Raw genomic sequence first — 72,089 nt, 5'->3', positions numbered from 1 at the left:
GTCCCTATGGGTTAACATGTAGGTCAATTAATATATGGTATAGCTGAAATGAATTCTGGTACAAATAAAAACATGAAAGCCAAAATAAAGCCAGATTCTAGTTAGTACTCTCCAGTTGTCTACTAAGCATTCTTTCCTTTATGAAGTCCCCCAACTAAGATGTTTTTACACACACACACACACACACACACATACACACACACACACACACACACATACACACACACACAAACACAGCTCTACTTCACTTTGCCTACTACGTAAACTATCCCTAAATGAGATTAGCATCCCATAATAGACTTCTGAAAAACACACAATGGGATGACTACTGATAGAAACCAAGAGTGACTTCTAAAACTCAGCTGTGCACTAGAATGTGTGTGGGGTCACTGGAAAGGAATGCCTCCCTTTGGAATCTGTAAATGCCTATTGGAATAGGATTTCTTATGCTGCAATAATCCCCCACCTGCACACCCACACAGAAAATGGTTTGTTGTTGTTGTTGTTGTTGAATATCTTCTGTGTGCCAAGCACCCATATTCAGCATCTATAGTCACAACTGAAGGGACACACCTTTACCTAGTATTACAGTGTTACTTACTAGAAAGTACTAGGAGGAAGAGGATGAAAGCGATAGCATAGATCAAGTGTGCTCCAACTGCAGACCTAACCCCTCTGTGATCAGTGCTCACTTCGCACCAGGGGTTGAGAATGTCTTTTCCAATCAGACGGTCTAGCTCTGTACAGAGCATGCGGTGAAGAGACGATGCTATCTGAGCTATCCTGTTGTATGATGTATAAAGCATCTGATGAGAAAAGAGGGTAGAAAAAAATACTGAAAAACTTGCTTCCCATAGCCTCGTGATACACCATTGTCAGTCAATAATGGATATTCAATCACAACCAATTGATTTAATCCTGTTTCTTAAAGACCTGTCCAGGCCCAGACCAGCTTTAATTACAGAACATACATGGATGTCAGAATAGTGCATGCACATAAAAAAAAAAAATCTTTTTTGTGGTTCAAAGTGTTCCCTGGTTAATCTGGCCACCCCCCCACCACTCCCACCATTTAGTTTAAATTAAAGAGGGTAGACTCCCTAATGAAAGCCAAGAATCCTCTCCATCCTGATGAATATAGCCATTGGAAGCAACTCGAAAAAAACTGGGAGGGCTGACAGTGATGTTGCTGGGATCAGGGCTGACGGCCAGAAGGGACTAAAGTTAAGTTGGAATTGGTGTTCCTTTTCTTCTTGTTTAAAAAAAAAAATCATAAAGAAACAGCACTTTTTTTTCTTCCTATAAAAAGAAACATTAAAACAAATGATGAAATTAAAGGCCTGAAAATCTCTCTAGAGTCTTTCATGAGCCTTGAACCAATGGGAGGAGGGGGTCCTCTATGTAAGAATTGAAGCACATGCACTAACAGTATGAATTTTGATGATAGAAGTTATATAAAGTCAGCATTTTATGTATACAATGTACATATGTACACCTTTAATGATGGCTTCCACTGGTAGTTGGGTAGATTCCCAGGGAAACTGCATTAAATGGTTCTAGTTGCTGCTTTAAATGCCTTCAATATCACCCACTGAGAAAGACAGCACAGTTCAAAGACACTGGAAAACACTAGGCTTGGTGGCTTGGAGGCCCAGCCCTCTACTGAGTCAGTGAGGAGGTGATAAACAAGTTATTGAGCTCCATCAGCCTCCTGTGAGTCTCACAGAAAAATAAAGATTTTTATTAGGTTGATCCTTGGACTCTAAAACTGTAAAGCTGTCCAGCATCAAAGAAGCATTTGGTATAATTATCAGAGGAAAGCTGTGTGCAAAAGTAAGTAGTTCCCAACCACAAAGAAGACTTTTTAAATTGTACACTTGTTTGTATGATACATGCATATGCATTTATACTTGTGTTCGGGTACATTTATGCATGGAAGCCAGAGATTAACTTAGGATATCTTCCTATATACTTTCCACATTATTTTCAGAGATAGACTTTCACTGGATCTGAAGTTCATCATTTTGTCTAGACTGGCTGGCCCAGGACCACTGTCTCCCAACCCCCTAATATTCAAGCACCCCTGGCTTTTTACATGGGTCATGGGGATCTAAATTCAGGTCTTTACGCTTGTGCAGTGAATACTGTATACTGAGCCATCTCTCCAGCCCTAGGACTTTTTAATCTTTGAGTTGAACACATCACATCTACACACAGGCTTACAGCACATACATTATATAAGGACCAGGAGCTGTGTCTTTTTCCTAGTTGAATGAAATGTAGTTTTGCAGATCCTGTTGAGTCTATGTGTTCTGTGCAAGGATATGAGTTCAAGCCACCCTGTAATCTAATACAAGTCCAGCAGAATCATAGGGTGGAAGAAGAAGAAACCCAAGAAAATGAGACATTAGCTTGGATGCCTGTCTGCAAGTACCCATTAATCTGCATGCTAGTAATGATTCCAAATATGCAAACAGATGTTTCTCTCATTAAATTGTATATGCAAATATTACTGGTGGCAGTGGCAATGTTGTCTCAGGGTTGAGAGATCATTGAGGGTAATTAAAGGTTAATCCAGTTTTCAGTTCATAGACTAGATAGACAACAGGAAAAGTTGCAAGGGAAATTCGTCATTTAACCTTCAATTCGTCACCAGCAGTGCACTGATTTTCTGCTAAAATGACATAAACATGTATGGGCTAATCATTACTCATCCATGTCTGATGAGCAGCAACTGGACGCTCAGCCCTATTCGTTGTACTAAGTTGAATGTTACCATACACAACACCAATAGGAAAAGGCTGTCTCCTCAAAAAGTGTTCGGCACCCATCCAGAGCTGTCACCTCTGGATCCTCATAGAAAAAACACCCGCTCTTGTTCTCTCTTGTTCTTGCTCTTGTTCCCTTGGCCTCCCCCCATTTCCCCTCCTCTTCCCCTTCCCTTCCCCCTTCTCTCTCCAATTGCTCATGGCCAGCCTCTATTCTTTTACTTCTCTATTCCTCTCTTCTTTCTCCCTCTCTGCCTCTACTACCCTCTTAACTCCCCAATGACCCGAATAAACTCTATTCTGCACTATTAAAAGAAGAAAAAGAAAAAGAAAAAACCCAAATGACAGCAGTAACATTTTGTAGCATGTTGGGGCTTCAATGCCTTGACCAAAATCACCGGGTTGTTGTTGTTGTTTTGTTTTGTTTGTTTTGTTACTGTGGGGTGAGTTGAAAATGTAAATGGTTTGGCATCCCTTTAGATGAAAAAGTTTAACTCACTAGCTGGGTTACTTCGATTTTCCATTTTGGGTGGAGGGAAGAGCACTCAGCAATTAAGGTCAGAGAAGTTGGCAAGTCTGCAAGACTTGCAAGGTCAGTAGAAAGCATGCAGGAAGAGCTGGTGCAAAGGAGGCTTCCTGCATCTGTGGAATTACAAAGGAGGATTTATTCCCCAGATCAACAGTTACAAAGAGCTTACCTTTAGTTTAGTGGGAACCCGGGTGCTCAAATGGTAATCTCTTCTCTCCCCTTTACTTAGTCCTTGATTCTACAACAAATGCAGAGCTATTCACTCCGCATAAAGACCCACATGCAAAGCCAGGACTCAGAGTACCTGAGGTCTCCAGGCTCCAGTAGATGAAAAGCATGCCTTCTGCCCCCAACAAGCAGTGAGCCCTACCAGATGCCCATCAAAATGAAATCGAATGCTTCAGGGACAGGCGGATCCCTAACTTGTAATCCTCATTATATGTTGAGGGCTTTTAGCTAAACCCAAATTTAATTTGAGTGCATGCCACCAGTAAACCAAAGCTGCTTTCATGATCACAATTCCACACTAAGCCAAACTCAAGTCTTGGAAATAAGACTAAGGGTCTGCCCCAACAACTCCTGCTTTCTCAAAAGAAAAGTGCCAACTGCCAAGGCTTAAAACACAAAGGCCTTGAGAAACTGTACATTTCCCAAGAAAATGGTCTATGGCTGTCTTGCCCTAAGCACCCTTTTCATAAAATATTAACAGCACTAACTGACAAACCAGAGTTAAAAAGCAACCATTGTGGTCAAAGGGGAGGGGGAAATGTCTCACTATCCAGTTGTGAGGTTTGGCTTGCTTGCTGACCCATCAAACAATTTCATTTCTTTTCGCCACCACATCACACTTACTGATGAGCTTTTCCTTCTTATGTACCTTTTTTTTCTGTCTGTGGTGACCGGTTATATCCTCTCCAGTCAGAGTATGGGGCTTCTCAGGTTAAGAGAAGAAAGCACATCCAATCACCATCCTTGGAAATAGAAAGGGCCTTATTGCAGCCTCTTCTAACATTCCTAGGTATGTCTTAGCAGGTATTTTCCAGGACTCTGAGCCATGAATAGGCCAAGCACACCTGCATCAATAGTACATATTACGCATGTGTTCCCTTGGGCACATATTAAAAGATCTGATCGCCTGCCCTCTCCAGGCTAATTTTGGATAACATTTGGAGATCTCCAGCCATACTCTCAGGAGGCTCTTTGGAAATAACATGGCCCTGTGCTTCTCTATTTGTTAAGTAATTGAGATGTAATGGTGATTATTACACATTAAAAAGAAACCAAATTCCCCTAGCACGGAGCAGCCCCCTAAGTGCAGTACAGCTCAGAACAGCAAAGGGATAGTATCACAGCTAGATCTGGAGAGCTAGACCTTGAGTAGCAGTCTTCAGACAGTAACACTTGTTTTTATTAAAATATCTTCCTCCTGTGACAAAGAGGAGGCCCTTGGCTTTGGGTAATTCTAAACTTGTTCCCAGTACCTCAAAATATAAGGGTTGTTTACAGTTGATTTAGTCCATGTCTTGTTATGAACCTTTTTCTGGCCCTTTCCCACTACCCAGTGCAAGTTAACTTGGATTTTTCCTAGAGCTATGTGAAGAACCTAGGACATCTGGAGCCCATCCAAACAAGATTATAAAGATAAATAAGCTAGAACAGCCCAAAGGAGGAATCTAGATGATATTTCATAAACTGCTCCAAGAGAGTGTTGCTAGGGCCACCATGACTTTATCATTTCACTGGGTTTCACTATATAAAAATCATCCTCCAGGCTCTATAGCTCAGGAGAGGATGTAAGATGATAACATCCCTGCAGCAAACAAACATCTAAAGCCATGGTAGTTATTGACAGAGATGACGTCATCCTAGACAGTGGAACAGATTCACTTAGAGCATCTAAGTTTCTAGAAGTTTCTAACATGCCCACTGTATCATCTCTGCAGAATGGCACAAGTTCCCACCCCTCCCTCCTTAGAGCCAAGTACCTCATCATATTGTAGGTACAGTCCCCAGAGATATTTTTAAGTCACTCCCCTACAGTGCTATGCTGGCTGAATTGCAGGAAGTGACTATCCACTGAAGCTAAATCAGATCTTTAAGTGGCATTGTGGATGCTCACCTTTAACCCTGAATCGAGCTGGACTCTGTGCAAACACCAGAAGTCCAGTAAGTGTTATGCACAAAAGCAGGTGCTCTCTGGGGTCCCCACCCTATCCCCTTGCTGGTTTGATTGGGCACAATGCCTCTCCAAGCCTTGGTGCCCTCGTTTGCATAATGACTGGTCCTCATAGGAAGGATAAACAGAACAAGTCAGGGAAAATGCTCTATCAAATGTCCTAGCCTTTCAGAAACCGCAGGGCAGCTGGGATCTGTGCATACAGGGCTTCATCCTATAGTCCAGCATCAGTAATTGGTCCACCGTGTCCACGTCAACACTAGTCTAACCCCAATGGCGTGTTAATTTAACTCATTAGAGGCTCTTAGCACTTGAAAGGGTGTTTAAAAACACAAACCAACAATTAGTCTTTGGGGACCAAAGAATAAATGCAAACATAATGTATCACTTTTCCTGGCTCAACAAACACCATTTTGATGTGCTAATGGCCCTAGTGAAGGCAGTGGTTTCCAGTTAAAGCAAGCCAACAATCCAAATACTGCTGCCATGAGGCCACAACTTACCTGATCCTGAGAACCCAGCCTGGAATAAACAACAGGCCCAATAGCCTCCCCATACAAATAACATAAAAGTGAAGTCCTTTGTGCACTAGAAAATGTGCTGTCAAGGAACAAGCCTCACATGAAATAGGATCCTTGAAAGCACTGGCCAGGAACCCAGGAACAGGGACTTGGGTTCATCCTCTGACATTTCTCTGTCCAGTAACCTAAGAAAATGATGTCAGCACAAGCAAAATGTAGCCCTCAGCAAAATGGAGGCATTGTCACGCATGGTCTACTCTGGAAGGTACTGAGGACTCTGGTTCAGTGTGGGAGGCTTGGGATGAGAAAGCTTGTGATTTTGATGGGTTCATCTTTAGGATAAGTGACTACAGAAAAATGACCTTGGTGCTTATCAGGAGAGATGAGTAATCCTGAAGAAGAGTGAGCTGGAGAAAGGTGTTTGGAAAGTTTGAAACACAAATGGTTTAAATTGTGGTGAAATATATGTAATACTCAATTTACTATTTTAACCATTTTTCAAGTTTTTGCTCTTATAATGTGCAGCCACCAGCTCTACTTTCTTCTAGAAATATTAATTTCTTCAAAAGTATTAAAGAAGTACTCTTTATTTCTGTCTCCATAACCCCTAGAAACTGCTAATTTGCTTCTGCCTCTACAGGTGTGCCTGTAACAGACATTTACTTTAAAAATGCATCATATACCCAATGCATGACCTTTGGTTTCTGTGTTCTATCATCTGGCATAACTTCCCAAGGTTCATCGAGTTTAGCATGTGCAGAGTATCCACAGGTATATTCAAACTATGTAGCTAATAAAATAACCTATCATTCCCAGGTACTGAGTACTACATCATGTGTTTGTGTGTCGGGGGGGGGGGGGGAGGCGTGAGTGAGTGCACGAGCCCTCACATCATCTTTATCAGAAAATAACTACCTCAACCCTGGTTTGTCAGATTCCAGATTTCTTACTCTCATATTTGGTATTTTCACAGTCCAAGAAGAGCCAAGTACTTGGCAGGAAGTCCAACATGAAAAAATACTATTTTATAAACCTGCAAGCCTTATCCTGGCTGGTTACCACAGCCAGTAGAGATGTCAGAGGCATTGTCTCTGAGGCTACCATTAAACTGGCCTCTTGTTGAACAAGGCATCTATTCTTGCTTAAGTGCTGTGGTCCCAGCCAGGATAGAGGCACACACTTTTTCATCTCAATTCCCCAGAGACAGAGACTTGAGGATTTCAAGTTTGAGGCCAGCATGAATGATACATGAAGACCCCAACTCACCTCTCCCAAATGCTGTGGCTTTATTTCCAGGAACCCCCTCCCCCGAAGTTCACATTTGGCTGAGTTGATAACATTTAGTTCTGAAAACAATGTTTGTGCCTCTGCTAAATGTCCTGCTCACTTTCCCTTGCATGGCGTACAGACATCTAGACGTGGATGAGGAAACATACAAAGACCTAAGAGTCATGGGGATGGTAGGTGGTGTGTACAGGATTTACCAGGGCACTTATGTACAAAGATCTTCTTTGATCAGCAAGAGGCTAGCATTAAATGGAGATCTGTAAACATCTTCATTTCCTTATGATGTTAGCTGTGCAGGGGCCACACCCCACTTGTCTCAAGCCACTGTCTTCTCTTTTTAAATCCATACAACTGGAATGAATTTAAAAGATATTCACAAAAATATGGTTATCAGTGTCAAACAGGATGAGTTCAAGGAAAAGGGCTGCGATTTAACTCCCAGGTCTGCCACCATGTGCATGTATAAAGACCTTGGGGAATCACTAGCTTTCTTGAAAGCTTCTCCCTCTGAAATGGGCTCAAGAAAGGAACTATGACTCTCTGTCGTGTGGATCTTCCAAGGTTTTGGCAGCCCAGCTTCTAGCAAGAATATAAAGTGTAAATAAACACTTTATGCCCTTCAGACACTGGTTTCTCAATTTTCCGAGGAACAAAATTGTGTATCTGTGAGACTGGCCTCATGAGCTCCCTGCCCCCCCACCACCACAGTGCTGTTGGAGAGACTGGGCACCACCACTGAACCTGTGTGGATTCAGTTCAAAAACAAAGAAAGCACATCTTTGTGGTTTTGTACACAGTCTGGCCCAAGTATAATGACTTGAAGAATCGACTGTTTAAAATTTTACATGTGGTAAGGGCCAGTTTCTGACGTTAGAGGCACTGTAACTAGAAAACAAGAGGGCACAGACATTTTCTGACACTTTCCTAGATGAGCTGCTTCAGTGCATTGGAAGGACTCTGGTGAGTAAGGTTCTTCAGCCTGCCTGATTACAGTGCACACCCAGGATTAAAGCTTAAAATCATAATTGAGGGAAGTACATTGACTTGTGAGAACTAAGGTCCTAATTTCATGGGCATCAAATGAAAAAAATCAAGTACTTAATTGAAAGGGTGGCCTGTGATTATCTTCTATTCCATGTATTGCAGAGTAGAAATAACCAATTTTTAAAACGTGGTCCTGAGCGTGCCTATATGCATGCTCATATGAGTGTGTACATTCATGTAGAGGTTGGTGTCCAATATCTTCTTCAGTCACCCTCCACACAGTATACTGTGGAAGAGTCTCTCATGGGAACCCAGAGTTTGCCAATTCACCTAATAAAACTTAGCCAGGGATGTGTCTCCCAAAGACCTGGGAGCTTTCTATCATGGCTGGCGATCCAAACTTTGATCTTTTCATTTTTATGCAGAATGTGCTTTATCCACTGAGCCATTTCCCAAGCCTGCACTGACCATTTTTTCTTCTTATTTCCAAGAGATTTGCAGCCAAAAGAACCAGAAGAAAGCAGACTGGGATTGGGGCTGCAATCATCATTGTTTGAATCTAATCTCCTGTATTTATTTATCTCTGTGACTAAAACACATCATGTGACTGCTCTGATTTTACATTTTTTTCATCTATAAAATGAGGACAATTAATATCTCCTGAGGGTATCTGGGGACTTAAATGGGGAATATCCAGGTTCTGCCTGTAAAGTCTTGCCCAACCTGAGGCATTCCTGAGATACACTAAGGGCCAGCAGCCACTTGGAGGTTGGGGAAGAGAGAATTCAGCATCAGTTATAAAAAAATACTTTACATGATTTTCCTTCAAAATGATGTGAGCATATGTGTGAATGTGTGGTGTGGTGTGGCGTGTGTCTGTGTGCTGTGGTGTGAGTGTATGGTGTGCTGTGGTATGTGTGTGGTATATATATGTGTTATGGTGTGTGGTGTGGGGTGTGTATGTGTGTATACTGTGCTGTGTCGTGTGTGTGTGCATGTGCTTGTATATGTTCATGTGTGTGTTCTGAAGTGGATGAAGTTTACCAACTCACACCTTTACTAAAAATGGAACTTCTGTGCTTCTAATTGCAGAACTCTGCAAAACAAAGCAGATCTCTTGCCTGGTAGGTCCAAGGGGGTTAATTTGCCACTCCTCAGAACAACTCTTTGGAGGGATCCCCTCTTGATTCTCTATTCTCACCTTAATTAGAAGAAATGCCACATGCACTTGGAATAGGATAAATTAAGACACACACACACACACACACACACACACACACACACACACACACACACACAAACACACGCCACCCTCTGGGGACAGTACACAACACAGTTGCCACCTGGTGTGGGAGGGGGGTGCTGGGCAGAATGACCATCCTCCTGGTCAGCAGCTCTCCTCCCTCCCTCCACAGGGACACTCGGGCCTCTTTGTGTGCAGAAGTCCCATAGCTGGTATTTAGTAGAAAGACTTCTGCTTTAGTCTAATCTTCAGGGACAAAAGCTTTTGAGAACAAAATGGAAACTCACTGATTTTCTTCTTTTTTCATCGATGGTGGAGGAGGATGAGAACTTTGGGAACAAACCAAGACTAGGACGCCAGAACCTGAGAGTACTGTTGAGATCAAACATTGGATACTACTTGTACTTTTGATGATCTTTGGGTTGTTTTATTTTTTCCAGATCAAAATCTTTCTTGAAGGTTTGTGTTGATCAGATTGAGGTCTGCTGGAGATGTTGGCATTCTCTGGTTAACTTTTCTTGTTGTTCAAGCAAAGTTTATATTGATTCAGGACATTTCTGTATGAGTCAAATGTAAATGACACTCTTTTGGAACATTCAAGGCAGTTACTAAATTTTCAACTCCAAGTAACAAAAGCCCCGGGTGGCAGCTCAATGGTAAAGCATTTGCTTGGCAATAAAATAAAATGAAATCCGAATAATGCCCAATTATCAACTAATAAAATGAGGCTTTCTGATTGGATAGAGCATTTCTGCCACAAATTGGGACAGGCCACATTTGTAAAGTGGGCAAGACTCCTTTAGTACCCACCTGACAGAAGCTAGCCAGGAAGGATAAACACCAGGCAGCCCAGTGTTCTCAAGCTTTTCAGGTGCCTGTCCCAGGAGGTCCCAGGCCTGATTATTTATGGTAATTACAATACAGACTTCCTCCCGCTGCCTCAGGACAAACAGCAAATACTTCAACATTCTCTTCAGTCATGAGAATAGAGGGGAAAAATCTGGAACATACACTCCAATTCTCCTTTGCACTCAAGGGCTCAGGGTGAGTTTGAGAAGAGTAAGCCTACCTTGGCAATCAGGCGAATGAGTGTGCGGTCCACGGGAGGAAGTCCTTCAGCCGCCAGGAGGCGGGGGTGCCCAGCATTTTGTTCTGCAGTTGGTAAATATTGGGCCTTTATTTACATACAGGTGCTTTTTCAGTCTCGAAAGATATTCAAGGCTAGTTTTTGCAGTCCCTTTACATGGAAGGACATACGTATATGTAAAAGTTAAAATAGATTTGGCCCTAATTAAATCTGTGCAGCCTTGAGAGAGTCTCCAGCCCCAGGATCCTGGGGGACAGGAGCACTGGTTAAGCAGGTGAAGATGATAAACAGAAAGGTTCTCTCTCTCTCTCTCTCTCTCTCTCTCTCTCTCTCTCTCTCTCTCTCTCTCTCTCTCCCTCCCTCCCTCCCTTCTTCCTCCTTCCCTCCCTCTGCCCCCCCCATCTGAATTACTCCAAGCTGCCATTCAAACCCTAACAACACTGTGCTCAAAGAAATCCCACCCACAGAGCAGGTGGGTTTAAGAACTTTGAACTCCCTTTGCTAAAAGACAGCTCTCTTCTTGGTACAGGCAAGTACCCTTAGTCCCAACCTGGCATCCCGGTTCAAAGGGCCAGACTTTCTAATGTTCCAGTTTTAAGCTTGTAGTAGAGAAAAAAAAATCTCTGGTAATGAGTCCCCACCAGTGACAGAGTTCTGCATCTAATTTGCCCTCCCTGCCCTGCCCAGTGAAACCATTTACAAGTCTTGAGCGTCTGGGGGGAGGGGGATCTAAAGGAATTCTCTGGAGAAGGCATGAAGTGCTATCACTGAAATCTTTATTTATGTGAAGAGAACTAGCTAAAACATTACCTCAGAACGCAAGATTACAACATCAGTGGGATGTAAAGTAAATCTATTCTTAGTGCTGACACACCAGAAACCCATAATCCTCTCTCAAAGCCCTTTTGTTATTTTAATGTCCAACAAATTATCTTTTTTTTTTTTTTTTTTTTTTTTTTTTTTTTTTAAAGAAGAAATCCACTTAGATTTGAGAGGTTCCTTTGGTTCTGGTAAAAGTAATTTTAGCAAAAGAAAAAAAAGTTTTAATTTTCTGTAACTGAGTCTTTATTGGGCTGGCTCACATACACATAAGAGACTAAGGTGATTTGCAGCTTCAGTAGAACTGGCCACAAAGTAACCACCAGTATTGGCCTCAAGTTACTATGGTAACAGTAGTCCTAAAAAGTACTTCAGCAGAGCATTTGGGTGGCTAATTTGGGCATTGTGGTTGTTTTTAAGTGAATGTATATGGATGAGTAAGTGGCAGGAGATGCTGAGTCTTCTACCTTTTTATGTCAGTCATATCTGAACTAATTACCCTACAAATGACTTAGTAAGTATCCACTAAGAGATCCAAAAACTGTCCAAAATGATTGGCATATTTATATGAAGTTTACCCTTGTTCGTTTGTTTGTAATTGTATACGTGTGCATGTGTGTATGCATGTTTACATGGTGGGGCACATACATACAGGTATACATATATGTGTGTTGGCAGCAGGTGTCTTCCTTGATTTCTCACTTAATTTGACTTATCCAGCTAGTCAGTTTGCTCCAAACATCCCCAGTCTAGCTCCTGAGTACTGGGATTATAAATAGTCTGCTAAGTGGGTGCTAGGTACACAAATTCTAGCAGCGGCTGAACCTCCAGAATTCACCTGGGCAGCAAGCACTCCACCCACTAAACTGTCCCCCTAGCTTCTGAGCCTGCTTTCCTCTAGAAGCTACTTTGGCTGGAGTCTGTGAGCATAGCCTTATCGAGCAAGGCCTCTAGGTGACAACCCTGGCTTGTTGCTGAGAAAGATGATTGAGTCTGGATCCTGGATGGACGATGGACATGTAAACAGACACACTGTGACAGATGATAAGTCTGGAAGATTGGTGCAGGGGAGTGAGGAATCTCTAGGATCTGCCAGAGACCTAGGAAGAGGGGTTGGGGGAGGCCACAGGCTGTCTATGGGGGTAACTCTAGTGAGACTCCTAACAGTAGAGGATATGGATCCTGAAGTAGCCACTTCCTGTAGCCAGGCAACAATCCCAGTAAAGGCATAAGGACAGCAACCCACCCACAAAACCTTTGACCCAAACATGAAAGATGTTCAGGGACAAATATAGGACAGAAACTGAAGGAATGGCCAACTGATGACTGCCCCAAATTGAGACCCATCCCACGGGCAAGAACCAATCCCTAACACTATTAGTGATACTCTGTTATGCTTGCAGACAGGAGCCTAGCATAGCTGTCCTCTGAGAGGCTCTACCCAGCAGCCAGTGGAAAGAGAGAGAGAGACCCACAGTAAACATTAGATGGAGCTCGGGAGTCTTAAGGGAGAATTAGGAGAAGGGTTGAGGGACCCAAAGAGGACAGGGACTCCACAGGAAGACCAAAAGAGTCAACTAATATGGACCCTTGGGGATCCCCCAGAGAGTGAACCACCAACCAAAGAATGATCATGAGCTAGACCTAGGCTCTTCCTCAGTATGGAGCAGATGTGGAGGTCCCCCAGCAACTGGAGCAGGGGCTGTCCCTCAATCTGTGGATCCTGTTCCCCTAACTGGGCTACTTTGTCTGGCCTCAGTGGAAGAGGATACACCTAGTCCTGCAGTAACTTGATGCGCTCCTCTTTTCAGAGAAGGGCATATGGGGGAGGATCTGTGTGAGAGGCATATTGGGAGGAGGGCTGATATTGGGATGTAAAGTGAATAATTAAAAAAAAAAAAGGGACTGGAAGTACCATTAAACATTCTAATGTCAAGGATAATGACTATGATTTGATTTTTTCCTTGAAAACTCAGAGTAGGACGTCAATGACAGATATTTATTGAGTGTTAACTAGATGATCATTAAAAAAAACCTATTGCGCTAATGAGCAAATGTTTGAGACTTGAAGCAAATCCATATTAAATTGAATGGCGATAGAAAGGGTGGATACACACACACACATACATAGATATAAACGTACGTACATACATACATTTATACATGGAATGTCAGGAGACCAGAGGTCCTGTTCTAGAACCAGGCTAGGATATGCTTGAGAACAGGATGGCCAAGGTCCACCTTCTTGAGGTTTAGGCTAGTTGGACAGAGGCTAGAAGTTGGTGAGGAGTTACAGGAGGCAAACAGCAGTGAGAGCGAGCCTTCCAATCCGGAGGTCATTATGAAAATCACTTCTTCATTACCGCATCCTCAAAACCATCAAACCTCAGTGTCTGTAAAGCTTTTAAGTTCTGGTATAAATTTTGTGCTGCTCCATCATGGCTCCTGGTGTCCCTTGCACACATTCCTGATTCAAGGTCCTCTCACCTCTTTTCTTTGAGTGAGTGTGCCTTTCTCATCTGGAAACTTTGATCTAACCCAAATAACAATGGTGTGCGTTCTCTCTCTCTCTTTCTTTCTCTCTCTCTCTCTCTCTCTCTCTCTCTCTCTCTCTCTTTCTCTCTTTCTCTCTCTCGTTTGTTGTCAAGATGCTAACTTGAGGACACACAGATAGAAGACCTGTTGGATTTCGGTATGAATAGAACTGATGGTCTGGGGTGTGCACTGTGAGAGAGAACTGATGGTCTGAGGGAGGGTGTGCACTGTGAGAGAGGACTGATGGTCTGAGGGAGGGTGTGCACTGTGAGAGAGAACTGATGGCTTAGAGGAGGTGTGCAATGTGAGAGAGAACTGATGGTCTTAGAGAGGGTGTGCACTGTGTGAGAGAACTGATGGTCGAGGGGAGGCGTGCAATGTGAAAGAGCACATGGTTGTAAACACTTTGTCCTTTACACATGAATCCCTTTATGTTGGAGGCCATGCAGCATCACAGCTGGATCCCTTCATGTCCAGTTAACACATCACACAGCACTGTAGGTGAGTGAATGCCCTATCAAGGCATGAGGTAATCTGGAGCGTTTTCTTGACTCCAATGACACCAACTCTCACCTCATGATTCTCATGAATTCCAGAGAAGTGAGAGCAAAGATGACAACAAGCTTGCATGTTGAGCTGGACATTTCCACCAGAGCATTTTCAAACCATAACCTCACTTGGTTTATAATAGTGACCCCCCCCCCCAAACTTCACAGAGAATATACTAGCTCTCCATTTCCATTAACAGTTTAGAGGAAAAGAAATCCTAATAGGTTGAGGAGTCCTGATCCTTAGCTCAGCACCCATCACACATGGTCAAAGGCTCTGTTCATTATGTATAATACTAGCTAGGTAGCAGAAGCTTGGAGGTATCACAGAAATATGCTGGCCATGAGCAAGAGTCAGTGGTAGGCCAGTTGAGTCTTAAGTTGCAAGAACTGTCAAGTAATTGCAATATATGAAAATGTGCTTAGAAATGGAGGTGTGCTGTGGTGCTTCGGAGCTTGGGATCCTGGGTGCTTGACATGGAGGGGCCACCATCACATTCTTAAGCACAGCAGTCCCCCTCTCTAAGCCTGTTTCCTCTGTAGTAAGTAGACAGGTCTTGTTAAACTAACTTGCTCAGATTATAGGAAGCAAGCAAAATGGAGGAGCTAGAAACACGAAACATCAGGGAAGAGCTCCGATCTGTGCTCAAGTTGGGTTGCCTGGGGCTCTGAGACCCAAATGGGCAGCAGCCCCCAGCAAAAATGTAATACCACTGTTTTTAATTAATTGTTTTTTTTTTAGGTTTGCTTGCTATTTGTAGTAAATATTAATTTTTTTCATATCAAGATTCCTTTGAAAATAAATAGACTTAAGTACAGTCAGTGGTTGATAAGGAAAGGTTAAAACTAGGAAGGTGACTTAGGAGGGGTGTTGGGAAAACACTGGATCAGAAGACTGGAGGGATTCTACTTCTCTGAACAGCAGTGGCGAGTGGTGGTTCCAGATGTGGGCTCCAGATCTGCACCCCTGGACACAGGCTTACACATCTAGATAGACTCAGAGACATTTGCATCTCAGCACACCAGTTTCCTGCCCATAAGATTGGAGCAATACACACTTATCTCAAGAGAATGCTGAGGGATGCTTTTAGGATAAACCTATGATGTCCTATGTGACCTGGATCTGGCATTCAAGGAGTCCCTTGATCAGACCATAGTCAGAAGGCTTTAGGAATCAAGAGAAGACCAGTCAGTATCCATGGACATCAGCATCCAATTACTAGAACATACTTGCTTAGATACACTGCTTCCTGTCTCTGAACACACAACCCCAGTGTTCCTTCCTCGCTCCCCCCATTTCTCTTCTCATTGGATAGAGAGGGAATGGGGTGGAGGAGTGAGGCCATCTGGCTCATTCCCTATCTACAAAAAATTGGAAAAAGGTGTCCAGGTGTCACCTGTCGGCTCACTGTCTATCGAAGGGCCTGCAGAAGTCAGCTGTGAGCCACATGTTCAATCATTTCCTGAGCCAAGAAAACAAAGGGAAAAGGGTTGGGAAGCCAGAGCAGCAAAAATGGCAGCTTGCCCACGACCCACTCTCCCAGGCTCTTCTCCTCATACCCGTATCCTGCTCTGAGGCATGATTCGTGTTTCTCTGTGACAAACCCTGGTTCTTAAAGGTTGGCATGCTGCCTCTTCTGAGTCAACAAAGGTCCCAGAAGGAGGTGGACCAACCTTGCAGGTGGCCACAGGCAGAACTTCAACCACATCCATCTGCAGCTGGTCTACCCCAATCCAGCTTTACTTTGGGGGCCACAGAAATAAGCACAACTCAGAAATCCAGTTGCTTTCTTCTGATGCCACATAAGTTCTTCTGGACTCAAACATGTGGGTAGCATCCTCCTAAGCAGGTTGTATTTCCACTTACAATCTCCTGCCAACACTCAGCAAAAGTCACAAAAGAGTCATGCCTGTCTGCACTCCTCAGTGGCAGGGAACAAGGACCGGTGAACAGACTAGTTTATGTAAAGGGAAAGGTGAACCGTATCCTTTTCCAGGAAGTGTGAGAAACCCTGGGAAAGCTCAGTGGTTGGCATGACCATCTATGGGATGGTCAAAAGCCATCTTGAAGGTGTTCCTGGCAACAGCAGGAAACTTGACACTGCCCAGGAAGAGAACTACAAGCTCCATGCTCATTGTGATCTCTAGCACAGCAGGGGCATCCAGACTCTGGAACACGCTATTCTTAGTGGCAAACAATCCATCTCTACTACACTGCCTCCCTTTTATCTTTGATATTTCCTTTCTTGTTCCCACGAACAATTGCACAACAGTCATGAATGCAGAATTTATTATGATTTAAAGGCAGAATGTTATAGCACTGACAAGGGTGACTTCTAAAGATAGACCAGGAGGATTTCACTGGTGAGTTTCCTCCCACCAATTGAAGGGCATATATTTAGCCTCTTGTTTTCTCATCTGTAAAATGGGGACAACAGTACCCACCTCACAGAGTGATTGGAAACCTTGAGTGGACAGACACATGTGAGTACTTCCAGTAGTACCTATAATGTAACAGATACAGAAAAAAAAAGTCTGTTGGAAAACATAGAACAAGGAGTTAATTACCACAAAATGGTTTTTCAGAGGAAGTATGGGATTATATGGGTACATAAAAGGGCCACCTGGCTAGGTTATAGGGGCAAAGAGGGCACCTGGAAGGAGGAGCTTCTACTCATAGTATCTATAAGATTTAGACACACATACACCCCATCCTTTAACTCTCGATAAGAGGAGAGCAAAGTAAAGGTGTCCAGTAGGCAATGGGCTGTTGGCCTGAACAGGAGAAATGAAGTCTGGGCTAATGACAGTTCCAGGCATCAAAACCCAGAGTAGGTGGACTAGGGAGAGCTCCCTGGGTTGGTTCCTTGGTCTCCCAACCTGCATAGGCTTTAGCCTGTTTCTTGAAGCTAGGCTTCCTCTCTCAGGAGTTCATACACAGGCTCAGGACCTGGAAGGTCTACATACTCTAACCCAGGCTGTGATAGTTAATAATGAGTGTCAGCTTGTTATATCTTGGGTTAGCTAAGATGCATTCCTCTGGATAGGTCTGTGAAGTCATTTTGAAGGGGGGGCTGAGAGAGGAGGACACTCTCCTAGCATGGATGACACTTTCTAGTGGCAACACAAATATAAAAAGGTCTAAGGAAAAAAAACAGTACTTTCTGGCATGCTTACCTTCACTTCTTGCTGAGTGCATGCCTGTCCTGTTGTTGCTGCTATTGTTGCTGCTATTGCTACTGCTAATGTTAGCTGATGGCTGAGACCAGCTTTTGCTATTCTGATGTAGAGAGAAGGCTCTCCAGGAATTCTTCAGGCCTTCAGCGCCAGACTGGGGACTACAGAGGATCCAGCCTTACAAACTGAACAGTTATGAGTTTCTCAGCCTTTCCAGTGTACAGACAGCTATTGTTGGGTTACTCACCTGTGGTAGTTTGAATAGGTCTGACCCCCACAGACTCAGATGTTTGAATGCTTGGTCCATAAGGATTGGCACTAGGAGATTTAGCCATATTTGGAGTAGGTGTGGCCTTGTTGGAGGAAGTTTGTCACTGGAGGCAGGCTTTGAAGTCTCCTATATGCTCAAGTCAGGCCCAGTGGGACACTCTCTCCTTGCTGCCTGCTGATCAAGATGTAGAACTTTCAGCTCCTTCTCCAGCACCAGGTCTGCCTGCATGTTGCCATGTTCCCTCCCATGATGATAATGGAATAAACTTCTGAAACTGTAAGCTAGCCTCAGTTAAATGTTTTCCCTTGTAAGAGTTGCTGTGGTTATGGTGTCTCTTCACAGCAATGAAACCCTAAGACAACACTCCTTATCTAATAAACTCCTTTACATACACTAACCCTAACCTATAGATTCTATTAGTTCTGTTCTTCTAGAGAATGATAATGCATCAAGGAATATGACTAGGTACTCTCTTCCCACCAGCAACCCCAAAAGGTCAAGAGCTTTGAGGTTAGTAGACAGGGCCATTGTCAGAGGCTAACATAGAGAGCAAGAGACAAGCTCCCAACTCTAGAGACCCTATTATACTCCAGATACTTAGGTAGTGATATCAGGATGAGGACAGCCAGCTGACATTCAACGCTGAATTTCCAAGGTATCAAGACCCAGTGATATTGTGGATCTTGCAATGCTGTGATCCAAACTTGTTTACGAGCCCAGAAGGCCTCAGTGGAGGAGGTTTGTTCCCCCATAGGCACAGAGCCAAGTCAGATCTGATTAGCTTCCAGGTACCTACCCACTCTTGAAAGACCTTTTCCTTCCTTCTTGACCAGAAACTTACTTTTGAAGAGCTCATGCCTCCGAGCTAGGCAGAAGAGACTTGTGGATGTGCAGATAGCTTAGCTGAAAAGGAAATGCTGTCAGCCACACTTGGGTGAAAATTGCCACACCCACTCCCATCTGTTCCTTGGGGTGAGTCTAGTCTCAGGAGACATAGGACTAAGGTGAGAGCAGATGGGAAAACATGGCCTGGAGTGGAAAGAGAACAGATATGATTTACTGAACCAATTCTTGAAAATGTACCAAAATCCTAATAAATCTATTGGGAAATAAAATGCAAAACAGGCACACCCTTAATAGAATTAGTGTTCTTCCACAAGGAGAGTTGAGGTTCCACCATTACAGCACACCCGGGCAATTGTATTTTTAACATTAGGCTTTAGGCTGAGGGAGATGATGGCTCAGTCACTAAAGTTTTTTTGTTTACAAACATGAGGAGCTGAGCTTGATCTCCAAAACACAGATCCTGCTTCAACAACCCTGACTCCCATAAGTTGCCATCTAATGAAAAACAATTAAATCCCAAGTGGAAGAAGGCAAAGACAGACAGATCACTCCAGCAATATTAGCCTACTTGAGAAGTTCCAGAGAAGTGAGATATCCTGTCTTTAAAAAAAAACAAGTAATACAGCAGGTATGTCATAAGTAGAACACATACACACACACATGCCTTTCCCTACACTGCTCTCTCTCTCTCTCTCTCTCTCCTTTCTCTATACTGTTCACACACACACACACACACACACACACACATATGCAGGTATGAATGAATACACACATGCACACCACATACACACAAATAAGGACATTAGTCCAAGTCAACAGTATATTGGGAGGCTGCCTCTGCATTAGCACCATGTTTAGGAAATCTGACTCCCAAGCTTAGTCTTTGACACTGCTTCATCTTGCAACTGTTTTGACCTGACCACTAGTACAATGATAGGTCTGTACCACGGAGCCTGGGCATCCTTGTCCACAGTCCTTGTCTAAAGTATCGACTCTTGTCCAACTGAGGATGCTTCTCCAAGTAAGAAATCAGCAGGTCTCTTACCCCTCTGATCAGCTGCCCAATGTGGCATCTCATCTGCTCAAGAGGACAAACACAAGCCATTGCTTTAAAACTCCACCCAATGAAGGACTGTAGACTTGGGTCCACCGAGAAGATGGTATAATAAATGCATGGTAAACAGAACCCATAGAGAAAGGCTTCCGTCAGCTGCCTCCCTCTACTACACACCTCATTTTTAAAACTTTAAAACAAACGCCTTTCATTTCCAAAAGCACATAAAAATGCAACCAATGTTGCCTCAACTTCAGAAAGCTTGATTTGCCACAATAGTTCATATATCAAGTGTGGACAATTATCATATTGTATGATGGTATCCAATAGTCATAGGCTTGGAGCTTCTATATTTTAAGTTGTCTTGGCAATAAAATCAGAGCTGTGGTAGAAAAACAAGAAATGGCAACATGTCTACATAACACCCTGTCAATTGTACACTGGTTCTGCCACCAGTAGGGTCTACACACAGGGAGCAAATCTTTCTAGACTTAGATTTAACCTAGACTTACAAATCTAGGTCTTACTGGTACTTTTTTTTTTTTTTTTTTTTTTTTTCCAGTGCTTGGCTTTTTTTTTTTTTTTTTCTTTCTTTTTTTTTTTTTTTTTTTTTTTTAAGGTTTAATATTCTGCATTAAGGTCTTACTAGTTACAATGAGCAAAAAGTACATGTAAAACAGGATGTAACCAGGAATTAGTCAACGTTTTCTTGGTGCATAAGGATTGAGCATAATGTTTTTTTTGTTTTGTTTTGTTTTGTTTTTTTTCTTGAACTTCACACAGTCTGTGAGTTGTTTCTGGGGCAGTGTGAGCCTCTGGGGTTAGCATCCCACTGTCAGTGAATGCATATTATGTCTGTTCTTTTGTGACTGAGTTATCTCACTCAGGATGATATTCTCTAGATGCAACCATTTTCTTAAGAATTTGGTTAAGTCATTGTTTCTGATAGCTGAGTAGTACTCCATTGTGTAAATGTACCACAATTTTTGTATCCATTCATCTACTGAAGGACATCTGGGTTCTTTCCAGCTTCTAGCTATTATAAATAGAGCTGCTATGAACATTGTGGTGTATGTATCTTTGTTGTATATTGGAGTGTCTCTGGGGTATATGCCCAGAAGTGAAATAGCTGGATCTTCAGGTAGTACTATGTCCAATTTTCTGAGGAATTGCCAGACTGATTTCCAGAGTGGTTGTATCAGTGTACAACCCCACCAACAGTGGAAAAGTGTTCCTCTTTCTCCACAACCTCGCCAGCATCTGCTGTCATCTGAATTTTAGATCTTGGCCAATCTGACTGGTGTGAGGTGGAATCTCAGGGTTGTTTTGATTTGCATTTCCCTAATGGCTAAGGATGTCGAGGACTTCCTTAGATGTTTCTCAAACATTCCATATTTCTCAATTGAACACGTTTTGTTTAGCTCTGTACCCCATTTTTTAATAGGGTTGCTTGATTCTCTGGTGTCTAGTTTTTTGAGTTCTTTGTATACCTTGGATATTAGGCCCCTATCTGATATGGAGTTGGTAAAGAACTTTTCCCATTCTGTTGGCTGCCGTTTTGTTTTCTTGACAATGATGTCCTTAGCCTTACAGAAACTTTGCAATCTTATTAAGTCCCATTTGTTAATCTTTGACCTTACAGCTTGAGCCATTGGTGTTTTGTTCAGAAAATTTTCTCCAGTGCCTATGTGTTCTAAGGTTTTCCCTATTTTCTCATCTAATAGTTTCAGTGTATCTGGTTTAATGTGGAGATCTTTGATCCACTTACACTTGAGCTTTGTACAAGGAGATAAGAAAGGGTCTATTTTCTTTCTTCTGCATGCTGAGTGCCAGTTGGACCAACACCATTTGTTGAATAGGCTGTCCTTTTTCCATTGAATGTTTACTGCTCCTTTGTCAAAAATCAGGTGACCATATACATGAGGGCTCATTTCTGGATCTTCTATTTTATTCCATTGATCCACATGCCTATTTCTGTACCAGTACCATGCAGTTTTCAGTACAATTGCCTTGTAACATAGCTTGAGGTCAGGGATAGGGATTCCCACAGATGTTTTCTTGTTGTTGAGGATGGATTTTGCTATTCTAGGTCATTTGTTATTCCAGATGAAATTGCACATTGCTCTTTCCAACTCCATGAAGAACTCGGTTGGTATTTTGATGGGGATTGCATTGAATCTGTAGATTGCTTTTGGTAGGATGACCACTTTTAAAATGTTGATCCTTCCAATCCATAAACATGGGAGATCTTTCCATTTTCTGAGATCTTCCTTGATTTCCTTCTTTAGAGGTTTGAAGTTCTTGTCATACAGGTCCTTCACTTGCTTAGTTAGAGTCACACCAAGGTATTTCATAGTTTTTGTGACTATTGTGAAGGGTATCTTTTCCCTAATTTCTTTCTCCACATGTTTGTCCTTTGAATATAGGAAGGCTACTGATTTGTTTGAGTTAATTTTATACCTAGCCACTTTGCTGACCTTGCTTATCAGCTGTAGGAGATCTCTGGTGGAATTTGTGGGGTCACTTAAGTACACTATCATGTCATCTGCAAAGAGTGATGTTTTTACTTCTTCCTTTCTGATTTGTATCCCTTTGATTTCCTTTTGCTGTCTAATTGCTCCAGCCAGGACTTCCAGTACTATGTTGAATAGGTAGGGGGAGAGTGGGCAGCCTTGTCGAGTCCCTGATTTTAGTGGGATTGCTTCAAGTTTCCCATCATTAAGTTTGATGTTGGCTGTTGGTTTGCTGTATATTGCTTTTATTATGTTTAGGTATGGACCTTGGATTCCTGTTCTTTCGAGGACTTTTAACATGAAGGGGTGTTGTCAAATGCTTTCTCAGTGTCTAGTGAGATGACCATGTGATTTTGTTCTTTGAGTTTGTTTATATGGTGGATTACATTGATGGATTTTCTTATATTAAACCATCCCTGCATCCCAGGGATGAAACCTACTTGGTCATGGTGAATGATTGTTTTGATGTGTTCTTGGATTCGGTTTGCAAGGATTTTGTTGAGTATTTTTGCATCAATGTTCATAAGTGAGATTGGTCTGAAGTTCTCTTTTCTTGTAGGGTCTTTGTGTGGTTTAGGAACGAGGGTTATTGTAGCCTCAAAAAATGAGTTAGGTAGTATTCCATCTGATTCTATCTTGTGGAATAGTTTGGAGAGTATTAGTGTTATGTCTGCAATAAATGTCTGATAAAATTCTGCACTGAACCCGTCTGGGCCTGGGCCTTTTGGTTGGGAGGCTTTTGATGACTTCTTCTATTTCTTTAAAAGTTATGGGATTATTTAGATGGTTTACCTGGTCCTGGTTTAACTTTAGGATCTTGTATCTGTCTAGGAATTCATCCATTTCTTCCAAATTTTCCAACTTTGTGGAGTATAGGCTTTTGTAGTAGGATCTGATGATTTCTGGAATTTCCTCAGTTTCAGTTGTTATGTCTCCCTTTCCTGATTTTGTTAATTTGTATACTCTCTCTTTGCCCTCTAGTTAGTCTGGTGAGGGGTTTATCAATCTTGTTGATTTTCTCAAAGAACCAACTCTTGGTTTTGTTGATTCTTTTGATGGTTCTTTTTGTTTCTATTTGGTCTGTTTCTGCCCTAAGTTTGATTATTTCTTGCCGTCTACTCCTCTTGGGTGTATCTGCTTCCTTTTCTTCTAGAGCTTTTAGCTGTGCTGTCAAGTTGCTGATGTATGCTCTTCCAGTTTCTTTTTGGAAGCTCTCAGAGCTATGAGTTTTCCTCTCAGTACTGCTTTCATTGCATCCCATAGGTTTGGGTATGTTGTGTTTTTGTTTTCATTGAATTCTAGAAAATCCTTCATTTCTTTCTTTATTTCTTCTTTGACCCTGCTATTTTTTAACAGAGCGTTGTTTAGTTTCCATGTGTATGTGGGCTTTTTGTTGTCTTTGTTGTTGTTAAAGACCAGCCTTAGACCATGGTGATCTGAGACGATGCATGGGAGTATTTCAATCTTCTTATATCAATTGAGGCTCGTTCTGTGTCCAATTATGTGGTCAATTTTCGAGAAGGTGCCATGGGGTGCTGAGAAGAAGGTGTATTCTTTTACTTTAGGATATGTTCTGTAGATAGCTATTAATTCCAGTTGGTTCATAGTCTCTGCTAGTTTTACAGTGTCCTTGTTCAGTTTCTGTTTCCATGATCTGCCCATTGGTGAGAGTGGGGTATTAAAGTCTCTCACTATTATTGTGTAGGGTGAAATGTATTTTCTGAGCTTTAGTAGGGTTTCTTTTATGAATTTGGGTGCCTTTGTATTTGGAGCATATATGTTAAGGATTGAGACTTCCTCCTGACAGATTTCCCCTGTAATGAGTAAAAAGTGTCCTTCCTTATCTTTTTTGATAACTTTTGTTTGGAAATTTACTTTATTGGATATTAGAATAGCCACTCCAGCTTGCTTCTTGAGGCTGTTTGCTTGGAAGTTTTTTTCCCATCCTTTTACTCTGAGATAGTGTTTGTCTTTGTCTCTGAGATGAGTTTCCTGTATGCAGCAAAATGCTGGATTTTGTTTATGTATCCAGTCTGATAGCCTATGTCTCTTTATTGGGGAGTTGAGTCCATTTATGTTAATAGATATCAAGGAATAATGGTTGCTGTTTCCTGCTATTATTGCTTTTGTAGGTTGAGTTTTGTCTGTGTCTCTTTCTTCTTTTGGTTTTCTTGCTTAGGAGTTTTCTTGTTTTTACTATGAGGTGGTTCCCCTCATTGTATTCGGTTTTCCACCTATAATTTGTTGTAGTGCTGGATTTGTGGTCAGATATTGTGTAAATTTAGATTTGTCTTGAAATATCTTCATCTCTCCATCTATGGTAATTGATAGTTTTGCTGGGCATAACAGCTTGGGCTGGCACTTGTGCTCTCTTAGGGTCTGCATGATGTCTGTCCAGGCTCTTCTAGCCTTCATAGTCTCTGTTGAGAAATTGGGTGTGATTCTGATTGCTCTGTCTTTATATGTTACCTGACCTTTTTCCCTTTACTGCTTTTAGTATTCTTTCTTTGCTTTGGCACTTGGTGTTTTGACTATTATGTGTCGGGAGGAATTTCTTTTCTGGTCCAACCTATTTGGAGTTCTGAAGGCTTCTTTTATGCTCATGGTCATCTCATTCTTCAGGGTAGGGAAGTTTTCTTCTACAATTTTGTTGAAGATATTTACTGTGCCTCTTAGTTGATATTCTTCTCCCTCTTCTATTCCTATTATCCTTAGGTTTGGTCTTCTCATTGTGTCCTGGATCTCCTGGACATTTTGGGTTAGGAGCTTTTTTGTTTTTGCATCTTCTCTGGCTGTTTTGTCTATGTTTACAATGTTGTCTTCGGCCCCCGAGATTCTCTCTTCCATCTCTTGTAGTCTACTGGAAATGCTTGCATCTGTGACTCCTGATTTCTTTTTTAGGTGTTCTACCTCTAGAGTTATCTCTTTTAGTGTTTTCTTTATTGTGTCAATTTCCATTTTAAATTCCTTCTTCCATTCCTTCATCTCTTTGGATCTCTTTTCCTCTAGTTCTTTGATTTCTTTGAGTGTTTTTCTTGTTTCCTCTTTAAAAGCTTCTAATTCTTTTTGCTTTTCCTCCCGTTCTTGTTTAAGGATCTCTATCATCATCTTGAGGTATGATTTTAGGTCTGCGTCTTCTTTTTCTGGAGTGTTTGGCATTCCGCTGTTTGCTGTGATGAGAGAGCTGGGTACTGGTGTTGTCAGGTTGTCTTGGTTTCCTTGGGATATGCTCTTTTGCTTTCCTCTTGCCATCTTGTTGTCAGTGATATGTTCTTGCCTTTCCCTTGTACCTGGTCTGTGTCCCGGGATGTCCTCTGGTCCAGGTGGCAGATGGGCCGAGCCATGTTCTGCGCCCCAATGCCGCTGGGTGGGAACAGAAGTCCCAATGCTGGGTTCCTGGTCCCTGGATCCAGCAGGGCAGGGGGGCACTTTCAGTGCACACTCGGCAGAGATCTCTCTGCCCCCCTGGCTATTAGGATCCCCTTCTCACCAGGCCTTTATCTCTGGGAACTGCTTTACTGGTACTTTTACTGCCAATTAAAATGTGATCTGAAAATGTGCCAAGAGCTGAAAAGGTATGAGTCCTGGGCTGAGCCCACTCTCTGACACTTTTAGTAGCTGACTACAATAGAGATACAGACAGACAAAGGGTTGGCCATTCTTCCCTTTGCCAACTTCTGGTACACTTCTCAACGTCACTGTCTCAAGAACATCATCTTAAGATGAGGAGAGCCACAGCAGCAAATGTATGCATAGCAAAACATTGAGCTATGAGTATGCTTCCAGAAACCCAGATAGATACCCAAAAGATAGACACATCTAAATCAAATTCAATATTCCAGAAAGTAACCTGTGAGGGAAGGCCAGTTCTGCATCAGAGCTAGGGACTCAGGTTCTGGTTTCCATTTTTTGCTCCAACCAGCATTCAAAGGATTCTTTCTGCATTTTCTGTCTGGAATACAACCTACAGAACCAACAAGTAGATCTCCTTAAGATTCATTTCTTCAGTGTGCCTATAATTGCATAAAGAACAGCATGACCTCCACCTTGAGGAATCTGATGCAACTGTGTAGTTGCACAAAGATCATTGTCTTTACTCTGTTGACTATGACTTTGCAGTTTATGGAAAAGACAGCAGCTGCTGCAGTAAAAACTTATGGTCTTTTGGAGAACTGAAAGTCTAACAATGCAGCTGTGGGAGGGGGCAGGAGCTATAGAGAGAAAGAAAAAAGAAAAACAGGAGCAACTCTTTCCCCCCTAACTGCCCTTTGGACAGCCAATGGCTACAGAAAACAAGTGATGATTATAGTGACTGTCCTGAAATAGCAAAAGACTCGAATTATGTTCATTTCATTCTGGTTATGCACAAGGCATTAGCAGCTCATTCTAGAAGTACGTCTATACAAATGGTTTAGTGTTATTTTAAATGCTAGTACATTTCAGTGCCTTAAACTGTTCAGTGTTCTATATCCTATCTCTGTTGCACAGATTCTGTGCAACACACAGAATCACGAATGTTAATTTGAAAGTAGGAAGAGGGCCACCTTCATGCAAAGCACCAAGTCTACCACAGCACGAAGAAAATACAGAAATAAGAGGGACACATGGACACATGAAGTTCGAGCAAGAAATGACTTTTCTTCTACACCAGTCATGGCTGTAGGGCACTTGAAGTACAATGATGTAAGAAGGCCTTTCTGGAATAACAGGATGGACCAAAGGTAAATAGCTATCAGAAGAGAACAGGCTAGAGTTTATTATAAGGGTGTAGAAAAAAATGTGCATGTTCTTGACAATAGGAATTTTGACATTAGAAACTATGAGACACCACTGACAGTGAGCTCAGAGGTTTACCTTTGGAAGAATGTTCTGGAAGTGCCATGTAAGTTGTTGTATTGGTTTAAGTTGGAGACAACAAGACTTAGAAAAATGCTATTGAAATAGTTTGACTGAAAACTAATGAGCAGATCTATAGCAGCTTGTTGTGATCTGAAATCTTTTATGTCCCTAAAGGCTATGTGCTGAAGACTTGAGCTCAGTAGAACAGTGCTATCAGAGGAGGCAGAAACTTCAAGACACAAAATCCACTGAGGAAATGCGTGATTACAGCTATACCCTTGAAAAATACATTCACATCTTTTTCTTCTTCCCCTTGCTCTTATTTCATTGCTACTTCATAACTGTAATTTTGCTGTCATGAATTGTAATGTAAATATCTGATATGCATCTGATATGCAACATGTAAAGGGGTTGTGGCTAACCACTTGAGAACCACTAATTTAAAGAGTTTCGATCAAGAGTGATAGCCACCATGAATATATTACTTAAAGCTCAAGAACTAGGAATGAGACAAAAATGCTGAGCTGTTTTAGCTTCACTGTCATTTTTAATTCAATTAACTCATTTTTAATTAATTAATTCAATTAATTTAATTCAATTAATTCAAGGAACATAGACCGGGAAACTGTCTATCATCTGTCCTTTTAAGTAAGTGATAGTTATATGTGAATGATGATAATGATCATAGAGGTAACTTCCCATTCAGCTATACTCATGACCCCCAAAGGACACACAGAGGGCACTGAAGACTGAGGAGCAACTGCTTTTTATTTTTATTTTTTTTAGAAAACTCTGGCCATTCTGCATTCTGAGAGGAAAAGGAGTCCTCTTTGGGTATGCAGCACCCCATGTGCTTGTTCCTGGAGTGCAGTTTCCCTTCCTGCCTCTGCTCTTTCCAGAAGTGCTGTCCCAGCAGGTTATAGTTTCCAGTTCCTCAACAATAGAGGGAAACAAAGGTTGTGACTCATCCACATTGCCAAGAGTGAATGACAGATATAGAAACAGACACCAGGTAATAATGCCATAGGCAGTGTCTACAGAGGCCGATGTCCTGGCAAAGCTGACCACCACAGAGATCAGGCACATGGATGAGCAATCTTGGGATCTCTGAGCCTCAATGTCATGTAGCCTCTGAAGATGTAAATACAGAAGGGTCAGAATTGGAACTCAGCATAGGTCCCTCCTCTCTTTCACAAGTCCTTTGCTTCTGTATAGAACCCTCTTCTTTTTGCTCATTCCTCACTTTCTACAATCAAATTCCAGTCTCATTTCCTCTGTGAAGTCCCAGTCCCTTCCCAGTTGGGTTGCATCTCCATTGTAAAACCTTCTAGAAGCACAAATGCCTTTGTCATCCCAAGGGTACTTTTTAATCTTTGTGGGTGATGAGTGATCTCTTGGTGAAATCATTCTTCTGCACTATAGTGTAAGCTAAAAGGAAAATGACTGTAAGACTGTACTCTATCCTGTAACAGATTAGCTCCTAGAAAACTCCCCTGTAGGACTAAGGGTGTGTTGAATGAACAGATCACTAAAATTTTCTTCTGGTTTTGCTGCATTAAGACACCAAAATACTGTTTCTTTAGATCTTTCTACAGAGGACACACCGCTAACTGCTGAGATAATAACATGAACTGGTTGCCTGGGAAATGATGGTAATCTAATCACATAGATTCTGTTGTCACTTGTCACTGTTTTGCTGGGTGGGTCTTCCAGTTTTATGCCTCATTGGCACACCAGATGACTGGGTCTTTAAATTTTATGCCAGTGGGTGACTGGCACAGGCCTTTCCCCTTATTTCTAGAAGGCCTTCTTGGCCAAGGCTAGAGATAGGATAATACAGCCCTGCTTTGCCACATTCGTAAGTTTAGTCTTGGAAAGTTCTATAACTTTTTGCATATAAGTTTGTTTATTTATAAAAAGAAGATAAGTATAGTTTACTCCACTCCTTCACAGAATTTTAAGATTATGAAGATAATATGAAGTGCTCCCCACTGTGATGATTACATTAAAAGGAGGAAAAAAGGAAAAAAAAATAATAGTGATGATGATGGTGGTGGTGGTGGCAGCTGTCTCAGCACATGGTAGAACCTGATGCACTGGCTACCACCTGTCCTGACAAGGCTTTGTACCCTTGCATTAACATACTGGCCTGCTACAGTCTGAAGGAAATCAGTTACTCCACAGAGCAGTATCCCCTTCTATTAAAGAAGCCTTCCAGAATGGCATATATACCACATTTCCTATGCACATGGAATTTTGGGAAGAAACAAAGGGCAACCTGAATACTAATCAGACATGGAAACAGCAACAACAAGGCAATAATTATATTATTATTAATAATGATCACCATCTATGTCTGTTGCTAATTTCTCAGGACAGCCCACTTATATGAAGAACAAACAAACAAAAAGCCTTGCCCAAGGCCACAGAAGTAAGAAAATCAGAATCAGAACACAGCTGTCCACGTTCCCTTCTCAAGCAACACAGCCATTTGGTGTGTGGTGTAACAATCAAGGAGCTAACTTCACGTGTATGGTTTTTAGCACCCAGTTCATGGAAGCAACCACTGACTTGCCCAGAACCCCTTCCAAAAAAGGTCCTATAAGCAAAATGGTGAACCCACTGATACGTGACATAGGCTATAAACAAACTATATGACAAGCCAGAAGGAAATCTTTTGTAATTCTGATTGTATATATATTTTTGCTGGTCACCTGGGTTTTCTCTTATATAGGTGGCTAATATCTAAAACTGGATGGCAAGTAGGTTCCTAAGTAACACTTCTTTTTCTAACAGGCATGTTTGTATTTGTTTGTTTGTTTTTTTTTGCAGTCCAGGTCCTTTATTCCTTTTTGTACATTTGGCCATGAATTCGTATGGAATGGGCTCCAACAGCTCTGGCTCTTCCGTGTTAGTCCTCACAAAGTGAGCTTCTCTGGGTGGCACAGGCTGGTGCTTCAGCTGAACCCAGGTGCCCTTCTCCTTGGCTTCCTTTTTCTTCTTCTGATTGTTCTCCTTCACCCGCTTCAGGAAGCCGTCTCTGCTCTTTGAGTGCTTGATGTACTCAATCCTCACACTGATCCGGCCTGCCCTTAAGTTGCTTGTTTACAATGCTGCCCACGGCATGCTGGGTGACACTCTTCCAGTTTTTCCATAGTAACACTTATGGGGTGTTCCCTTTTGAACAGTGCCCTTTCTCTTGTTGTCTAAAACATCACCCTTCTTGTAGATTCACGTGTATGTGGTCAAAGGAACAACTCCATGTTTCCTCAAAGGCCTGGAGAACATACACTGAGTGCCTCTCCTCTTTCCCTTTGTGTTCATCATTTTGGTGAGTTAGCTGGAAGATGGTGGCTGCAGCCCCATGTTCCTCTTTATGAACCTGAAGCATTCCTTGTGCAGTCAGGTGTTATTTCCATATCCTTCTCATATCTACCCATGCCAAGTGTTCAGGTGCCTACAAAGCAAGCAAGCTGGAATGACATGTTACCTGCTGTTGACCAGGCTGGACTGAAGGGGACGATGCTTTGGGACAAGTGGTAGTGAGGACCAGGGCACAGAAGAGGATGGAGAATATTCAACCTGGATGGGCTTAAGTTCCACAATATCAGAGCCTACCATCATTTCTCCTTTCTCTGTGTGTTTATCATGAGATCTGAGAGGACCCGAGATAAAATGTTTTAAGATTTCAGCCAACTGTCACTACCACCAACTATCCCACCCAAGAGTGATATAACCTTTACAAAAATCTTCACATTTTCATTGTTAGTATCACTGGTAATTCTGCTGCATTACCTTTCTTGTTTAAAAGTAAATTAAAACAATCTAAGAAGGCAGATAATGTTTAATGGAAAAGGGCAGCATTGGGCTAATGGTTGCTTAGCAACCACTAGACATGGTTTGCTGTTTCATTCCACAGAAGCCACAATGGTGGCTGTAATCCTTCTGCAGCCCCCTGGACAGTGTACAATGCATGACAATTCCCTCTGGGCCCAAATAATTCCATTCTTTGTCTTGTGGATGATTTCTTTTTCAACCCCAAAAGGAGAAAACCCACTGCTTAATTCCTGAATATCCTAATGCTAATCTTTCCAGAACTTCAGCTGAACTTTCCAGATTTTCCTTTGGATGGCACTACTTAAGGATTTTCATTTTTCCTCCCTTTTGGTTTCCCCTTCCTGTGGACTAATCCTGGTTAGGTATTTTTAGAGGTCAAGCAAGGTACTTGATACGGTTGTCTGCCTTATCTTCCCTCCTGCTTTCAGGAAAGTCTTGAGTGCTCAGTTCATTAAGGGTTAAGGAAAATCCTAAGTCTCTGATAGCTGTATTTTCTCACAACTAGAGGATAAAGGAAAAAAATATACCAAGAATTGTCAGGACTTTAAACATAGACAATAGGAAAGACATTTCTCCTAAATAAGACTTACATTAGTTTGTCCTAATGTTACCTTTGCTGTCCTTAAATCCCAGTGACTGGAAGTGGGTCTTATATGTTTTCAACTACAACATAATTACAAGTGTGGTTGGCCACAATGGCTTTGCTGAGCAGGGCAAAGTACATAGGAGCCAAACTGTCAGCTGCAGTTTGGCTAGGCATCCCAGGAGTACTTAAACAAGTGTTTTCACAGATGTAAGAAACTTAGAAGGCATGGGTGGACTAACACTGTATACAAATAAGTATGTATGTCCATATGCACATCAACAGAGAAGTTTTATAGTCTTCAAGCAGCTTAAAAATCAGTAAGATGAGGAAACAAGACTGTAAATGATCTCTGCTTTCAAAAAGACATATTAAGAACAAGTAACACAGAAATGTCTCAGGAAGGGTAAAATTAAAAAAAAAAAAAGTGTTCCTGAGTTAATTGATTCTATCAGTAGATATTTACTGAACACTTCGCCATGTGCATGAGGCAGTGAGAAAGGTCCTGTAATGCAGCATAAAAAGACTTGTTAGGCCATGTACCACACAGCCTTGGGCAAGGACTTGCACTGACTGAGCATACTGCATGCTGTATTTGTGTACATTTGTAAAATCTCCATAAGCCATGTAATTTTATTTTACACAGTCTCAAAGACATTACACCTCAGAGTATCTATAAACCAAGAGCTAACTCCAAAGGAACTAACAAAGTCCTTTTATTAGTTCATCAGAGGGACTTAGAACTGTGGGGTTCTTTGTGGCAAAATCTGAAGTGTGGGATATACTGAGAATGGCATGTTTGTTACCTGTTGTTGACCAAGCTGTACTGCAGGAGATGCTGCTTTAGGACAAGCTGTATTGAGGAGCAGGGCACAGCAGAGAAAGGAGATTACTCAAACTGGATTCTTTGTGGCAAATTCTAAGTAACAAAGAAAGCAAACTGCCTAGATGTAAGAGTCACAAGGGCCTTACTCTCTTGAAGATCCAGGAAGAAAATGTCTTAAATAAAAAGGAACGGAGAATCTATACTGCTGAGTACTTACACACACTGGGCCCTGCGCTAAGCTCTACATGCTGGTCCCAACAACTCTACAGCATAAGCTAGATGGCAGTTCACAAAGGCGGAGCGTGTCTGCAGCTAATGAGTGCCCGGGGCCTGAGGTCAAATTCGTTTTGCTCCAAAGCCTGCACTTCTCTATCACTGTATCGTCGTTTGCACAATATTTTAAAGACAGGGTCACATGTATCTTCGGCAGCTGGTTTTGAACTCATTACACAGCAAAAGGTAAATTTGATTTTCCAAATCCCCTTGCCTCCACCTCATGAATACTAAAATTCTATCCACATTCCACCATGCCTAGGTCATGTGGCACCAGGGTTTGAATCTAAGGCTCTGTATATGCTAGGCAAGCACTGGCAACCTCTTTCAGTGTCTTGTGACGTTTACCTTCGGCTCATCTAGGAATTCTTCGAAAACAGAGTAACTGCATTCACTAATGTCTCTTCCAGAAAATCCTCAGCATGAAGTTTATTATATCAGTGTTACTGACAGTGCTGGCAATTCTGATGGATAGTGAGGCTGACAGGAGGGGTGTGGTATCTGTGAACTGTGTAGTTCCATTAAACGGCAGCAACTTTTGAGTTTAGGGGGGAAAAATGAAAGGGGAGTCTACATGGCTGGCTACTGACTGTTCTACACTACCTATCTCCCAGGTTGCCCATCCTTGTACAGACAGAATGTCTAAGGTGCAGCTTTTCACACAAGCATCACGGCTGCTATGAAGTACTTCCATAGTAGTCTTTCATCTTCAGTGGTACTTCATTTGGGTGCTCCTCCCATCCCCATCTTTTTCAAAAGAACCCAACACAAAGATCATGGATGTGTAGGTTACATGTCCTTAAGCTGCAGAGCTGAGATCTGAATCTAGTTGCCCTGCAGTCCAGCACTGTTTCCCTGTTTAACATTTGCATGTCAGCAACGTGGCCTTCTACATGTCTACTGGTCACTGGTACATTCTCAGCCCAGTTTGTACATCAGAATTCCAAGTCTTGTTTCGGTGGTGTCTAATTTAGAGCCTACATTAGGTGATATTGGTATTGCTGGCCAGGATTGCTTGGGTACTACCACTGTGGTCCAGCAGGGTTTACCTGTCTTCCCTACTAGAACAGAAGCACTACAAAGCCTGTGATTATTTAGTTCAGCCATGGTTCCTATCCAGAGCTTGTATTCCTACCTTAACCTTAAAATACCCTCTACTGGCACACTGATGGTTAAGACCCATGGGTAATCTTTCCTGCCTCAAGGCTGGAGAGGTAAAGGGACTGGACAAGGATCTTGCAGAAAGATCACTTCTAATGGACACAATTAATTTACAAGGCTCCAAAAATGGTTGCAGCCACTTCTGGTAAGGTATTGATTTAATTAAAAATGTCTTCCAAAATACACAGACACATCTGGGAACAAATTTTTTTGCATGTGGACTTTGGGCTTTCTTCAGGAACACTGCTGCCAAGGAAACAAGTGTCAAGTGAGGACTCCAACAGAATCTTTGATATGGATGGAGCCAGCCTTCCATTGTGTTTTTTTGCAATCCAAGTGTTTTAGTGAATGATCCAGTAATAGACTTCCTGTTTGCACTATATAGCATACTTCTTTCCAAGTGGTATTTGGCAATATGCTGGCTTGTTTGTCTGTCTTTCCTATTCCAGTTTCTCCATGTAGGAAAGAGAGCCTGTCTTCGCTAGGATACATTAGTCACAAGATTGTATATTCACATGTGTGCACATGTGTGGAGGCCACAGGACTTCAGATGCTGTTTCTTGTACCATCTACCTCTACTCCCCAGAAGGACCCTGACATTTAAATTTTAACATGTGATTCTGTAATAGGTGGGTGCTGATCACATTCAGAATTATAAATCAGGTTATCTAGTATGCTATTCTGGAGGCCAAGAAGTCTGCTTAGCATCCAGTGAGGGTCTCCTTATTGTATTGCACAGAAAGAACATACCTGTTGGCTTTGGTCTCTTCCCCAACTCTCACAATCTCACCTAATCCTGGTTATCCCCCAACCCCCGCCACACACACAGGCTTCTTCTCCAAAAACCACACATAAACAAGTCTATCTGGGATTGGGGTCAGAGTATGAGAGCTGGAGGACTGAGGGTATTTGAGACCCAGTTTCCTGAATTCTCAAGTCAGGCCACAATTTAGATTCAGACTCAGCACACATTCATCTATCCCAGTGTATTCCGCACTTAATCCTAGCCACCAGGAAGACTGGGCATAAACTGAACCTTTCTGGTTTCAAGTTCACCATTGCATATTGCTTTGTCCACATAGATCTCCCAGGGGAGATGCTGACCCACTATCCACATCCAGGATGTCCTGTCCAGGTACACTGCACACACGAACATTTCCCTCTTTAGAGCACCTACCTTCAGTACACAGCAGACAGCTACCTCAGTGAGAACACTCCCCAGTGCTGTCCTGTTTGCCAAGTTCACCCTATTCTAGAGAACTTCTCTTCACTGAGGAAGACTTCTTGATCAGACACTGCCTTTCTCTAGGCCGTGACGATCTGAATCGTGTGTAAAATGACACGGGCAGGATTCATGTGGAGCTTTTTCTGCCCCTGGGTGCCAGTCAATCTTGTCAGCTCCGCATCATTCTCTTTAGGTTTCTCAAGTACCTAAGTGTGTACATCACTCTCAGAATAGACTTGAGGTATCACTTCGAGGACACCCACCTAAGGTACCATGTACTTCTACCCCAGCTTAAGGTTTCTTTGTGACCATAACTTGACTCTCTGTCATCTGATGTAAACAACAGCCACATCTTCTGTCTTGCTGGACAGCTCAGTAGTATCTGTTGATAGCATGCATATTTTAAAAACCTCTCCTCAAAACTATCTTCCATGTTTCTGGAGATGTCCATCTGACATTTCTAACACATTCCCCAGGATCCTTGATGTAGCAAGTCTAAAGTATGACTGGCATTCCATAGAAGCCTGCAATCTTCCTCTCCTTGCCTTGCATCAGGATCCCCAGAAATACCCCATTCCAAGCAGGTAAGGATCCTCTACATATCAGGAATCTGGTTTAGGCCAACTCTGAAGCTTCAGTACCTTCCTGATCATCTTCCTTTGTGCTAATAAGTCTCTTGCTGCTCCTCAAGTACATCTCCTGCCCCTTCTGCTTGAGATGCTCTTTCTTCAAATGTCTTCCTGATACAGTCCCACAGTCCTTCATGAGACTTGGGCCTCTCAGTGCCTCTGCCTCACTCCCTGAGCACAATGACACCCATTCGGCACTTGCTCTATCTGCCACCACACACTATATTGTTAAAAGAGGCGATTCTAATAAAGCTTTGGCAACATATCTGAGTAAAATGATTGTACCAAATTACAGAAAGTACTCTGTGTTTTGTATCAGCAAAGCTATCTCACCACAGCATGATCATGTGTGAAAGAGACAATGCAATAGATGCTTCTAGCTACTCATTAAGTTGATTTCCTTTTCTTCCTAAAATCAGCAGTCTGTATTCCCCAGCCTCCTTTGTTGTAACATCAGGATGATTAAGGTGGTGACACTTAGGGTTTCCTAAGTGAAGGTAAAAAGTTGCTGGCAGCCTGGATCTTTCAGTAACTGCATGAAGCAGAGGCTCCTCGTGGAATCAACCTTTGCCCCTCAGATGAACAAAAAAACTAACTCCTACTGTGCTTGAGTTACTGCATTTTGGAGACACATTCATGACAATGTTCTAACATGGATAGGCACTGAGGCAGCCTTTCTAACGTAGGGACACACTAATACCATTGAGGAGAAACTCCCAGCTTAAAGTTAGGAAGGACTGTACAAAGCAGCACATTCATTCTTCAGTCATGCACCACCACTGGAAGCTGGGGAAGTGAGGGCATCGACATACCCATTCCCCACAAGCACCAGACTACCAGTCATTGAGCTAGACAGCAACTATAGCCAGCTAGGACCGGGGACATGTGACAAATGACTAGTAACTGCAGTCTGCATGCCTGGGCTACTTCAGTTAACACGTGAATAACTTCTGTATGTTCAGAAAAAAAACTGAGTCATTAATAACTATGTACATGCTGAGTGGTCTGAGATGTAGCCCATGCTATTCCCTATCAGATTGCACTTACTCATCTTTGCAGACACCAGAATCACTTCAGAGCTAACAGAGAAGGATTCCAAAAAATATTTCTGATATTACTGGGGTAGGAATTCAAAGGAACTCAAAGCTTCCCGGTTTCACCACTCCCTGTGACATTCATAATTACTTCTAGTATCATACACCTTACAAATAAATACACTTTTCTTTCAGGGCAGTCATTAATTGTACACTATCCATCAAATAATAAAACCTCGAGAGCTGAGACATTTAGCCTGGAGATGAAGTGATATATTAACTTCTTGATCAAATGCCAGAGCTTGCAGATGAAAATAAAACAGACATCAATAATTACAGCTTGTACTGGAGTTTCTTGAGCTCCAGGTTCAATGAACAAGTAATAACTGGACAGACACACCCTTCAGAAATGAGAGGTGGGAAAGGATTACCTCATTCCACCCTCATACCTGAAACTGAGCAAGCCCCTTTACAGCAATTTAACAAGAGGTGGTCACAATCAGGAGGTGGCAGGTAGCAATTGTTCAAGTGGTACGAGACAAACAGGTAGAAACCTGGCATAGGAGCATTTGGGAGTGGAAGCACAGCCCCCCTTTTCATTCCTGTGTATTATCACCCTAAGAAGTCTGATCTGAATGTGGAAGACAGATATTAAACACCCAATGCTTAAAAATCTCACTTAGAAATTTTTATTGTTTTTTTCTTGAGTTTAAAAAGGGATTACTAATACCAATAAAATGCAATTATGTCTCAGTTACTCCTTAATTTTACAAGCAGATCTGTCCCACCAGAGCCTGTAGCTGGGTTCCAGAGATCAGTCACCAGAGACAGCAGGCAAAAAACTACTCCGAGGGCATTACTATAGCTGACAACACCCCGGAACAGCCACAACTACTGCAGGACACTCAGCAATGAGCAGAGAGAAAGAGATGGCAAAAAGGCAACAGTGACTCCAAGTTTCTTCATGTCCACCACAATTTGCCACTGCCTTGTTCTTTTCTGAGTTCACTGACTTCTATAGCCACAACACCAACGTGTATGCAAGAAACTTTCTCCTTTCAAGATGGACAGTAAGGACAGGAATAAAACAACACAGACTAAAGAATGCAGCTCTGCATATTTATCAAAACCTATGGCATACTCAATCTCCAATGTGGAAAATGGCTGCCGACTTTAATATCTTATAAAGATCAAGAACACATGTTCAAAGCTCAGTGAACACTGTAGGTGAGGGAACTGAAGCAAAGAAAGAACCAGAGGATGGGGAGGATGCTGTCACATGCTACCTCCTAGAGGCCAATGCACAGGAGGCCAGCACAAGACCAAGCCAGTCAACATTCCAACACTCATGAAGCCCCACCCCTAGCTGAAGAGCTCATGGCTGGTGATGGTCACTGAATGCGGACATTTCTTTGGGGTAGTGATCATTTGAAGATTTCCAAAGCTCTAGTGAAAGGACTCACACCCCTATGTATGTAGGCAGCACTAATTAGACCCCAGTAGGTTATCATCATCATCATCCTCACTGTCATTATTTTTATATAGATGAAGGTGATAGGGACATGTTAGGGAATGGGAGGGGAGAGTTGGGGTGGATATGATCAAGATACATTTTATATACATATATGAAACTGTCAAAGAACAAAAATATTCCTTAAACCACTAAGAAATTTTAAAAGTGCACATATACATTAATAAAATGCCTTAATACTCTAGGATAACATTAATTTAAACTTGAAAAATAGACATGTTCTGATTAATTCATAATAAAAATAAATCAAGTGGCCTGAGGAGATAGTGCAGTGTTTCGAGTTAGAGGCCTGTTATTCAGATGCCTGGAATACACATAAAAGCTGGGCAACCATGGTGGCCTTCTAGTCCTAGCACTCAGGGGGTTGAGACAGGATCCTCAGTCATGCTGACTAGCTGAACTGAATACAGACATAAACACAAATGCACACCACACATATACATAGTGAGTGAAGAAAAGCACACAAAATGTGCTTGCTGCCGGGAGTCTGCAAAGCCCTCAGCTTTACAGAGCACTTCAGGCTTGTTATCAGGTCAGAAGGTACTGATGCCACAAATACCAATCTACATTTGCTTCTGGAAAAATTGTGCATATTTTGCCCAAGTATTGCTATTTATTTCATCAAGGTCAGAGTTAAGACTTGAGTAGAGTGTAAATTTTAAGCCAATAAATAAACTGTTGGCTTTTAAAACTATTAAATTGACATGCAAAGTGTTTTTTCCCCTGCTAGAAACTAAAATTAGGCAAATTCTGCCAACATAAAACACTTGAATTATATCAGCTGGCTATGAATCTGATGACCACATTTCAAAAAGGAACCCAATAAAACACCAATTTAATACCTGTATAACATATTTAGTTATTAAGATATGTATTTCCAAAAAGCCTAGCCAGTAATTTTTCTCTAACAAAATTAATGCAAAAATTTTGAAAGTAATACAGTCATATTTTAAGAACTTTAATTTCCTGGGCTGGGGAGATGAGTCAGTGGCTAACAGCACTTGCTGCGCAAGGAGGAGGCACTGAGCCTGGATCCCAAAATTCATGTAAAAGCCAGGCATGGCCATGTACAGTCCTGCCTGTCGGGCTCTAGTCACACTGCGGATTCAGCGAGAGACCCCATCTCGAATGAGGTAGAGAGGACTATAGAAGAATGCCCAGGCACACAGCAGCACACACCACACAATACAAACAAGAATTCCAAGTTCTCCTCAGCTGTTAACAACCTAAGTTACTAAAGTACTTCAAAGACAGTTTAGACAAAAGGTGTAAAGTGGCATCAGATGTTAAGTGTGAGGTTTACAGTTGTTACCTAACATTCAAACAGCATTTTATTTCTGTCAGAGGCCTGCCCTTCCTTCATCTGCCTGTCCCCAAAATAAGTGCTTGAGATTTATTACCAATGGCAGAAGTCAGAGTTTACTGCTGATTTACAGGCTTGGCTGAGGTATTTAACTGTCATCAGAACTAATTATAGCAAGCTTAAGATTACATAGTCAAACTCTCCTTTTGGTGAAAGAAAGAGAATGTTCTGCTGAAATCAGAAACACCCTGAGGGCTCCTAAACAAGAATGCACTACCAACTTTACTTCTCAAAACCAAGCAGTAAAGCTCAAAATTACTGTTCTTCAGTATGCTGTTCTGGCCTCAAGTACTCAGACAATAAATCATGTTACATTAATGCCATACCAATGGCCTAAAACATATTAATCTCACTCAACAGTAACTGACAATCACATTACTAATCTAATTCAAGTGTTCTGGAGGCAGTAAATGTACACGTTGAAGCTTTAGGGGCCAAGGGTATTACTGATCCACTAAGAACCCCTATTTTAATGTGGCCAGAATAGGAAGGACAAATGACCCTGCAGGCAATACTGGTATTCTAGGAATAACATTGCCATTTTAGTGTTCTAGTGAATAAAGTATCTGTAAGTTATATTACAGCTCATCCCAAATAAAACTAATACCAAATAAGAGATCAGCAGATATATACAAAGCACTGTGCCCCTTCCTCACCTAACCTTTCCCTCTTACTTTCTGACCACAGCAGTATATTTTAAAACTCTACATTCCATGCCCACAAGAGTAGGAAGTTGGGAGATGTGACTTCTCACCAACTGAGTCCCTTGTCTGACTTGACTGAATGTTCTCCACTCAGTTTAAAATGCCCTATAGACACAGCCAGTCCCAGAACATTAGAGACTGGCATAGTTAGGGTCCAGAAGTTAAGGGGCACTGGTTGCTCTTCTGGAGGATCTGGGGAGCCACATGATATCACACAACCATCCAAAACTCCAGTCCCAGGGATATGACACCTCTTTTTTTTGGCTTCCACAGATACCAGGCATGCACATGGTACACAGACATATATGCAGGCAAAACATTCATACACGTAAAATGTAAATAAATATGTCGTAAAAAAAAAAAAAAAAAAAAACAAAGCTTAGACTGGGCATCGAGAGGCAAACTGCTATCACTGGTGTGGGCAAATAGGGCTTTGGTGACTAGACTCTGAGTCATAGTCTCCTAAGTCTGGCCCAAATGGAAAATGCTGTCAAGTCACCAGACCTATAGACGTAAGTATAAGGAAATACAAAACTAAGGCAGAGTTCCAAGGAGAACTTATGTTCTATGGCCTGACATACAAACCCATCCATACTAGGAATTAAGTGTATAGTGGGTGTGAAAAAAATTTCTATATCGTTAAACACGTATTCATTCAACCACCAGGAGTCCAAAGTAGGTTGCTGTAAGTAAACAGTACTCAGGAACATCTATGAAGATACCTTTTCATTAAGATGAGTCAGTGGATATCCAATCTCCTAGATCTTGCTTTTTGTTATAAGATTTGCTATTTGGACCTTTTTCTTTTTTTTTTTTTTTTTACCATGTGAATATATTTTTTTAGTCAGTACTTGATTTTTTTCAAGGGCTTGACAGTATGCATTGAAAACCTAATAGTTACAATAAGCGTAAAGTACATGCAAAACAAAACGCAACATGGAAATAGTCAAAGTCTTCTTGTTTTGTAAATATATGTATATTTTTTTGTTTTCTTTATTTCTTGGACTTCATACAGTCTGTGAGTTGTTTTTGGGAGAGTGCAAGCCTCTGGGGTTAGCATCCCACTATCAGTGACTGCATATTATGTCTGTTCTTTTGTGACTGGGTTATCTCACTCAGGATGATATTCTCTAGATGCAGCCATTTTCTTAAGAATTTGGTTAAGTCATTGTTTCTGGTGGCTGAGTAGTATTCCATTGTGTATATGTACCACAATTTTTGTATCCATTCATCTTCTGAGGGACATCTGGGTTCCTTCCAGCTTCTGGCTATTATAAATAGAGCCGCTATGAACATTGTGGTGCATATATCTTTGTTGTGTATTAAAGTGTCTCTGGGGTATATGCCCAGAAGTGGAATAGCTGGGTCTTCAGGTAGTACTATATCCATTGGCTCCCTAAGTTTGTTTGTTTGTTTGTTTGTTTGTTTGTTTGTACGAGTTTGTTTATACACTCATTGGCTCCCTAAGTTTGTTTGTTTGTTTGTTTGTTTGTACGAGTACACTATAGCTGTCTTTGGACACACCAGAAGAGATCAAACCCCTTTACAAATGGTTGTGAACCATGATTGGTGGGAATTGAAATCAGGATCTCTGGATTAACATTCAGAGCTCTTAACCATGGAGCTAGCTTTCTCTAGCCCCCAATATTTGGGCTCTTAATTACTCACTCACTCTTTGTATAGAGACAATTTACATATCACTATAAGTTAATAAAATGGTGATTATTTTAAGTCTAAAATGATATAATCATGTTCATGACTCACTTTTCACATATCCACATATGGTCTTGCCAGTTATCAAATGACTGCCAAAGCCTCTTCGCCTTAGGACTGTGAACACACATCTAAGGGCAGTGATTTCCCAGGTACCAGCTCTCTCTTTAATCTCATTAATTCATTCCATCATTCAAGGAGTATCAGGGAGAAGGGGTTAAAACAAACGAGCCCTTAGACAACCCAAAGTTATTGTTTTCTTGAGTTACAACTGTTTGTCTAGCACAATCAGACCATTTCCTTTTCATAAACAATCATAATTTAAAGAAAGACATTGTTGAGAGATATTGAGAAAGGTATTTTCTAGCCAAATCTGAATTTAAATCAGTCTCCAGGTACTATAGTATGTTCACCTTTTACTCTAATTATTTCCATTGATATTACACAAAAAATTAATCAACTGCTTTTACTGTGTGACTAATAGTCATTTTACTTCCAAAAAGAATCAATAATTATTTTTAAAGCATTAAAGTCACCTGTAAAATCAGTAACAATTGAAAAACTTTCTATTTATGACTAATCCATTATAAACAAAGCCAATCTTAAAAATACAATCCTAGAAAAAGTACAGTCATGCTGAGAACAGATAAGGGATCCAAGGACCTCATAGGCTATGCTAGACCAAAAAGATCAAACATAAAATTGATTTTAAACTGTATGCTTATACAAACAAATAAATAAAATCCTATCCTTTTTTTCTTGTACATATGCTTAAAATTTCTTACATAAATATAAAAATGTTCTTTTCCATTAAAAACTTCTGAGAAAAAAAAGACTGAAAAGGGTTTATAGTCAGCTCTGAAGTTTTATGCTTATCTTTTTCTACCTTTACCAATTCCCTGACATATTTAACCTAAGCCAGAAAAATCTTTTCAGCAAATGAAGCATGACAGCCTATAAACAAACGTCTTGAAGAACTCTGCAAGGTCACATATATCCCATGTTGCTTTTGGTTTCCCATCTCTTCTTTGCTTCAAACCTAAAATGAAGAGCATAAAAATCTCAACTTACTTCTAAAATAAAATACTCTACTAAAGTGACATGTTTAGTAAGCGCTCAAAGCACTGACACTTTCACTGACAGCACTGGCTGAGGCAAGGCCCCCACATTGATAGCCTCACAAGACCCTGGGGAAGTCGCCTACAAACTGGATTCCATGGATGAGCAGACTTTCTACAGTTCCTACCGAGTCAACAGAATCATGATTTCTTTTTTCTTTCCAACTTTTAAAAATTATTATTATTTTATGTGTCTGGTTATTTTGCCTGCATGTGTGTATTTTCAATATGCATGCCTGGTCCCTACAGAACCCAGAAGAGGACATTAAGTGCCCTGGAACTGCACGTATGTCCTTGGAACTAAACCCTGGTGCTCTTAAATGCTAAGCCTTCTCTTCTATCCCAGGACACAGGTCTTAAATAAACTTACCCCCATGCCAGTTTCTTCTTCTTTCGAGCAGCCTGTGAATTTTCAGCCTCTTTTTTGGCTTTAACAAACTTGTGGCAGGCAATTGCTTTGGCAATTTTTACACCGAGCTAAGAATTATAAAAGAAAAAAGAAAAAATTGTAAAAAGAAATATTCTAGCCAGTCCAAGAATTATAATAGTACAAAAACTTGGGAGTATATGGTTCAGAAGCCATGTCTAAAAATAAGAAATCCTATGCTCAGGCCCTTTGAAGGACGCATAACAAATCTATAGATATGGCCTCAATTTCTCTCCACTACCCAAATATTCTCTGTCCTACCTGCCCCATCTCCCTCCCAAACTCAGACCTTTCGAGGTCCACTATGGTAGTTATGAGGCCCTTCAAGCTCCCTCAGCAACTCTGTAAACTGAGCAGGAATTTGCCCTGATAAGGCTGAAAACAGACTGACAGAGACATCAACTTTCTTTGCTGTGGGCTAGAATTACAGCAGCTCAGTATGGCCACACCAGTTATCTCATGCTGATCAGAGGCTCTGATTGGCAGTCACAGATGGGATTAATGAAACATGGGGAAGCTAATTACTACTTCATAAATACACTCTGCATGATGGGCAACAGCTTTTAAGTATCTGAGAGAGAAAAGAATATAGGGGAACCAGAAGTAGCTGGGTCCTGGAGTCCAGGACCCAGCTGTTCCTGGGCAGTGGTACTGCTCAGGCTTCCCTGACTGCTAACTGCTGCCCTGCAAGGTTCACTTAACATGAACCCCAACCCAGATGTCTTCTCTAGCTCAGCCTGTAAGTCTCTGTTTCTGCATTTCTCTAGCACTCTCCAGGATGCAAAGCATTTCCTAGGAAGCACCCCTAGGCAGCAATAGCGGTACACAAGTTTGATGTAAACTGTCCTTCCATGTGTGTGTGTGTGTGTGTGTGTGTGTGTGTGTGTGTGAAGCCAGGTTGGCATAGTGGACACACCTGGACTCCCAGTAAAAGGATCATATCCAGTGAGGCAATTCGTATGTACTGCACAGTGAGCACCAGGCACTCAGCAATATACAGCTACACTCTATCTCAAAACAAAGAAAGCTGTATAGCAAATTGAAAACAAAGCTTTCAATTCTGATATTTCTTGGATTTTCTATTCTTTCATTCAACTAAATAGATATTAGAAGACCGGCAGACCTGTAAAAGAAGGACACACAGACAGCCAGTCAAATTAGCCTATCAAAAGCTGAGTTTTAGAGATCTGTTTGGCAGCTTAGGAAGGCATGGAAGGAACTGAAGAGCTCAAGTAGAAGATGTCAGCTTAGGAAGGTGAAATCTGCAGCGCTTGACACATCACTCAGCTGATTTTGGCAGATCTCTAAAACTCAGAGACACCTTCTCTAGGGCAAAACATACAGCTTGCAAGGCAGGGCAGGGTAGGAGACCATGACACAGAGATCCTGTCTCAAGCAAGATGGCAAGTCTGAACCAATATTCGATGCTATTCTTATTCTATCTACATCTGAACCATAGACATATGTGTGCATACATGTGCACACACACGCATACACACACACAGAGAGAGAGAGATTTTAAAAAAATGTTAACTGCTAATCAAGAGGCGGGGCATCACTATACCTCAGGAGAAAAAGAAACTCAGAGAAGGTGCTATTGTGTCATTTTTCACTAAGATGAAATTCCCTTCACTGAAAACCTATGTACTTGTCCTACGTAAAAAAGACTTAAGTTACCACCAGCTGCTCAGGTTAGTGCAGTGGCCAGTGCAGTGTCAAACAAATCCACAAATAGCAACGCCTTAACTTTTATTTGTTTCACTTCAGTCCCAAAGGGCGGGCTGGGCCCTCATACATCTTGTGGTACCAGAATGTGGCAGAACCAGAGGGTCTCCTAGACATGTTTCTCATCAGCGTTAATCACATAGCTGCAGCTAAGTGCAAGGAGACTGAGAAGTGTGGGAATAAAACTGGACACCTGAGGAGCACTAAGTGAATCTAAGAAGTTGTCTTCTGTCACAAAAAGTAGCTGTGACCTATGTTTAAGATGCACAGCAAGATACCAACACTCATGTGGATGACAATCTCTTTCCCCACCCCATTCCCTGAATATCTGTATTTCCTTGTCAATTCCACCCCTTTACATTACAAACCAAATAAGATGCCCCAGTGGTGCCACCTGTTAACAAGTGGCACTCATACAATAAGCCAGATGAAACAGTGATGGGTCATACAGTTTACTAACTCCCCAGGTCAAAGTCCTCTTTACCTCTCAGCTACTTTGTATTGTATTTAAATTCAGTAAACTACCTTCGGTAAGAAACAACATGACAGAAACCATATTTGCTATACACCTGTTACCATGAGGAAGTTCTTTCCCAAACTTGTAAATCGAGCTACAGCTCTGTATCACCAACTTCTGAGGTCCTGTCTGAGCTGCCAGACATAATACAGACAAGTCAAGATGCTCCAACGGACTGGCGCTCCACCTGACCATAGCCAAATGGAAATGCTTCCAGTGTTCTTACAAAGCTAAAAATAAAGCCAAGCACAGAATCACCAGCATTTCGCTAACATTACAAAGACCACAATCAAGCCACAGAATAACCTTTTAAGAATTCTTTATAGTGCACAGTGGATTCCATACCAGGTTCCTAGGAGCACTTTCACACAATGCTCCTAAAGAGTGAGTTTTCTACCCACTTTAGACTAAGGACCAGGTTAAATGGAATGTTCTTCACTCAAAACCAATAAACACTAAAACAAGGCAATTCGTGTGTGTGTGTGTGTGTGTGTGTGTGTGTGTGTGTGTGTGTGTGTGTGTATGGTGAAAAATCTGTAGTAGTTTTTGACCTCTGCATGCTTAAATGAATGTGTTTCACTTATCTCTCTGTGGAGAAAGAAATGGAAAAAGGATATTTAGAAATACAAAGGGATAATAAGGCCGTTAATGAAGAGCCCATCAAGAAGAAACAGTTTTTTTAGTCAAAATGACAAACCTGAGTTTCAGAATATAAAAGAATACTGTGCTGTACATCTCTATGACAAACAAATAAAACAGGCAGACTAGAATTACCCTTTCACTTCTATAAAAGGAAAAATCCATATTCCTGGCCTATGTAAACACCCCAAAAGCTTGCTCCATAGCTTTTATATTAAATAAAGAAAAAATAATAATAAAAACAGTTTGGGGTCATCAGATAACTACAGTAACACAATGTGAGAAGACTTTTTTAATGAAAAAAAAAATGCATACAGAATTTCTTGAATGTGTAGCCAAAGTATCAGCATTTTCCATATAGAACAAGCAATATTTTGCTGCATTTTAATTAAGGTGTCTAAACATTATCACAAAGAACTGCAAATTGGTCAGAGCGAGCGGCAAGGAAAATTAAGCTCTAAAGGCTTTTTATCACCATATTTCAGGAACCAAGGGTGTAAAATGTTCTAATTTGGGATATATTAAAAGCCATAAAAGGTCTTTCAAAAAGATTAATGGTACTTTGCTTGGATTTAAGATAAGGGCTTTAGCTGGTTGGAAAAGCAGGGCCCTGGCTGGACCCTTGAGGCATTCATCTTTACAGCCACTTGGAAGATTTGTGAAGGCGTCTGCACAACCTCGAGCAAAAGCACCGCGACATTTTTTTAATTCCTTTCAATTTTACAGGTCCAGTGTGTGTAAATCATATTGGGTCATAAAATAGATATAATGGCACATCCTTATAAACACAGTGGAGATTTTGTAAAAACTTCAAAATAAAGTTAGTACCTCTTGCAAATATTGCCATAAAGTTTCCCGATAATCATTTGAAACATCTGATTCCGACAGCTTAATTTAACACAACTATAAACTGCTTATCCATTTTATAAAATATTTTAGTCATCTCAAAATTACTAGCTTGTAACAGAGTCATGAAGTTTTTCTCCCTTTTGAACACTTTCAAGGCACTTATTTTAAAATACCAATTATCATACTTTAACTTTTTATAGAATAATGGGTCTCTATGAAAAATATTTATGCCGTTCTCTTTTGTTCTTTAATTAAATGAAAACAGATGTTTTCTGAAGTAAAGCGGAACCATTACTGGAGTACTTAAAGTGTTAAGGTCTTTAATTTTTATATCAGTTTGGTCGACAATTCCTGATTGTCTTTACTCAAGCTCAACATTAATGTCAAGCAAGTTACCTAGGAGACGAAAGAGATCAAAGAGACAAAAAACCCTCCAATGTCTGATTAATCAAGCCTGCAAACAGCTTATTTCTTTTTGCCTGCATGCAAGTATGAAAATGAGATTCTGGGAGCCGAACATTGTGCAGATTTGTTCATTCTTATCAGAACAAAGCCAGCGGCAGCTTATTTCATGGATCATTGGCACTGTCATCAGCGCTACACAGAACGGGTGACAGCTCCTCATTTTGAAGCTTGAACAAAATTAGCAAAAAGTCGGCACAAATTAGCCTCTCATCTTTTTAGTAATATGACATTATTCATTTACTTTTTATCCAATTTTTAATTTTTTCCTTGTCAGCTATCCCTTTCTAGTGTCTCTCGCATGCCATCATAAAATGCCTTCTGAAAAACAAGCAAAGAAACAGTCAAAGTTGAAATAACACATAAAGTTTAAGAGCAAAGAACAAACATTTCCAATGGCCAGTTCTGTTGTATTTTAAAATTAAGTTTCAAAACTTCGCAATAATTGATTTTTTAAAACAGCTTAGGATGCCAGTGTATTTTAAGGACATAACAAGGCTAATGGATTTCATGCAAACCCACCCCAAAATGTCTAGCAAACTTTAGATGCTTATGTCACATTGGTTCTTTCCATGGTCACACCTGGGATGCCAGAGTTCTGACAACAGCCCAAGCTATGGCCCACCTCATCATCCAACAGACTTTTCAATCAAGTTCTTTTCTTTGTATTACTGTATCTTGTTTCATGGTCATCTTAAGATGTGTATGAATATACAGGCTGACATGCTTGCCTATGTTTGTATATCATATTAGTGTCTCGGTGTATAACTATATACTTATTTCCTGCCAGTTTATTTCAATCATAACCAACAAACCCCAATTTAAAACATACTAAGAAAATAGATACACAGATACACATCTATATGCATATGATATGACCAATATACTCAACTTTGATTTAATAGTAAAATAGTTTACATAATACCTGTTTTAATAACTTCAAATTATATGTATATAAATATACAATATTCTAACCAAAAGGAAAAAAATGTTACACTGTTGAAACTACTCCTGGATATTGACATTTATATTCAAGCAACTTATTTCATTCATAAAGAGGAAAAAGGTATTAAAAAATTAACCATAAGCTGTTAGATGCTTTACACAGCCCCCATAAGAAAGACAGTTTTCTGAAAGAACTGTAGTACTGTTTTCAGCAATTTCTTTATCTCTGTTCTTCTAAGTAAGAAAGCCTATTAACAAGCTTTGAACTTAAAATCACATTTACAATAATGTGCCATCAACAGTTTTATAAGCTAATTAGAAAAAGATTAATTAATGACTGGCTGCTAATAAAATGGCAATCATGAAGAAAGAAACCAAGGGTGCTAAGCTTCAACTACCACCAATTAAGAGCTAATTACAAACAAATTATATATGTGTTTTGCTGTGGGCTTTAATTTACTAAAATGGTTTTAATTAAAAGAGAAAACATGCTGATTAATTGAACTGTAGAAAAAAATCTACAGTATAAACTGTGCTTTGTCTGTCTCTTTAATTAGACTTGTAACATCTGAAATCTTTTTTAAGGTTAGTTAAAAGCACAGATAAACATAATTAAGACAGCGCATAAGGAATGCCACTCAAGGTGAACACCCAGCCAGGCCCCAGAGGTTAAGAAAGCATCTACACCACAATGAGACGTGAAGGAGCACACCAGAAAAGCAGAGAGACGCCCTTCCATAAAGGCGTCTCTTACTTTTCTGAGACCAACAAGCTCTGTCTTCAAAGCTTCGGGATTTTTTATGGGAAGGAAAACATCTTTAGATGTAAATGAATTCACCCAGTTCTTCCCTCACAGGGTCAGACAATACTTATTCCATACACTGTGCTAAGTTCCTCTACATGTAACAACTGACTTATTTATTAGAGTTAAGGAGAATAAGGCTTAAAAAAAATTAAAGCTACCATTTTAGGCTGCCAAGACTATGTGCAGACAAGAGGATAACACAGAGAAATGTCTGAATTAAAGAATACTGAGAGATGACTGAAGTATTCAGTTCTGGATGATCCTCAGCAGATACATACTGCCCCAAGGATGGCACTCAGAACTGGTAGAGTTGCCTAGCAGCAACAGTCCATTCCCTGAGAGGGCTTTTGCTCCCCAGTGCCCTATCCTCCCAAGTGCCAATCTACCAGTGAAATACACCAGAAAGAAAATGCTGCTAAACTGTTCTAATACTAGAAAGAGAAGTCAGTCAAGAAAAGGTCAGGACTGAAGGCACAACAGTATTAAGACACAAAATGCATTTGCCAGCACCTGCGGATATCTACAGATGACTCTAAGTAAAACCTACCACCTGCTTTAGAGAAGACTCAGGGTTCACAGTATTTGTTAAACATACCTCCAGCTAACTACAATATCTCCTTTCCATAAATATAAAATATTGGTTGGAATAAAGATGCATTACGTGTGTGTGTGTGGGTGGGTGTGTGAGTGTTTGGGAGTGTGCACGAATGCACGCTCATAAAATCCATACTGTATTTTTACTGTTATTACCCACTCTTCAGATGCCAAAAATCACAATATTTATAACTAAAGAAAAGATCTGACCTTCTTTAGCAGGGCTGGATGTTCTAGCAATAAATTTTTATAATGGCTAATTGGAATATATTGCTCAGTGCTGTGTATGAACAGTTTTAACTCAGAAACTTGGTTTCAAGATATTTCTTCCCAAAAGAGTATTTATGAAAATAGAACAGGCCCATTTTTGTCCATATTGACACTGGACAGATTGAAGTATATCTGAGGAATATATTTAGTTAAAGGCACAGTGACTCATTTGAAGGTGGGAACATTGCTTTACTACCAAGTAAAGTTGGTTTTTATCTCCACAAGATATAGAAAAAAAGCCTCTTTTACAATGTGTAATACTCCAACTGAATTTCAAAGTACTTGTATCTGCAGCTCTCTACAGCTGCAGTTCGCCTTATGATAAGGACAACATCAGAAAAGACAGCTGAGGATAAAAGGTGAAAGATGTTATTTTCAAGGATCACAGTCAATCAACAGAATGTCCTGCCAAGTCAGGGGTTAGTTTAGGCAGACATGCCCCAAACAAGAAAGAACCATTTTTTTTTTTTTTAAGTTGGAACAACTTCATCAGTGTAATATAAGTGTGGAATGGGCAGAGGGGCAGGAAGGACATTCTCAGATTAGTCTGTAGCTACAGAGCAGACACTGAAAAGACAGGCAGGCTTAGGATTAGACACGAGACACTTAAGTTACCTTCTTCTCCCCAGCCAGATTCCAAGTAAACTCAGTCATCACAAAAGTAAGGGTCACGTTTCTGGGAAATTTTATGCTTTGCTGTGTCACAATAAGAGCGCAGCAACAGCCTAATTTTGACATACTCTCTTGAGGGATGTTTTCAAGGTCTATTCACAGGCATGGTTCTACTTTTAACTTCATTTTTCACAAAATTGATGCTGCCCTACTCACTTCACAGGCTTTTAAATGTTAAACATCAAAATGAGCTTCACCTATGGCTGGAAAGGGCTTTAAGAACTCTGGGGTCTGTGCCTCTGAGCAAAGGCTTTATCAGCAGGTCCCAGTCACTGGTTCTTGAGAAAAGCAAACGGTGCTGTTATTAAAAACCAATCTACCTGAATTTCAAAAGGACACCTACCATGCATACATACACTCTATTCATAGACGGTTTCTGCCCCAAACTCACACTTCTGTAAAATCCCATCTCATCTCATAGTGACTGGTCTAAGGGATGAATCTGAGAATCTAAAGTTGGCAACATTTCCTTGACTGGACATTCCTTGACTGGGCACAGCACTGGCTTCATTCTGAATCTGTGTCACCATAGCAACCATGACCCAGCATTCCTTCCAGTTATCTAAGATATAAATGACTGGTTTTTCTTTTGACCAGAATTCATTAAACACAATATCGGAACACAGCTTTACATATGTATCAAAGTAAAAGGACAATTGAGAAAAATGTTATCATCTGCTGAGAAATGGTTTTCTAAAGCAATCTCATTTGTCATACAGTATGACAGGAAAGGTCAGACCTTAAAATAAAATGCTTACTCAGCATTATAAAATTTCAACTTCTAAAACAACAAAATAAGAAGACACCAAACTACAATTCAAGTATCCTCAAAGAAAGTCCCCATTTCTAAAACCTTAGAGGGATCACTCTGAATGCTTTTTCAGTTAGTTGAACATATACGTAGCAAGGACTCACCAGGACCAAGGTGGAATGATTAACACAAGGCTGGTACACAATAATCCATCCAACTCCTTCCCACACCAGCACACCATTTAGAAAACTGCCCATATTCATGAGATTTTATATGGATTCAGAAAACAAATCTATAATACCTCACACTTAGGCTAACTATTAATCTTGGTTTGCCAAGTAATAAAAGTACTGTCAAGAGGGACTGGAGAGATGGTTCAAAGTTAAGAGTACTTGCTACTCATGGAGAGGACTAGAATTCAGTTCCCAACACCTACACCAGCTCCAGGAGATCTGACACCTCTTCTGGCTTCCTTGAGCACCTATACTGACTTACATTTTTGTGAGCAAATGAACACACACACACACATACAATTAGAACTAAAATTATTTTTAAAAAGTAAAGTCAAAAGTTGCTTTAAAGATCTAAAGTCATTTGGCAATCACAATAATAACTTACAATAAAAAACACAATAAAAGAACAACAGATGCTGAACTAGATGAAAGTATAACAAGGGAGTGCTGTACTTACTCATCACAAGGGGAAACACTCAGAGCTGTCACCCTCATTAAAGCCAAACCCACAAAAAATAGCACAGAGATAGCATGTGCCTCTGGAGAGTCTGAGAAGGATCATGGCCCTTGCTGTGACTCACTCTGAGGAAGTACTAGACAAGACAAAACTGAGGGGTGTGTACATACTGGCCACTCCTGAAAAATAAGATGCTATTCTAAACTAATGGAACATAGCAACAGAATACATGTTAAGAGACCAAGATGTGCCTTTGCTAGTATGCAAATCAATGCAAATCGACAGTATATGGACTAAAGAAAAACTGTTTTTCAAATTTTACAACTTCTTAAAAAATTCAATTTTTTTTGTGGAAGTATGTACACATCTAGGTCAGTTCTTCCCTTTTACTATGTTGATGTCAGAGACCAAACTCAGGTCTCGACCTATAGATGAGAGGCAAAAATTCACACACACACACACACACACACACACACACAATCACAATGGTCATAAATGGTGGATTTTTAGACAATTGATGATGGATAAATGCAACAATATTTCCATAGAATAATCAACTGAAATAGAACTTTCTAATTTCAGATTGGAAAACAGAAAAACAAAGTAAAACAAAACAAAAAGTCTGTGAGTTAGATAGAACACTAAGAAATGACCAGCAATTTGAATAGATGAGTTATGATGCTTTTTATGTGACTAAACAGCAGGGAGTGTTATGTGCTAAGGAGAGAGGGAAATAAATACTAAGAATAAAAACTAGGAAATGGATTTTTCATGTTTTTTTGTCTATAAAGTGGAAGAAACTATAGAAGAGGAAAATACATTAAGTGTGAGTGACAGTTCTACTGGACCCCACTTTCAAGGACATGAGACAGAAGCATCTTGTGACCTTCTACAGCTGGAAATATATGAAACTATATCTAATTTTACTCTACTGTGGACTATAGGAGAATTAGCTAAAACCCCACAAGACTGAACATTATGCACATATCTACAGTGAGAGACAGTAAGCAAGGACTGAAAAAGGCTACAGGGTGTGACTGCAGAACACACAGCTGAACCCAGAGAGGATGAACTGAGCACTATGGGAAAAAACACCAACCTCAAAATCAAATAAAGCAAAAAAACCTGCTGTAGACCAGGTAAAACTACGGTCAAATATCAACTATGCATAATTTTCATCCTAAGTTTTAGACCAGAATAAATTTAAAACATTAAAGTAAACATAAAACCTAGATTTCAAAATAAACAGTAGAATAGGAGAGAAGTAGGAGGGCAAAAAGAAAGCTAGACTGCGTCTGACTTACCTCTCGAGTAGCTAGCTGGTTGCTGAGCTCCTCAGCCTTCTCAACATCCCACTCCTCCACAGCCTGGTCAATCCTCTTCTCAAGGCCCGACTATAAAGAAAAACGAAAATCAAATGATAAGCAAGAAGGAAAGCACTCACTTGCTAACCAAGCTGTCTCAGGACTAAAGCAAATAAATGCCACTTCCATTCGACCCCCTCAGTAACCCTATTCAGGTCTGAATCAATTCCCATTTATGGATGTTTCTGAAAGATTCAGTGGCTACTCAAGGTCCCCAAATTTCTCAAACTAACAGTAAAAAGGAGATGCAAATTCAGATTTGTGGGTGGGGGAGGTGGAACCAGACCTTGCTATTCCCTAATAACAGTAATGTTAATGACACCAATGGATCAAAATTGTGGAGTGTTCACCAGATGGAATCTGGGCTTATTCTACAAAAGCTGTGACTTACATTCTTACAACTCCATGAAATGTTAGCTTGTTTGCAAGAGGCAGAAATAGCCATAAATTACTCAACTTGGCTGAGCCACCTACATCTAGGTCTGCAGTCTGAATTCTTAACCACAGCCCATTCCTGCAGTTCCAACACCTCACTCCATAACCTTCCACCATCTTCAGTTAGGCCTGCTATTCTGACTACTATACAGGGAAGAAAGCAACAAATAATTACTTTATTTTCCTATGGAAATATTTAATTTACTAAAAATACTTCAAGAAATCAAAAATGTAAATGTCATAGAATTACCAAACTAGGTAGGGCTCATCACACACTTATCAAAAGATAATCAGATATAAACAAGGTCTAGCTGAGAATAGTTCCCACAGAACACAAAAGTTTAAGTAATCTAATATATGCTTCTTAGAAGACAACTTTATCTTAACAGTGGCCTCCTATTCCTTCATTTCAACACAGTGAGTCCTGGACCTCATACAAACTTCTGCCTCCTGATGCAACAGCAGAAGTGCTAAGAAAAGCTCTCCACCAATAATGCTTAGTCAAAGCAGGCAAGAGAGGGCGATTTTGCTCCTGTGCTGTTGCTGAGATGAGACTTTAGTAACTGCAACATAACCTACCTAAGAAGACTAGAAGCAGAGGCCAGTGAGCACCTCACCTGATGTCTGGATAAAGATTTATCACAACCCATCCAAGAACTTAAGTAGTCAGCTAGCTTCCCACAGTAGCTGGAGACTTTCATTAAAATAACTGCCTTTCATTATTTGACTCAGGCCACATGATTCTAATGCCTGTTTTCTACTCTTGTACAATCTCCAGAAATTTCCTTGTCTTGTATTTCTGCAGAATTTTTCTTAGACTGGTGCAAATACTATGGCAGACTCCTTCCAAATACATCTCATTCTCAGGAAGCTCTGACTGTCTACTCAAGGCCTGTGCCACTCCAACTGAGGTCTGTGTACCAGCTCTCACTTTCCAATAGAGTAAATCTACAAACTGTTTATTTGGCTTCATGCAAAGCTAAGCTAAGAATCTTGTACCAGAATGCAGATCAACTACCTAGCTAAGAAGTTTATCTAGATACCTCTTTCTCAGTTCATCTTTAACAGTGCTATACTTCCTATTTCTGGCAACATGTGCCATCTGATTGATGTTACCAGTACCTCTGACATACTTCCCTTTTATAAAAGCCTTCCCTCATTCCCATCTTGCAAGATTGCTGGTGAAAAGGTAGAGAAGCCTGATACAAAGGAGAAGAAGAAACCTGTGGCCAAGAAGGCTGGTGGGAATGCTACTGCCTCTGGGGCCTGGGCCACTACTGCAGCCAAAAAGGGTAGCCCTAAGGTCAAAAAGCCCATGAAGGCAAAGCCCCATTACAGCTGAAACCCTGTCCTGGTTAGAGGAATTGGCAGGTACTCCCAATCTGCTATGTATTCCGAAAGGCCTTGTACAAAAGGAAATACTCAGCTGCCAAGACCAAAGTTGAAAAGAAGAAAAAGGGGAAGGTCCTTGCTACTGTCACAAAAACAGTTGATAGGGACAAGAGGGGACAAGAACAGTGGCACCCGGGTAGTGAAGCTTCAAAAACTGCCTAGGTATTATCCTACTGAAGATGTGCCTCGGAAGCTGCTGAGCCATTGCAAAAGCCCTTCAGTCAGCACTGAGAAGGCTGTGCTCCGGCACTACTCCTGGGACTCTCCTGATCATCCTCACTGGGCATCTTCAGGGTTCAAGGGTATCTTTATCTTGAGCTCTCAGTATAGTAAAATTAGAAGTTTATAGTCTCCATTTAGAACTTATTATTTAATCTATAACGAAAATGAAGTTATATTTCTTCAAATGTCTGAGACAGATAAAGAAAATGTTAATATCAAATTTAATTTTCTCGTATCACAGTCTGAGGTAGCTGAATACCTCAATTCATTGTTTACCCAAGCAATATCCAGACTAGCTCCACTCTTCCACCTTAGTAAACCTGTCCACTAATCCTAAGACTGCCACATGTGTTATGTATAGTACCCGTGCTCTCTCCCGATTATCTAGGCTTCTTACCTTCCTGTATACAGTGTCCAGAGTAAACCATAGATCCCAAGACCTGCATAAATCCACATACTGAACCATTCTATTGAATCAACTTGTTAATGTCCCTCGTTTACATATAGATTAGCACTGAATGTCAAAAAAGGAAGGAATAACTCCTCTATCTTAGAAAATCTTATAAATTTCTGAACTTAAATAAAGGTAAAGTATCACCTGAAAATAAAACCAGGCTGGGGAACATCTCTCAGTGGTAGTGACTAAAATAAATAAAACTCTGGGTTTGATTTCTAACACTGCATGTAATCTAGTATAGTGGTAACATACACTTGTAATCCAAACATTTGGGAGGTAGATATAGAAGAAGTTCAAGATCCTTGAAGGTGCATTCCTTTAATCCAAGTAAAGGGAGGCAGAGTTCAAGGCCAGCCTGGTCTCAACAGTAAATTCCTGGAGACCCAGAGAGCTAGTAGTTAGACCTTCTCTAAAACAAACAACAAATAAACAAAAGAAGTTGTTTAAGGTCCTGCTTGACTACATAATAAAGTATAAGGCCAATCTGGGCTTGTCTCAAAACCAAATAAAGAAATGAGTTAAAATCACCAATCTACCTTGCCCCACTCAATCAGTCCCCATCCCCTAAGCACTCAGGAAAAATGTGTTCACAGTTCTGTGTGCTTACTCTTAAGCCTCAGCTTCCCAAAGACAGTAAGATTACTGGCTGAAATGAACAAAATTTATTTCTAGAAATAAGATCCTACGTCTCTACTACAATTTCAACTTTGTCTAATAACAGTTCTTCTTAAAAGATAAAACAGATTCTTGCATTCTTTCTTCTTTTATACAATCTCTCTCTCCTACCCCCCCCCACGCCCACTCCCCAGTTTGGTTTTCAGACAGGGTCTTACACTGTACCCCAGGTGTGTAAAACTATCTTTTAGTCTCCTGTAGTAATTGTCATCTTGGAGGCTTACGGCCTCCATCAGCTAATCTAGGCCTCCATACCATTTTATCTAAGCCTAGAATGTTTTCAGCCTCTGAGACTTATTACTGAATAAGTTCACCTCTTCCTCATTCTTTCTGAGCTCTGGCTAGCTGGTCAACTCAGTTGTTCTGGCTCAAATCTCCTCTCCACACTGGCTGATTCAAACTCTTGGCCTCTTTGGCTTTTGTTCTGCTAGGTCTCAAAATAACGGTGGCAATATGGTCTCATCTTTTGGCTCCTTCTCATGCTCTGGCTTGTTCTGTCCTCACCAGTGTCTAGCTTGGTCATTCTTCTCAACCTGTCTCTATACAGCTGTCCTCACAAAATCGCCTCTTTTCCTCTTTTCCATCTCTGCACTGTTCCTCAAGTACCTTCTCTTTGTTCTCTTCTTGTGAGAGTTGAACATAACCCATTCTGCCAACTTCTTCTCTAATTTGTCACTCTGTCACTCAATTAGACATCACTTTCAAAGTTTCAAACCTTCCTTGTTTATAAGTAAAGGTGTATACTAAGGGTATGCCTATATTCCAGACAAAGGGATTAAAGGTATGTGCTAAGGACTAAAACACAACACAACCAGAAACAGTTTGTTTTTGTTTTGTTGTTTCAGTAAATAACACAATCTCAGGTTTCAGTGTCATCAAATATCCTGCAGCACAGGTTGGCTGGGAAGTTACTGCGCTACTCATGGCCACAGAGTTTTTAGGCATAATGCATTATGATGACTGGCTTGTTCTTACAATTAGTAAAAGAAAAACAGAATAGTTGCTTTGGGCCTTGAAAAACTTTTATCCTATTTTGTATCTATTAAGAATAAGCATTTCAAATACATTCAAAATTCCTTTATTATACATGCCCATCACCATTAGAAGACCATAAGTTAATAGCACTTTGCCTAGAATGCTGCTAAGAAAGTCAAAGGAAGTAAACCTTCTAATCAGAATTCAGCAATCTGGGTCAATCTAAACTACTGAGCAAATGCAGCAACCATCCAGTAAATATTAAATGTTGCTCTTATCCCTGATATCAAGATGACTTTCCAGTGAGGTTACAGACTGCAGGGGCTTAGATCCTAGACTCAAGAATTCAACTCTGAGTTAGTAAGTTGTTTCATCAAACAGGATTTAAGAGTCCAAGCTTTTTGGACTTTGAGAAAGACCCTCAAAGTAGTCCTGACTTACACAAGATCTTCCAGAAGCTGGAGCTGCAGGCTGCTACTATAGCTGCAGTGCCTGACTGCACTCTCAATACTTTTACTTGAATGAGAATTAAGCATAAAACATCAGAAAACAGGTATGTTTAAGAATGGCAATTTAGCTACAAGTGGAAATTTTACCTAACAGCACTATGGAAAAGGTTCCCATAAGACAACGGCTGGCCTCTAATCAACAAATAAAGCTATTCTACAGATGTCAAGAATGCACAACAGCAAACGTGTATAGGATTTCACGAGCACTAGGCCTAGGGAATCACTCCACATGTGCACATGAGGGATTCCTTTTAATATGTGACTAAAGCTCTTTAAGCCCAACTATATCACAATGTATTTTTACATAAATCTAACTGCTAAGTATTTATTTGGATAATATATCCAATATCTAAAGCATAATACAAACAAATTGTCTACTGAAATTTGTTTAATTATGACTGAATTTAAATAACCAGAAGCAAAATGATGCAATTTTTCCATAAAGAAGAGGAAGGAGCAACATATAAATATAATCCTAAGTTATATATTTGGAAGTCACATGTGATGATTTTGTTATTTTATATACAAGTCATATAATAAATTGGAGCAAATGAAGTTTAAGCCAAGTAATACTAACCTTCTGCTTCTTCATTTTTCCCAAACCCCTGCACCTGCCTCCCATATACTCAAGTCAGGTTTTGATCTAATCTATATATATATAGAGTTCCATATAAAGGTCTAAATGGAAAAAGTATTCTGCCACAAAAAAAAAAAGTTTGAAAAAGCTAATCTATACAACAACACTTTCCTCTCATGAATAACATTAAACAAACATCAAAGACAGTAATAAAAAATTGATAAAAGTACCTGTAGTTCTCATGCCTAGTGTCATTTGACACACCCAGGACTACCTCAACAATGCTGCTAATAGAACTGATTCATCTATAGAATACTTAAGACATTTATAGTGAAATGAATGAGTAAAACTTGCTCTTCATAAATTCCCATGTAGATATAAGATGATTATGCTTTGATTACAGAAGTACTGATATCTGTACTAATACAGATTTAATACAAAGCACACTTTAATACAGCACAGAGTATTAGGAAGACTACATTTAGGGAGTTACAAGTGTCCCCACTGTGTGGCAAGCAGGAAACAACAGTGTTACAGTTCACACTCTGGGTTGAGCGTCAGTCTGTCTTGGCAGTGCTCCAAGGAAGGGTATGACAGACATGAGATTAAGAAGTTTTGTTTTGCTTTACTGTTCTTGAGGGTTGAGTGAAAACAAAATAAAAAGACTTTCTGGTAGCAGATCAGCCTCTGCTCCAGAGAATAAAATCTAGGCTGGAAATCCATATTTGTTTACACTGCACCACGTGTACACTGCCTGCACAGTCCTCACCAGATTCTTAACTATCTGTTGGACTTACATGTATTCATAACTTTTATCGTGGTGTCTCCAGTATGGACATTTTGCTTTTACTTTTTTTAAAAAGTTTATTTACTTTGCTGGTCTCACAGTAGAAGCCCCTGCAGGTTACCAAAAAGAAGCTTCATGTAAAAACTATGCCCCCAACCGCAAGAGTGAGTGCATACTGTGGCATGCAATTACACTCCACCCCCAGAGAGGCTGAAACCACTCAGCTGCACTAAATCCTCCCTTTCCTTTCATGCCTGAGCTTACTTGTGGAATATAAGCACTGGCTAACTGTAAGCCTGGTCAATAACAGTTTCCCTGGTTAGAAGACCCGTAACTTTCCTCCCCAGGTATCATTTATGCAGAGGACTCTGCAGGAAGAGTCCAAACGCACACAATGGATGCACCTGTGACTACAATCAGACAGACCACAGCAGTTTCTGTTAAATGCAGTTCACACTTTTAATTGCTGTTTTGACTTTTCTAGAATGCCTGTGAGACAAAGTGCTAGGTGCTCAGATGGAGTTCTTCACATGATAGGATGAAGAATCCTTGTAACTTATACAAATTAAATGCTACATGAGTAAGAACTAGTCGTATGTAGACAGCACCGAGATTATACAACTTCAAACAGAATTGTGACCCCTTATTCCTCTCACCCTAGGGGCACTGGATTCGAATGCTCTTAGATTTTACCAGCACTGCCTCCCAACCTCAAATATGTGGTTCTTACTTCAAGGCCTGTCCTGTCCTCATTTCCAGAGATTAACAACTATAAATACACACTGCAAGCTCACACACTGCTGAGCCCCCACCTCATTACAGTCTTCACTCACTCACTCCTGCCCCACATGAATTCTGAATAGGTTCTACTCTAAGTCTTCTCTCTGCACTTTTCTCAGTTTTCTAACTAGAATTATTGTGGTGTCATCACTTGAAAAAAAACCTACCAATGCAAAGGTAAACACTTTCAATTCTGCTTTCACATTAAAACTGCAAAGCACTCACACCCTTCTCCATCTTCAACATCATTCTCACTCAAGACCCTTATCCTGTGCTGAGTCTGCTGTTCTCAGTCACTGTAACTGCATCACCAACTACCTGTTCTCCACAACAGTCAGGGACTCTCTAAGCACACGGTTAGATCACGTCACTCTCTTAAAGGTCAAGTGCACTGTAAATAAAGCCCACTTCCTGCATCTCTGAGGTCCCACCCATGTTTGGAAGTTCTACAGAATTATCTTGAGTCTTGAGCTATCCCCCTCCTGACTCAGTCCAGCCAATCTAACCTTCTCACTAGAGAACAGGTCTCACACTAACCCTCTAGAGTCCTCTCACCTATGCTTCTACAGCCTCAGGCTGGTCATTATAAAGGCTCTCACCACCTTCCAAGTTTCACTGAGACAGCCTCTTACAATAGCTTTCTTTCACTACCTAAAGCAAAGGGAGTGAGGCTCTCACAATAATATTTTTACAACTTGCTCTTTTGAACAGTTTTAAACTAGAGAGCCACTTGTTTATCTACCATCTTTTTAGTACACAACACGACACTTTAGGTTTCTAATTATATGAATTAATGAACTAGTATTTTAGGCATGACTAATCAAAAATATGTCCCACTAGCTAAGGTAAAATATAATAAACATAAAAGGCTCTTACCTTCTCAACTTTTTTCTGTTTAACAGGGGGTTCAAATCTATCATTGGCTCCAAAATACTGAGTAAGCTCTTTCCACTGGGTCTCACTTGAAGACTGCTCACTGCAAGAAGATAAATTAAGTCTGTGTATATAAACTTTGGCTCTTTTTACTTTGTTTATTTTTAACTGATTGCAGTAATTAAACTTCAATGACTATTTCTCATATCTGATCATTACCAAAGGTAAGTAATGCAGCAATCTAGAAAATTCCACAACACTGCTGAACAGTAACTACTTTAAAATCTACCTACCTGTGGGATTCCTTTTCATTCTTCAATTTGCCTAAAAGAAATTTAAAGTGTAAATACTTAATTATGCAGCTATTATTTCAAAATATTTTAAGAAATTAACTCAACCAACTTAGAGTTAGCACAACTAACAACCTAAATTTAAAAATAAACACCTTTTCTGGAGTGTTTTCTTTTCCTCTGTCTGAATCTTGGCGTTGAATTTTTCATTTCAGAATTTTTTTTATGCAATTCTTGAAATTTCTATGTAAAAAGAGAAAAAATGTGTGTATAGTGTATGTGTGCACTGAAGATGAGCATACAGTTTAAAAATGAACAGACACATTAAATAAAATCCTTATGCTCTGCCATTTCTAAAGACACCAACTAAGGAATTCTGTTCTTGAGATACTTCAGTCTTCACAACTCTCAGCTGAATTAGGACATTCACTGGTTTCGATATAAGCTGTCTGATAATGGAGAATGAAGCTCAATAACTCATATAATTAAAGGAAGAAATAAAGAAATAAACTCATTTATCATGTTAGGTAGATAATCCTATGAAGTAGATAATCCTATGAAGGCTTTACTACGTCTACTTATATAAAATAAAGGACTTAAAGTATCCAACAGGAAAGGTACCGAGGCCCCTCTGCTGTCCGCTGCATCCTAACACATTGTGCCAGCAGCACAGAGGGCACATGTACACATGCATACTTTGCTAACAACACAGAGGAAACCTACATTCCACATGTTTAGGGGAATCCCAGAAGGACACTTCTCATATGCATTTGCATCAGCCCGTGTCCCCGTCTCTGGCTGGCCTGCTGGGCAGTCTGACACCGCTGGCTCTGCACTGTTACCAGTCTTTCCATCTTCCTGTAAATTGAGTTCTGAAGATTCTGGGTTCTCTAGTGTGATTTCGTCTTCAGAATTTGACTCAACATCACTTTCATTTAGTCCAGGTGGTAACAGCCCACTCCACATCTTTTCTTCTAATAGAAGAAAGGGAAGAATGAATTCAAACTCAAATAGTAGCCATGGAAACTACTTTAAAACCACTCACAGATACCTCAAGAGACCAATATGTCTGCCAATGATCTAGGAACAGCCAATTTAAACTTTAAAATATGAAATGGGTTTTAAATTTAAAATAGATAAAACAGAACCTTGACTTTCTAAAGGATGAATTATTGTGCTAAACAAAACTCAGTAAAGCACTCATGGCTCAAGAATGTCAGTAAGAATTAAAAACGTATTTTCTAAAATTTTTATTTTGTTTTGTTGTTCTTTTACTAAGACAGGACCTTACTCTAGAGCCCAGACTGGCCAAAAATTCCTAAAGACCCTTCTGCTTCAGCCTCCTAAATGCTGCAACTAAACACATGAAGCGTCACAGCTAAGGTAAGGCTTAAAATACCGTGCTTCTAACTGCACCCACAAAAGAACAAAATAAAAGTGGATATGTCAGCTACACTGAAGCATATATAACTTTAAAAAGGTGTATTGGCATATTGTCTATGAAGCAGGAAAACAAAGAAATTGCACACCTATGTTTTAAAGGGTGTAGTATGTGCCAACAAGATGGCTCAGCAAGTAAAGGCACTCGCCACCAACACTTGAGTCCCACCACACATGGTATGTGAAAACTCCTGCAAGATGTCCTTTGACTCTCTCTACCTGTGTGCTATGAACACCCATACACATATAATATATAAATGTAAAAGAATATAATCAACAAATAAAAAACATGGAGGTAAAAAAAAGATATCCTAGTTTTAAATTTTACACTGTTTGATAAAATAAACCAAATGACATATAAATCTAAAATTTAGCAAGCATACAGCCTTCTTTAGTAACAATAATATGCATTTGGGAAATAAGTTCAGCATAGTATTTGGCGTTATATGTATTGCCCAATGGTATAATCATTAAGTTTCATGAAAATGACTTTTAGAACTGGTGTAATCATGTGCAAAGATTATCAAAGTTTCATTTGGTCTCCATAGCATGGCTTATTTTCCATGCGACTGAGCCCAAACCCACTGCACTTCTCTTGGTTCTGTCATCTGAAGGAGAAACAAAGCTATCTCGCTGGATGTCCTCATTCTGTGGTCACAGGTGTCAGGGTCTGCATTACTCTGAATTATACATTTCTTCTAAGGGCCTCCTCACACTTAAAGAAGCAATTGGTTTTGTGTTTTAGGATAGGTTTATCAGTCCTTGATTTTCTGAAACATTCTCTTACTTTTTAAGAAGACTCAACTGGACTCCTGACTCCAGTTCCATTAGAGGCAGAAGGAAATTACCTAACAACCCTGACCCTCAGTTTCTTCATCTATAGCACAGGGTAATTACACTGGTTAGTCTGAGGAATAAATGAGATACAACACTCAACACCATCCAGGAGGTTCTAGGACCTCAACTAATGTGTGGCATTAATTTTTTAAATAAACTTGAACTGTGTCTCAAAAAAGGGGAAAAAAACAACAAATGTTCAGTGGTTCTTCCTATTTTTAATGTAACCATGAAATGCATTTTTATCACTCCTAATGTGGAAAAACCTGTAAGATACCTTTGAAGTTTCTAATATTTGTGGTATTTCATTTATCAACTGATACAAATCCTGTTTCTCCCCGATCTCCAGTCTGACACAAAGCTTCTCTAAAAAAACCTGGTACTTGGCCTTCTGGATAGAGCAATTTTCTATACAGAACTTATGGTCAGCTCAAAGTACAGACTCCCAAATAATGTGTTTTGACTTACAAAACCTGCATCTCCCTTAAACTTGGTCTGTAGGTTTTAAAAGACACGATAAAGGAAGTCTTGAGATATGCTGTGAAATATGCCAGCAAGGAGAACACAGTAGTAAAGCATCTGCACCGTCTTTAGGTTCATTATCTAGTTGAAAATATTAAAACTGTAACAAATTTCAGACATGTTTTAAGCGTACTGGGGCCTACTACAGAAGTACTACCCATTGTAATTTTCACTGCATGCTAGATACTCTCCAAGAGTTTGGGAACTAAAGCACACACAAGAGGAGAACCAGGAGCTTCACAGAATAGTATCTACGCCATGGCATGGAAATGTCACTCAGCCTGGACCTTAGATAGCATGCCAGACCTCTATTTGAGCACATAAGGAGTTTCACAATCTATATTCTGGGTATTCAAATGTGATCCCCAACTAGAGCAGTCTCAGGTACCCCACGGAAGGTATCTTTCTTTCCTCATCAGTTTTCAGGAAGCTACCCCAGTTTTCAAGGCTTCTTGAACTTTCTCAAAATTATGTTTATTGACTGCTGAATATGACATCCAAAACTGTCTTTAATATGGTAAATACCTGGCTTGATAGTTTCTCAAATGGACCTGAAGAAAGAAGAAAAGTTAAAAGATCCTCCAGACCCATACTACAAAAATCAAGTAAGATTTAAAAAAAAAAAAAAAAAAAAAAAACTCGGTCCCTTAAAATCTTTAGTCACACATCACCTTTCTGTGAGACTGGGGGAGGGGTGGCACAAAACAAAAAGAAAACAAAGACAGATGTACGGGAGATTAAGGTCTCTGCTGATGAACACAGTAACTGCTGGTAATAAGCCTGCAAAATGGAACTGTCCAGTTAAGAAGCTCAACTGTAAACTAGCCATTATGGAGAGGCTGACTAGTAATTTCTGCCTTGGGCTCCTGTTTGAAGATACTGTCTTTCTATTCCCGGCATATACATGTCATTCATGTTTTCCAATCGGCGCCCTATCTGGCCTCCTGTTACTCCTGTTTGGGATTCTCTAAAGTGTGATTATTTCTTTGAAGTGTCTCTGTCATTCCTTTCAGAGTATATGTCTTTATTTTAAGGCAGAAAATCCTACATTAGTCTCTGAGAATACTCACTGAGCCATTCTAAAAAGATGTGGAATACAGACAAACAGAAACTCAATTCTTCTATGTAGATTATAGCCAGGCCCATAGCACAGAAAATGAATGAAATTGTAAGCTTTCAGTTTTTAGCCTGTAACCCAGTATTTAATTTAATCATATCCTCAAGAAAGATGTTAATGAGCCATAGTCTTCCTTCCTTCTAAAGTTTGAAATATCACTTGTTCAGTTCCTACACTCATGACCACTGCACTTAGGATTTATTTCATCTACAAACTATTTTGTGTACAACATTCGACATAGCTTCCAGTTATGGTCAGACACCATTGCTATGAACTGAGTGTATTTACATACTGTTCTAAGCCTAAATAAAGAGGGCTTTCTTTCACCCTTGAAAAACAACCATAGCCACTACTGGGCATACTTTGACAGAAAACAATGCATTTAAAACAAAGTGGTTCAGCACCTGGTAATCTATGTTTTCTTATAAAATTTTATAATGAAAGTACTGGAAGTCACTAAGCTAATTATCTGGATTTTTTTTTTTTTAATCCAATTATTTTACTTTCTCCCTGGTAGCACAGTACTGTCTATCTTTAGGTGAGAAAACCTAAATCCTGTAAAGCATTACTCTCATTCTTTATAAAAAATTAAAAAGGGGTTTAGTAAATACCTTCCCTTGAGATACAGAAACAATAGAGATTTTAAAAAAATACCAATATAAAAGTTCTATTTTGTATCAGGTCTGAAGATGACAAAAATAGTCTTGCAAGTCAGATGAGTTCTATCCTGAGCATGCCATTGTATTTGTCTGGGTCTCCATTCTTGCTAAACTCTAAAGTGAAGGTATGATCAGATACCAATGAGATGTCTCATACACACCTTTAAAATGTTTGTGATCTCAAAATTCCCAGTATCCTAAATACCCAGAGCTGCCTTACTCTTTGGTCAACATCTTGTTCTTTCTCTATCACGTACTCTTGTTTAAAGCCAATTAAAGCAGCTTCTCTCCTGTACCTCAAAATGAAGACCAGTTTTCAGAGGCTCTGCACCCCGGCCACTGAAAGAACGGCAGGAAACCAAGTTACAACAAAAGACAGAAAAGCAGCAGGAGAAAAACAAAGCAGACATGACATGTCACACACCCACACAAACCAAGAGGCAGGCATTAAGCCTCATCACAACACTCATTAGAAATCAACAGCAACCCTTTTTACAACCGGCCAAAAATCACTGTGATCCACTTATGCCCGATGGCTTTAAATTATGAACTTCTAGAGGGCAAAGTTGGTGATGAATTCTTGGAAACAAAGATTTGGGAGATGGGCCAAAACAGTGGTTCTAGGCTGTAATTATATGATTGGTAAAATTTACTAATAATTTTCTGCACTTTTTGCATATGAAAAACTAGCTAAGATATTATACTAAGTAACACGCTGAAAGTCCATTTGGAAATTTGAGAAATGTATTTCTAGACCATGGCACCATTTACATGCAATAACCAAAGGATAAAATCTGTGCATCCAACAAATTTTCTGTCTCTACTATGCCAGAATTTAAACTGTATTTCCATCAAGTGACTGTCTTATGTATTCGACTTTAAAAAACTACAAACATCTTAATTAAATCGTATTTGTAAAATAATTATAACTGCCTTCCTCTAACCTATAACAGCATAATAATTTAGTTCCTGAACTTTGGAATTTGTTAACTGACTTTTTCTCTGTCGTTTCTCAAAACGACACAGAAAACACGAAAGGAATCACGGGCCTGAGTTCAGATTTACTACACAAAAACTATTTACTTAAGCGGAATTTCTTTTCTTTTCTTTCTTTCTTTCTTTTTTTTTTTTTTTTTTTTTTTTTTTTTTTTTTTTTTTACTTTCAAGAATGGGTGAGTTTGAATTAAAACAATATTTTACAGGGAAGGCCTGGAAACCACTTTCCCCAGAGACCTTCTCTACCTTGTTTGGAAAGATTGAAACTATGCAATCCATGCTACTTACAAATACTTACAAAGTTCAAGACTGAGAGGGTGGCTCTAAAAGGCACACCCCTTCGCGCTCGGCCAGGCCCTACAACTTGAAACTCGGCGGCACTCGCTCGGTGGGAGGCCGCGCCACCCTCAGCTCGCGAGCCCCGTCAGAATCCGCACCCAGACGCCGGCGGCGAGCCTCGCTCCGGTTAGCCGAAGTCGCTGTCCCAACACTGAAAGTGCACCAGGAGCCCGCTTCCGCGCTCCTCGCTCGCCGGGGACCGGATGGCAACCTCACGATGCCGTCGGAGCCGAGCGGGGCCCTCCCGAACCCAGAGTTTTCCTAGCCCGCTCTGGCATCCGCACAGAAGATCTGCAAGGACGAGCCGCCAGGCCTTCTGTGTCGCCCACACTGCCTCGGAACCCAACCGGACAGGCCGCCGCAAATCCTGCCGCCCAGTAGCGCCGCGCGAAGCCGAACTTAGACGCAGGAAACAGCGACTCGGCGGCCATCTTAGAACCCCGCCAACATCATGCCTTCTGATTGGCTCTGCCGGCTCAGCCAATCGGCTGCGGCCGTTCTGGCTCTGTGGTCGCCTAGGGAACGGCCTGAATCGCTTTAGTGTCTCTACTAGAAGGCGTTTGTTTGTTTGTTTGTTTGTTTGTTTGTATGTTTGTTTTTCCTCGCTTCTTGCCTGTGCTGGTGCCCCTGACTGAGGAAAGTGCTGACTTCAGCGCCCACCTAAATAACAGGAGAATTGTAGCTTATCTCCTCAAGGAAATACTTTGCTTCCTTCAACTTCTTCGCCTCTCCGTATCCCACTCCCCACCCTCTTTTCTTTATTTTTGCATATATTTGAGTGTCCACTGTGTTCCAGGCCTCATGCCATTCTCAACCTGATTCCTGTTCTCCAGGGCTCACCAATCGACAGAATCGAATCTAGCCAAGCACCCCCTACTCAGAAGTTGGTTTACCAGGCTGGCATAGTGTATAGGTCCTGATGAGGGGTTTACAAGTGTGTAAATGATAAAAAAAAGACCAGAAATTTTCATCACGTGAAGACAGTAAAAACAAGGAAATGATACGAGGATGAAGTAAGGCCACTTCTGAAATGTTTCCATTTTCTGAAATACTGTTCTATAATCAGATTATGTACCTATTTTCTGGTGGTAGTTATTTAAGAAACCACAGGGCTGAGAGATAGCTTAGTGAAAACCTCAATGAGCAAGTGGGAGAACCTGAGTTCATTCCATCCTCAGAATCTGTATTTTAAAAGCCAGGAGTGGCAGCCAACACTGAGGATGAAGGCAAGCAGACTAGACTACTTGGCAAGCTCCTGGCCAGTAACCACAAAACACAGGTGGAAATCCCCTAAGGAACTTCACTTTTGAGTTGTCTTCTGAACTCTGTACACATGCATTAGAACACATATGTGGCACATGCACACATGAAATACAAAGTCTTCAATGAGTTTAAAAAAACTTAAGACAAATTAAACTTTACCGAATTTATTTGAACAAACTGCTGTTTCATGAATACAGGAGTACAAGTCAAAGTTCATAGTGTTCCATCAGTGAGTGAGCAATCTTTGTAGATAAAAAAGGGGGAAAGAAACTGATATAATATGATCATATCTGGGTATTTACCTTATAAAATCATGATCTGAACAGTTGTCATACTGACTGGCTCAAAGCCAACTACTATGACTAAGACTCAGCAACATGTTGTAAGAATACTAACATACTCTTAAATTAGGCTGCAGTTCAAGCTGCTTAGTTATTCAAAGCAAGGAGTTAGTTGTAGGCCAAACTTAATGCATACATTGCTTAACTTACAGTAATTTTCACTTACTAACACTATGAACAAGGATCTTTTAAAATATTCTGACATACAAAATTTTCACTTGTATTCAATAATATGAATGGATTAAGCATTGTTGCATATATAATCCTATGATTTAAACACATTATGCCCATGCATGGTTCAATATCTTCTGGAAGATAGACCAAGTTTATGATGTAGTGTTCTAGAATACTAATTTGATAAGTCTGCATGGCGGAGGATCCCTTTCAAGCATTTCTTGACTCTAGAGAAAAGCAAAGCTGTCAGCATTGAGTAGCTAATTGCTGTCAGTTTGCTGTGAGTCTCGATAACAAAACACCATAGACTGGGTATCTTAAATAATCAATCCATTTCTCCAGCTCGAGACACTATAAAGTCTGATAGCACGGTCTTTCTCTTGGCTTGTAAGCAGCCACTAGCTCAGTGTGCTCACATGACCTCGTTGGAACACAGGTTAGGAGAGTTCTCTGGCATTCTCATAAGGACACTAATGGGACCAGGTCAGAGACCCATCCCTGTGATTTTACTTAACTTAGTCCCTTAGAGAGCCCATCTCCAGATATAGCTGTGTGGTGGATTAGGCTTCTACATGAATTTGGGGGAAAGAATTCATATGTTCCATAATAACTGCTTGAGGCAGATCAGTGACCAGAAAAGTGAGAGGACAGGGAAGAAGCTATAACATGGGGTATAAAGAAATAATGCCAGCATTAGTCCCAAGTTACTGCTACATATGTCCTATGATCACTCATTACTTAGTGCACGTGATTGTGCATTGGGCAGAAGTAGAATAAAAATGCCAACAATTTACAGTCTTAGCATACATATACTTATATGTGTATATAATTGCATGTATATTTTCCAGATGTTAATATGAAATGTCTTAAATACCCGCTTATGACACTAATAAAGTTCGATATAATAAGCATAAAGTCCTATCTCAGATTTGTGTTCTGGTTCGAGCTGTGAGGCTGTCAACTTCTGAATATTACATTTTGAAAGTTTTCCGAGGAAAATGTCAGCTATTTGATTTATTTTAATCAATAAATTTATCTTCCCTCCAGAAAATTCTTACTCTGGAAACCTGCCAAGCCATGTGTTTTGTGAATGAAATACTTGTATTTTTGAGATTTCAGTGAAACATAGATTTGTTGAATACTTTTTAGTAAATCATAGTGAAATATGCCATGCAGTTAGTGAATGGTGCTGGAATTGTATTGCATCTGGCACTAATTTCAAGCATGTACGTTTCATCTAAATTTCTCATATCTTCAAAAGCACAAAGCAGTTTTTCTTTTCCAAGGAACATTAAGGTTTATGAACAGTTTTCCCTCATATTTAATATTTTTAGTACACAGATTATAAGTCACACCCATGATATAAAAGATGAATTGTGGAATTCTTTTTGGTAGCTGCTAAACCTCTGATTGATGGAAATGTTCTCCAAATATAATGAAGTCCCTCGACTATTTCTCATTTGGATAAAATGAATACAACTTTGTTGAACATGTAATAAATGTGCTTCATGCTGAAACTGAGAAAGAATAATTAACTTCCTTCTATACAAAGTACTTCTTTTTCAAAATTGCAAAAATATGGTCTCCTGACTTATGTAGAGAAATTGAAACCAGGGAGTTCTAAATCTCATAATTGTGTTGCTTGCTATCCATCATGATCTAGAAATGACAATTTATCTGATTTTTTTTTACATTTTTAGAGAGAAATATTTATAAACAATGTTAGGTCTTCTAAGAATAAAATTAACAACACTATGATATTGGCAAAAACTGACATCTGAGGAAAGAAACTTTCTGTAATATAGGGTATTGATGAATACCTTATAGCAAGAGTAGCTTTCCTTAGTGTTCATGTCTAATGAGGAAATACAACAGAAGAGGGAAAGCTTAAGGAATATTTGAGTAATCTTACCTCTAGTATCCTATGAAGCCCCATGCGGTATGTAAGTGTGCATCCTTTTTATAGATAACAGTTGAGGTAAACTGTCTAAGCCATACAGCCGGTGTTGTGCAGAACCAAGATAAAGCATACAAAGTTAATCAATGACAAAATGGATTCACTGGACACCATGTTTCTGCTTCCCCAGCTGTTCTATACGGCCTCATGAGATGATGTTCCTTGGAAATCCCAGCACCAAACAGTCAAAGTGTAGACATCTGAAATGATCAGTGTAATGGCATACCCAGTGAGATCTCATGAAAAGAGAATTTTTCATCTCCTTCCTAGTACCATACAGTGGGGAGTGATCACAGCCTATCAGCAGCCTCCGGTCATCCCTGGTCTGATGCACTGAAATCTGTTAGTCTCTCCCTTTTTGTTCCTAACACTTTCACTTTAAAAAAACACCCCACTACTTACTTCATTTCTCTACACGAAGCAATGCATATCAAGTGCAATACCAAGCCCAGTATATGAGACGTTGTCAGTAACTAGTTTTCTGATACATAAAACCCAAGGATCTCGTGAATGTTGACAGACATTTTCTTTGCACCTTCCGGTCTTTACTCCATGTCTAATCTAATGT

General features: G+C 40.3%; 1 protein-coding gene and 1 pseudogene across 3 annotated transcripts; one reads left to right on the top strand and one right to left on the bottom strand.

Moving 5' to 3' along the window:
• Positions 1 to 41,594: 41,594 nt before the first annotated feature.
• On the bottom strand, positions 41,595 to 68,222 carry FAM204A (family with sequence similarity 204 member A). 2 transcript variants are annotated; one of them, XM_080911186.1, is made up of 9 exons: positions 67,746 to 68,222; positions 66,613 to 66,790; positions 62,600 to 62,850; positions 62,032 to 62,119; positions 61,880 to 61,910; positions 61,590 to 61,689; positions 53,845 to 53,934; positions 43,565 to 43,671; positions 41,595 to 43,115 (listed from the first exon to the last, which is right to left on the bottom strand). In XM_080911186.1, the coding sequence occupies exons 3-9, from the start codon at positions 62,840 to 62,842 to the stop codon at positions 43,064 to 43,066; spliced, it is 711 nt and encodes a 236-aa protein (XP_080767312.1). In that variant the 5' UTR covers positions 62,843 to 62,850; positions 66,613 to 66,790; positions 67,746 to 68,222; the 3' UTR covers positions 41,595 to 43,063. The 2 variants fall into 2 exon arrangements, with proteins under 2 accessions (XP_080767312.1, XP_080767311.1); XM_080911185.1 differs by lacking the exon at positions 66,613 to 66,790.
• LOC308418178 (large ribosomal subunit protein eL6-like) lies at positions 55,433 to 56,048 on the top strand (annotated as a pseudogene). Its single transcript has one exon. The product of its transcript is annotated as a large ribosomal subunit protein eL6-like (transcript).
• Positions 68,223 to 72,089: the final 3,867 nt, after the last annotated feature.

Source organism: Micromys minutus (genome assembly GCF_963924665.1).
Source record: "Micromys minutus genome assembly, chromosome: 2".
In the NCBI taxonomy this organism is placed as follows: Eukaryota; Metazoa; Chordata; class Mammalia; order Rodentia; family Muridae; genus Micromys; species Micromys minutus.
The sequence above is the reverse complement of the archived record's forward strand: the minus strand, read 5'-3'. Positions and strand labels throughout refer to the sequence as shown.

Excerpts from the sequence above, each read along its gene's own strand:
- FAM204A (XM_080911186.1), bottom strand. The coding sequence starts at position 62,842 with ATGTGGAGTGGGCTGTTACCACCTGGACTAAATGAAAGTGATGTTGAG. Across the intron at positions 43,672-53,844 it reads ACCAGCTAGCTACTCGAGAG|CTCGGTGTAAAAATTGCCAA; the intron begins GTAAGTCAGACG and ends TATAATTCTTAG. Across the intron at positions 43,116-43,564 it reads AAGAAGAAACTGGCATGGGG|GTTTGAAGCAAAGAAGAGAT; the intron begins GTAAGTTTATTT and ends TCTTCATTTTAG.